The sequence below is a fragment of the Oreochromis aureus genome, linkage group 12 (assembly GCF_013358895.1).
Source record: "Oreochromis aureus strain Israel breed Guangdong linkage group 12, ZZ_aureus, whole genome shotgun sequence".
NCBI lineage: Eukaryota > Metazoa > Chordata > Actinopteri > Cichliformes > Cichlidae > Oreochromis > Oreochromis aureus.
In genome coordinates, this window is record NC_052953.1 from 7,146,527 (window position 1) to 7,218,615 (window position 72,089).

The following is a 72,089-nucleotide window of genomic DNA, read 5'->3' on the forward strand; positions in this document are numbered from 1 at the left end:
CTGAAGCATGGATTGCACACTTATCTGTATTGTCCATTGTTTATTACTGCGAGAGCATGGTGTATTATGTGGGGATGATGTGAATCAGTTCTCAAGGAAGAAGAAAGCGGATTGAATTTCAAACCGGAAAAATTCCAAAGCTGCTGACTGTGTCAACACCAGGATTTTTAATTGTGAAAATAGCCTAAGGGAAAAACATGATGTTGTATAACAGAATACAGTATCAGGTATCATACATCACCTAGACCTGCTATTATAAGGTGGAGAAAGGAGAGGATTAATGATAGCTATGAGGCAAACCTCATCGTATTGTAGTTAGTCGTAGTGTGCCAACACAGATTTCAGGATGATTACAGTTTCACTGTGACTCAATCAAACCCTGTGTTGCAGTCAAACCCTCAACTGGCTATAACTGGTGTGCTCAGGAAGAGTCTGTGACCAAAAAAGGAGTTTGTGTTGGAAAATGTAGCAACATGTGTAAACACGCCTGTTGCCCTATGTAGTTTGAATTATCACTGATAATAAATTACCAGCAGTCTAAATACTTTATATGTTGTCTAGGAGTTAATTTAACAATACCCTACATCAGGCCCAGGGGCCAGAATCAGCAGAGCAAACATCCCAGTCTGACCCATTGGAAGGCTGTGGAAAATGTAAAGGATTGCATAGATTTTGAACTTTTAACTATATTTTAATACATTTTACAGCTTAGAGTGGCTGGAGGGCCACTTTAGTGTTCAAGTAGAAAAAGATAAAAAAAAAAAAATAAAAAAAATTCTGAAAATGTAGTGTTTTTTAATCCACTCTGCCACAGAGGCTTATAGTGTTTGCTGACACAGCAATGCTGTTGAGCAACCTCTTCTTTTTTGGACATAGAACATCAACAACTAATAACATGCAGTCTTTCGGAAATTGCCCTTCAATGAATGGCTTTCCTGCTTTGGCGATTGATTTACTAACTGCATAACTTCCTTCAACAGCAGCATCAATGTCCTTAATGGCTTCGTGGAAAAGTTCTTGTTTCTTCCTTTTGGTAGCTGCTCAGCTAGTTTTTTTTTTCCTGTCATTGATTATATTCCTTCAGTATGGCGAGTTACACATAAGGCAGCTTGCACTTCCACCAAACTGCAATGTCCATCTTTCTTGAAATTTTCGGTGTTGGTCATGCACTTTTCTTTTAGGTTCAGAAAGTGACATTTGCTGCTTTTTCTTCTTCTCCTGTGGTTTCTTCACATTATCTAATCTCATCAGAAACTAGACTTTGCAATTAAAGTTTACAAATTACAAAAGAAATGATTGTCTTAATTTTGGAAAAAGCTAACCAAAAACTAACTTAAAGGGCAAAATTACATGATATTTTTTACATCAATTTACGGGCCAGAAGTAGGGGTGGCATGGGCCGGGAGTTTGAGACCCCTGGTCTAGGCAATGAGCTATCAGAACTGTTTCTGTCATTTTCCACATTTATCATGTAGAAAAAATGAACTCTTGAAATTTCTTTTCCTGATATTAAGAGTAACCTGACATTAAATGTCTTTACACTGATAGAAAGGTTTCAGTGGTCTGGCCCACAATGTAAAATGAGTTTGTCTGTAATGGCTGCAGTGACAGCCACACAGTGGTAATATCCGCCAAATATGAGTGTAGAGGCTTATACATAACACTATATTCGCATGTTTCTTTCTTTAAATATAGGATTTAACATGGTATTGTGTTGAAAGATGGAGCTTCTGTGAGGAGAATGAGTTACAGGATACCTGAGTGTCTACTGATCCTGTTGAAAGAGGAGATGGACCTGATGCTGTCACTGGGAATCATTGAATCCTCGAAGAGCGGGTGGTGCCACCCCGTGGTCCTGGTGCCAAAGAAGGATGGCAGTGTGTTTCTGCATAGACTTCAGGTACCTCAATGCAATATCACAATTTGATTCATATCCAACTCCCTGCATTGATGACATGGTTGAGCGCCTTGGGAAGGCCAGATATCTAACAGCAATAGATCTGTGCAAGGGTTATTGGCAGGTACCACTGACTGAGCGCTCAAAAGAGCTGACTGCTTTCCGGACCCCATGGGGGTGTTCCTGTTTAAAGTGTCCTTTGCACTGCAAGGTGCCCCAGCAACATTCCAGAGACTGATGGATCAGGTACTGTCTGACATGTCTCATTTTGCTGCAGCCTACCTTGATGACATAGTCATTTTCAGTTCTACCTGGGAAGAATACCTGTAACACCTGGAGAAGGTATTGGAGCGTCTTCAGTCTGCAGGGTTGACTGTTAATCCAGCTAAGTGTGCCATTGCCAAGGCTGAAACTGAGTACCTTGGGTTTGTGTTTGAAAATGGAGCCATAAAACCTCAAGTCAATAAAGTCACCGCCATAGAATCCTGTCCCTTGCCAGAGACCAGAAAACAGCTGAGATCATTTTTGGGTATGGCAGGATTCTGTCACCGGTTTATCCATCATTTCTCTGCCAGGGCAGCTCTTCTGACAGATCTGACTGGTTCCTGAAGTCCCAATAAGATCCACTGGACAGAGGAGGCTAAGATGGCTTTTCAGGACCTAACACAATCTCTGAGTAAGAGCCCAGTCTTGCACAGCCCTGATTTTGAGAGACATTTCATTCTTCAGACAGATGCCTCAGAGAGAGGTTTGCGAGCTGTTCTGTTACAGGGACCGCCTGGAGAGCGTCATCCAGTGGCCTTCATTAGCCGCAAGCTGTTTCTGAGATAAGTATGATACTCAACCATCGAGAAGGAGGCACTGGCCATTAAATGGGCCCTGGATTCCTTTAGGTATTATCTTCTTGGACAGGAGTTCATATTGGAAACAGACCACAAAGCTCTTCAATGGATAGAGGAGATGAAGGACACAAACGGAAGGATCACGGAGTGGTACCTTGCGATCGAGCCATTCTGATTCACCATCAACCACATCCCCAACAAGCATAACTGCACTGCAGACGGTCTCTCTCGCTGTCCCAGTGAGACATCCAAAGAGGGGGAGTGTGTGATGGCTGCAGTGACAGCCACACAGTAGTAATATCCCCTAAATATTAGTGTAGAGGCTTATACACAACACTACATTCACATTTTTCTTTCTTTAAATATAGGATTTAATTTACAGGATAATAAATAACTGGTTTTGGTTTAGAATTAATTCACATACTCGCATAACACTGTATTCTAAAATAAGTGCGCACATTTTAATTTATACTGTTATCAGAAATAACAAAGATATTTAAAATAATCACTCCAGCTGTTAACACATTTTTTTAAAGAAAATAAATAAAAAGATTAGAAAGAATGAAGGCAGAAAGAGGCAAGAAAGCTGATTCAGCTGTCTTTTTGATTTTTCTTTTTCTTTATTTAGCAGCCAAATGAAAGGCCAAAGACACAAACAGCATAACTAAGACAACTGGACTGCATCATCCCATTTCCTGCAAATGTTTATGAAGAAAATGTTTGTTTCTGTCTTGATGCGTGGTTTTCAGAGGAGAGAACTAAAATGTTAGGGCGCAGGAGGAAACAGACTGAACAGAAAACGGTCATTAAGTCCAACCAAAAAAAAAAAAAACACCTGGTAGAAGTTTGAGGCGCAGTACAGCGAGCTAAACGGACTCTATGAAAAAGACCAAAGAGAAGACAGGACTGTACTGTATAAACACACTGTGTCACTGGGGATGCAAGACACAACTTCTAGAGTGGAGTGGGGAAACAGCCAAAGTACACATGCTAAACAGTATAAAGAAGACACACTAAACACAGCAGAGATAAAAAAGGACACTGGGACGGGTTGAATAATAAAAGGATCAAAAACACATATTAAACACAGATAAAACTACAGTTTTATGTGAAATTTAAACCGTTTTCAGCAAATCCATGCATGTCCTCACCCCCCCCCTTCAATTCACCTTCCTTAACCCCTTAACAGCTGCAGATTGGATGGCAGTGAGCCTATCCCAGCTCACACTGGGTGAGACGCAGTTATAACACATTGACACAGATAACCATTGACATTTACATCTGTGGCCAGTTTATGATCACGAGTTGACCTAACATGCATGTCTTTGGACTGTGAGAGGAAACTCCACAGTGAAAGCCCCAGCTGAGCAAAAGGTTTAAAATCAGGATCTTCTAGATATAAACCAGCAATGCTGTCAGCTGCACTGCCTTTCACTTCCTATGTCAAAAAACATCCTAATGAAATCTAATATATTTTTGTGGAAGATACATGTCTGGTTATCAAGGATCATATCCTCAAACTCTGTTTCCCAAAGTTCATTGTCTCTCTTTGTGTTTCCCTTTAGATTTCATCATAAAGGAAATGAAAAAGTAAAGTGAAACTGCCAACCAGCAGCATAATGCTCATTTGCTATAATTGCTTCCCTTAATTGTATTTATTTATTGCTTAATTTAGTCTCTTCTTCTTGGCTAATGGTACTGACACACAGTCAGGATTTGTTTTTGGTTTTCTTGCTTTTTTTTTCCACCGTGATTTTCCAACAGTGTTCTTGTATGTCTCTGTATGATTGTTTATTTTTATTTTTTTTGGTTATGTTCCAGATCACACATGCTGATTCATTTTGTTAGTAAGCAGAACCAGTGCAAATTTCAGGCTTTTATCTTTAATAGTTTTCGAGTGATTCACGTTGCCCCAGATTTTAATGGTCCGGAAAATGGCCTGAACGCACGTCAACTGACCATTTAAAAATCTATATCTTGAAAAGTATTTGCTATATGAAGCTAGAATTTCACAGCACTCATTATATGCTTCCAAACTTAGGACCATAAAATCGTTATTATCTGTCAAACGATACCATCGCCTGTTATAGCTGCAAAACTAGTCACACAATGAAAACTTTTGTTTGGAGCTTATCGGAAGATCGTAGCATTTTTAAAGTTTATATTAACCTCCTAAGACCCGAACTCTTCCACGACATGCATTTTTAATTTCTCTTTGATATTTGGGCATACTGGGGCCCGATGAATGCAAAAACAAAGAATTACCAGATTTATTTATTTTTTTTACCTTATTTTTGTTTTTAAGAAAAATAAGAGCCATATGAGGGTATTTGTTTAAAATTTTGATAGAACAGTAGCAGTATAATGTCCTCGTAAGTGGATATCAGGCCCATGTAGAGCAAAATTGAGTATTTTGGTCTAAATAACCCAAAATGTGATGTTCACATATGTGGACGCCAGGTCCTAGGAGGTTAAGCAACAGGATGTAAATATCATAAACAGTATATTTAACTGGCGCCCTTCCCCTGCCAGGCACTGATAAATTACTCAGAGCTTTCAACTGTGACAACTATACCTGACACACCCGGTCAATAAAAAGGCTGTCTAAGAGCCTGTGGCAGCAGGGTGTGGTTCTGGCTCACCTGCAGAGGAAGCACTGGGAAAGTGGAGAAATAAACAACCCAACTAAACCACGTTAAACTGTATCTGACTGTATGTTAAAAATTCTTGGTATCAGCATTGTACCACACCTCCCACGAATAGCAAGTGCATTTCAACTGGTGCTATTTTTTCTCTCAAAAAATAACCACAAAAATCCACAGAGTGCTCAAATAAGTGAGGAAAATAAGAAGAATCAAGTAAATGTTGGGTTTCATGTGACGAGCCATGCGCTTCATCGGCTTTCTGTACTTTCTGTTATTCCCGCTGTGACTCCACATGACTTACACTTTCAAGACGCTGATATTACTCAACCCTTTGTTACTGTTTTAATACAGGGCCAACAAAGAGTTTACAGATGCTAATCCTACACCTTTATTTAAACCTTCAGTATACTTAAATCACCTGCTTAACAAAATCTGTTTTAAAATCATAAATCTGGAGTCAAATGTAGTAACTAAAAAAACAAAACAAAAGGTACAGTTCCCAGTATGTTGTTGCTTGTTGATTCTGCTTTGATTTGTGGGAGAGAGTGGTATAGCTGAGGGTTTTCAGGCTGTTCATTATAATTCTACTTCAAAAAAGGAAAAACATTATTTTCCCATTAAAAATATAAATCACATAACTCAGTGATAGTGATAGTTTATTTATTGATAGATACTAGAGATGGACCGATCTGATATTACGTATCGGTATCGGTCCGATGCTGATGTAAATTACTGGATCGGATATCAGAGAGAAATAAAAAATATAATCCGATCCATTAAATATCAAAGCACCTCACAAACCTTGCAACACGGCGTAACTCGGCTCATAACCGTAGCACGTCGGAGCAGTATGCTCACGTGATAGAGCTGCTGTGTGTATTTGTAGCCTCGCTAGCAATCCAGCATTTCATCTCCGAGGAAGTTATCCCAGAGAGAAGTAAAGCAAGTGTGTAAGTTCATCTCTGAATGTTTGTAAAGCATTCCCACGTTAAGCTTAACAACCGATATATGGAGCGACTGTCTCTTCTCACTCCAACTGATTAATGATCAGCTGATCGGCTTTTCTGTCGCGAGTCCGTCTCTCTTCTTTGTTTTTGGCCCACTTTGCACCAGAAAGATGAAACCAGCGGCTGAACAACAACAGCACGTTTAACCTTGATAAGCTGTTGTTAGAATTTATTTAATATTACTTTCTACACCAGGATCCTTTTCTACGTAGCTGACGGCTGGTAACTGTGCAGGGGCGGATCTAGCAAAGTTTAGCCAGGGGGGCCGATAGGGCACTAACAGGGAAAAGGGGGCACAAAGACATACTTTTCTTTCTTATTCTCATTTAAAATGTCTCGCTTTTAATAAATAATTATCTGAATCTTACACCCAAAGTTTTAATCTGATGTAAAATGTATAGAAGTCCATTACTGTATATAGTAACTATTAAGTCTAATATACCCTAGTAAGCTATAGTACTTTTTCCTTTGGGAAGGTACCATCTGTGAATTCTGCATTTCTGTTGAAGAAAGATGTTGAATCTATTTAATTATTCTTGAAAAATAATTTATTTCTGTGCATTTTTTTTTCACACTGCATCAAATTAAAGTTGATTACGTCGATTAAGCAACATGAGGTGGAGGGTGGGGGGTGGTTCCCTATTTTTTTTGCTGGGAGTTTGCAACCCTATTAGTTAGGTTGCTTAATATTTCTGCTAAGTACTCTTTAAAATACCAGAATAGGGAGGAATGTATAGGTTTAAGTTTATTAGATTGATCAGTGTTGCTGAACTATGAAATATTTTGGGTGCAGTGTATTTTTTACATACAGGTATAACAGAATAGCTTTAGTGTTGTTGTTTATTTAAACTTGAGTATGAACTTATACAAAATGCAGCAAGATATTAAAAAAACAGTTTTATTGATTAAAAAACACACTATATCGGATTCATATCGGTATCGGCAGACAATTCCAGTATTTCATCATCTCTTAGCGCTCCACTCCTTGTTTGGCTCTAGAATTTCCCCAGTAGGAGGGGAGAGCGTATAAAACTTCTGCGAGTCAGGACAGTCAGGCAGAACAACTGCTAACAAAGCTCACTGACACTGCTTCTGAACTACAAGTTTCAACAGGTAAGCTGACTCAGTTTGTTGACAGTGTTAATGTGGAGCAGATTATATGGAGGATCCTTTGTAGAATGTAATTGTTTTTAGCTTAGGTTTCATTCATAGTTGAAATTCACAAATCAGTGTGACAAATATCTATATTTCTTTAATGTATTATATAAAAATGTCATGGTTTTCTGGTTCAGTAAGAAACAAAAGTAAATAAAATAGCTGATAAAAAGGTAGAAGACACATTTAGACAATAGAAAGTAGTATAATAGAAGTATAATAGAATAATAGTATAATAGAAACTGTTTTTTGGGCTTTAGCAGATCTTAACTCAGTAAAAGATGGACTTCAAAATGAGCTACATGGCTGAGGAATGGAGCCTCAAGATGCCAAAGGGACTGGACTTGGAGGTTTCACATCATCCAGTGACAATGAAGAGTGCAGCCCACCTCATCATTGCCGTGAACGGGTTAATGACCAGCACTTCAGAGCCAGTGCTGAGCACAGACTTCCAGGATGAAAACCTGCTTTCCATCATGCTGGAGAGCACTGTGGAAGGTAATCACACACAAGACTTCATTTAAATACTGGAAAAACACATACTGAACTATTATATACACATATATACTATTATCTATGTCTTTTCACTGATCACTGATAAACAGAAATCTAATTAAAGCCTTTGATTTAAAACAGCATAAAAACACAGTATTCAACCACGCACGTCTGTTTTTTTTTTCCAGAGGACAATATAATATTGAGGACAGCTGGACCACCTCAGTTCACCAGCAGGGGTGAGACTGAGTGCACTGTCACTGACAGCCAAAAGAGGAGCTTGGTTCTTCTCCAAAGCAGCATGGAGCTCCATGCAGTGATGCTGCAGGGAGGCAGTGGTGACCGCAAAGGTAACTACATGTCACACTTAGACATTTAAATAGTTCAAAATGATTCTCAGTGGAGCATCAGTGTTTTACATCATCTGTGTTGTTAGAAACATGAAGTAGAAAAGAACTAAAATGCTATAAAGTAGAAAGGATAGGTAGCTTAAATTTATTAAATTGATTCAATTGTGCCTCTAACAGTTTCCTGCTTATGTACACACCATGATTTATTAAAATGACCCTGTATCCATCACTCTCTCCACAGTGCACCTGAACATGTCGACCTACGCGCACCCTACACCCATCGCTGAGACCAGGCCTGTCGCTCTGGGCATCAAAGGCACAAACCTCTATCTGTCTTGTCACAAGGATGACGACAAGCCAACCCTCCACCTGGAGGTAAACTTCTTTCAGGAATCTCACATGAAAAGCACACCATTTGTTATAATCTATAAGACACTGCACACATATAGATGAATTAATATGAGATATCAGGCCTAATTTTGTTGACTGAAACTCTCTGACATGGATGTTTGCTCTTCTCAGGAGGTGACGGATAAAAACAGTCTGTCAAGGATAAGCGCTGAAAGCGACATGGTGCGATTTCTCTTCTACAAACGCGACACCGGGGTGAGCATCAGCACTCTCATGTCTGTCCGCTACCCCAACTGGTACATCAGCACAGCGCAGGACGACGACCAGGTGGTGGAAGTGTGTCAGGAGACCGCCCCACGCTACAGAAGCTTCAACATCCAGCTCCAGAGTTAAAACCCATTAAAGATTCCCAAGATGACTTGTGGAGCTGTGTTTGCGCTCCAGTTTGACCTTCTTACTGTATGTGCTAAGTACATAAATTGGAATAATTAATGATGTAAAGTTACATCACAAGGTAGCATCATTGTGCTCTCTGAGCATCTAGTGTATTTATTAATCAATAATTTCACATACTGTCGATGCTTTTATATATGTATTTATTCATGTATTTATGCTATTGCAAGATGTTAATTATTTGTTTGTTTGTTTGTTTGTTTTTACAAACAAGTATTTAAATGATCTAACAATCTTAAATAAATTTTTATTCCCAATTTATATTTGTGGCTGATATATTCTTTAAATATCTGGTAATCCACTCAAATAGGGATAAATAACAGACAATAACAGTCTCTCACCACAACACTACATCACAAGGTAGCATCATTGTGCTCTCTGAGCATCTGGTGTGTAGTTAATAATCAGTAATCTGACACATTGTCAAAGCTTTTATGTATTTATTTATTTATTTTTATTTCCATTTTTATATGTTATGTCTTATTTTTCTTTAGATTTGATTGAAAGGTATTTGATATGTGAGACTGAAACTTCACACCAGTCATTTTATATGTTTAAACTGTGTACTGTAACATTTTCATGCAATGAGAAGGCTGTAGATTTGAGATGGAATGACCCTACTGTAATACTCTTGTCTAAAGTAGACACATTGTTTTAAATCTTTTGTTCACCTTGTGTGAAAAAAAAGCTCTAATAATATGTTTCTTACAAAGATCTACAATAAAAAATCAATATTTTGACAACCTCTGCTATGACATGACTGTTAAATAACAGCAACTTTTTCTTGTACTATACCTGCCTTTAAAAATGCCTAGTACTCCAAGTGTTTAAATAATTAACCCAACAACTGATATGTTGTCACAAGCCTATACAAATCCATATTTTGATCTAAATTTAAAAAAATAATTAATTAAGCAGTGCGTCACTAAAGGTATGTGGACATAGATCTTAAATTCTGTGTTAGAATCTTAACAGTTTGTTTACGACCACAAATCTAATGCTCCTGTTGCCATTAGAACCTATTTGGATTTCTCTTTCTAAAATAAATAATTGCTGTCCTTTCCTGACAGTTTTGTTAATTCTTCTTGTATTCCAGTTCTTTTCCTGTATTTCCCATCTTATGATCTCTTGTCTCATGTGCTTTGGGTTTAGTTCTGCTTCCTTTGTCGCTTTATCTGTTTATCTGGTTAGTTTCAGTTATACTTCCACCTGTTGCCTGTTCCCTTGTTATCCTGTGTGTGCATATATTGTCTGAGTCTCCTCTCATCCTTTTGCCACACTCTCCCTCAGAGCTGGCTTCCTCTTGGTTTCGTGTTTCCCTAGAAAATGTATAATGTATATAATGAGCTCAGCATACTTTTAAGGTTAGTTCTAGTCTTTCTTCTGAGCTCTACATTTTTGGGTCCAACTACTGCCTGACACACAGCCGACTTCGGCTGTTCTTTCATTCTGTGTTTCTGGGAAGCAGTTTGTAAACCTTAAAATTACTAAAAAAATAAACATTGTTATTTATTATTTTTATAGATAATTGTAGAATTTTTATTCATGAGGAAATCCTCTGACAAGGATTATAACTATTTAAAACAAATGAAGCCTTATTGCCAGTGTTGGGGTCGAAGTAATGCAGCATGTTACTTGATTACTCCATAGAGAAAGTAATTTGTTACACTACTCATTACATTATTTTCTTTGAATGACTTAAAACCCATTTTCACATAATTACCAGTTAACAACATAAACCTTAGGCTACAGTCCCACACATGGACACAAACCCTATCCTAATGAGGACAAACATCTTTGTATTAGTGTTTAATGTTGGGTTCATTTTTGAGAAGGAGAAGACAAATATGCTCAAAGTTCATTTTCTTAAATTTATTAAGCAGTTGAAGGTTCAAGTAAAAAAAATGCTTTTTATTATGTGTGATAAATGGGATACTAAGCCACAGTTGTGATCCAGCGCTTCGGCTCATGCTTCTTCTTCTGCAGCTTTCTGAGCATCTCCTTATTTGGAGACACCACTTCACCCATCACCATGGCAACCACCTCTTATCCTCCAGTCAGACCTGCATAAAGGGTTAGTGAGAAAGAGAAGAAGAGAAAGGGGGATGGGTCTTCTCTAAACCTGAAACAGCCTTGTCTTCTCTAACGGAGTCAGGCTTCAAACCTTCTAAGGCAGGGGTCCCCAATCCCAGTCCACGAGGGCCGGTGTCCCTGCAGGTTTTAGATGTGTCCTTGATCCATCACAGCTTATTTAAATGGATAAATTACCTCCCCAGCATGTCTTGAAGTTCTACTACTAATCATGTGATTCAGGTGTGTTGACCCAGGGTGAGATCTAAAACCTGCAGGGACACCGGCCCTCGTGGACTGGGATTGGGGACCCCTGTTCTAAGGCCTCCACTAGTGAGGCAGCCCTCCCCATCGAAATTTCTCTCTCTGGGGCCTCTCTCTGTAATGTCTAATGTTGTCTGTGTGTAGCAATCTACTTCTAAAACTACTCTACAATACTTAACTGCATGGTAAGTATAAAATGTGTGTTATGCTACTTATGATGAAGTTGTGAGATATATAATAATGAGGTATATTTGAATTAAATATGACTAAATTCCAACATTATGTATGAACATAAAACACAAGGCAAATATGAAAACCAGCCCAAAGACACTTCAAAGCAATGCAACAGTGATTGAACAGGTAGAAACACAGCTGCTTTTATTACCTGTTGAAGTTCAGGGTCTGGCTGCTGGGCTGGGGTCAGCATTCACTCAGCTTTAACATCATTTTGGGTTCTTGGCTATATTTGTGTTAGCATGCTGCCTGTGCAAATGCTAGCAAAGAGCCCAAGTTGCATCATAATGTGGCTGTTTCTGTCCTGGATGCAGTTTGCACTTGACCATTTCATTTTGTGCAATAGAAATAAAGTTATACAAAGAAGTTATACAATGAAAAACACGTATCCATGATCTTGTTCGCTTTGCCAGTCTTGGTAGCCAGGGATCGGTCCGCCACCACCCGACTCACAATGCACCGGACCCCTACGGTGCCTCCTGTGGTGGTGGGCAAGCAGGTAGATGGGTCCATGTCCCTTTTTCGGGCGGTGCCTGGCCGGGCCCCATGGACTAAGGCCTGGCCACCAGACGCTCACCCTCGGGCTCCCTCCCCGGGCCTGGCTCCAGGGCGGGGCCCCGGTAACCCTATCCCGGGCAGGGTAAACTGTTCCCTCGATGGTCTTCTAATAGGGGTCTTCTGAATGGCTCTTTGTGTGGTCCCTCACCCAGGAACAATTTGCCATGACAGACCCTACCAGGGGACAAAAGCCCCCTGACAACATAGCCCCTGGGATCCCTGGGACACACAAACCCCTCCATCATGATTAGGTAGCGATTTGCATAGGGGGACGCAGTTCCTTTCATTTTATTCCTCCTAGTTAACCAGATTCCCATTGTTGCCTGGCCTATAAGAAAATTGATGAGACAAGTCTGCTTCGCTGTGCTGCAGATTTTTAGGGGCAATAAATGAAAACTCTGTCACCCAACACCTGTCCATACCCAGCCAACAACAGCTGAGGTGATGTAAAGAGAGGAGAGTATACAACATGCCAGATAACAGACAACCTTGCCTAATACCTCTCCAGACAGGGAGATGTAAAGAGTGGAACTAGTTTAGGACATCCAAACCACAAATGTTGCAAGGTCTCCTCAGCTTTAAAAAAAAAAAAAAAAAAAACCCACTGTAGCTTAGGTGGTAGAGCAGATCATCTCCGAATCTGAAGATTGTTGGGTTGATCCCCATCTGCTCCAGTCCGCTTGCCAAATATCCTTGGGAAGTACTAACCCCAAGTTGCTCTCCAATGCAGCCATCAGCATATGGATGTGTGTGAATGTTACATAGAAACATTTAGACAGAAAGAGCATAGAAAAAAGTGCTGGTGTGAATGAGTCAAGTTGTGTAAATCACTTTGAGAGCTCAGTTAGAGTAGAAAAGTGCTATATAAGAACCAGTCCATTTTTACTGTGACTATGCCCCTTTAAAACCTGAACCATGTAATAACTGCCAGAAATCTTTCATTTTTTGATAATGGAGTGTTTGTTGAACCCTTAGACAAAATATATATAAAAATATATCAAATTTTAATCTGCATATGAGTTTTAATTTTTAACAGCAGCTTATTTTAGATTTACAATCTGTATTCCTTATCTAAAATATTTCATCCTTTCAAAACTGTACTGAAATATCCAAAATCTGTAAAAGCCATTTGAGACATTTGTAATATGCTTAAATTTATGATAAATCTTTCTTTTATTAGTTAAATATAAAACAGTGACTGTCAGGAAGCCCTCGTCTATCAGTGAGGGCTGATATAGAAGCTTAAACTGGGAACATTATAGCAGAGGGTTTTCTGTCTTTTTATTCAGTAATGGCAGAGATAATGAAATTCTTTATTATTGTTTTTGGAGTTAAAGTGAAAGTTAAAAATGAAAAAGGCAAAAATGGTTGCAAAGAGTGGTTTTTTGTTTTTTGCTTTTGACGTCAACACTGATGTAATCTTTAGCCTGACCGTGATAAACGTGCCTGACACATCACTCATGTCCCAACAAGGAACTGAAATTTATTTAAGCACTGTTACACAACTCCACCTAGGGAGTGTACTGGAATTTTTTTTATCACATTAAAATACCCACAAAAATGTTTAAAGACGTATGAAAAAAATTTTAAAATGTCATATGATGAGTTTTCACCTGCTTTCTGAATTTTTTGTTATTTCTCAAAGATTAGGCAATTTTTAGTCCTGTGTCATGGTGCCGTCGGCCATTCCTCTATTTTAATAGTAGATAGTCTGTATATAACAATGGACATATCAATTCAGTTAAATTTTATCTACATAGCACAAATCACGACAACATTTACCTTAAGGCGCAGCTGTTTTGATGATCACTGAAGGACTGGGAATGATGGCTGCTCATGTATGAATCTGACTGAGAAATCAAGAGACACTTAATGCTCACAGAGCAGTGACTTGTTACTCCTTGCATCCATTGCATGCAATGCAGCGAAGCGTGTTCGGACCACCACTCAATAAATGCATGGCAAACCCCACTAAGGTTTAAATACCTGGGACTCTTCACCAATTGGTTTTAGAACTGAGAAAGCCTCTAGGATGAGAGGTGAAAGCTCTTCACAAAACTTAAACAAGGCCAGTTGCTTACTTACTTACTTGACTATCATGTCCTGGATATTCATCAAACCTACACAGACATTCGTGAGAACGTTTGATGAAGTACTGCTGTGTGATCGAGTGAAAGTGCTTTTAATACCTAAAATGAATATAGAGGCACTTTATAAGTGCCAGACTATTTATCCTTTATGTTAGAGTGAATCGTTAAATGTTTGTCATTTTTATGCTTACCATCCATTTCTACATTGTTTAACTGTGGGATGAAAGGAATTCCACAGACCCCTCCCCAGATTCTCGGGGTTCTGGATGAGGGGCTGGAATGTTTATTGCAGATACATCCTATCTGGAAGATCTACTTCCTTTGATGTAAGCTTCCTGCGTTTACGACCCTTTGGTCAGCAGGAGGTCTCTCACACACACACACACACACACACACACACACACACACACACACACACACACACACACACACACACACACACATACCTGCATATACATACATACAGTGCCTTGTTTTTGTAACCAAAGGGGGTTGCGAGGGGAGGTGTTTTGTAAACTATTGTTTGAAGTTTGTCAATAAAAGCCAGCGAGAGGAGGCCCTCATCGGGGTCATTTTCGTGCTGGACACAGAGGAGGCCTCCCTTGCGCAAGTAATCGATCGATCGCTGACTGTCTTGTTTTCATTCATGATGAATAAGTCTCTAGAATTAGCGGGGTTTGTGGGAACAGACCCAACACTTTACTTATGACTCTTCTGTGCAGATGCCTCAAGCTGTTGCCAATCAGTGAATAGGATTTTGATTGTGAATCTGCCAGCTCACTGAGAACCTGTGCAACTCCAGTATTGCATCATAATGGCGGATGTGCTGTATGCAATACCAAAGTTCCCTATACTGGAGGATTTAAAAACCCTGCCAATCAGCACAGTCGAGCAGAACAACACTGACAGAACAACTGCGAACACAGCACATTGACACAGCTTCTGATCTACAACTTTCAACCGGTAAGCTCACTTACTCACAATGTTTGGTTTTTTGACAGTGTTCATCTTGAGCAAAGAAGATCCTTGCTTTGTAACAGTAGAGAGCAATTTTCTTTAAAATGCTATAAAAATGTAAATAGTAACAGAAACAAAATAAAGAAAGTATAAGATGAGTAGAAGTTCTGCTGAAAATCCAGCTGTGAGGATAATACAAATTATTTTCTGTGCTTTAGCAGATCTTAACTCAGTAAAAGATGGACTTCAAAATGAGCTACATGGCTGAGGAATGGAGCCTCAAGATGCCCACGGGACTGGACTTGGAAGTTTCACATCATCCAGTGACAATGAAGCGTGTGGTCAACCTCATCATTGCCATGGAGAGGTTAAAGACCAGCAATTCAGAGCCAGTGCTGAGCACAGAATTCCAGGATGAAAGCCTGCTTTCCATCATGCTGGAGAGCATTGTGGAAGGTAATCACAAGTTTAATACTGGAAACTCATAATGAGCCATTATCTCTTTCATCATATATGAATTAGGTTTAGCTATTTTGAATTCTCTTTAGATTAATACACAAATAATGTATCTTTGCATTTTACCATCCTAGTCACAAGTAGACAGAAATCTAGTTTAACACCATATTCAACCATGCATGTCTGTTTTTGTCCCAGAGCACAGTATAATAGAGAGGACAGCTGGACCACCTCAGTTCACCAGCAGGGATGAGATTGAGTGCACTGTCACTGACAGCCAAAAGAGGAGCTTGGTTCTTCTCCACAGCAGCATGGAGCTCCATGCAGTGATGCTGCAGGGAGGCAGTGAAGACCGCAAAGGTAACTACATGTCACACTTAGACATTTAAATAGTTGAAAATCATTCTCAGTGGAGCATCAGTGTTTTACATCATCTGTGTTGTTAGAAACATGAAGTAGAAAAGAACTAAAATGCTATAAAGTAGAAAGGATAGGTAGCTTAAATTTATTAAATTGATTCAATTGTGCCTCTAACAGTTTCCTGCTTACATTTTCCGGGCCATGATTTATTAAAATGACCCTGTATCCATCACTCTCTCCACAGTGCACCTGAACATGTCGACCTACGCGCACCCTACACCCATCGCTGAGACCAGGCCTGTCGCTCTGGGCATCAAAGGCACAAACCTCTATCTGTCTTGTCACAAGGATGACGACAAGCCAACCCTCCACCTGGAGGTAAACTTCTTTCAGGAATCTCACATGAAAAGCACACCATTTGTTATAATCTATAAGACACTGCACACATATAGATGAATTAATATGAGATATCAGGCCTAATTTTGTTGACTGAAACTCTCTGACATGGATGTTTGCTCTTCTCAGGAGGTGACGGATAAAACAGTCTGTCAAGGATAAGCGCTGAAAGCGACATGGTGCGATTTCTCTTCTACAACGCGACACCGGGTGAGCATCAGCACTCTCATGTCTGTCCGCTACCCCAACTGGTACATCAGCACAGCGCAGGACGACGACCAGGTGGTGGAAGTGTGTCAGGAGACCGCCCCACGCTACAGAAGCTTCAACATCCAGCTCCAGAGTTAAAACCCATTAAAGATTCCCAAGATGACTTGTGGAGCTGTGTTTGCGCTCCAGTTTGACCTTCTTACTGTATGTGCTAAGTACATAAATTGGAATAATTAATGATGTAAAGTTACATCACAAGGTAGCATCATTGTGCTCTCTGAGCATCTAGTGTATTTATTAATCAATAATTTCACATACTGTCGATGCTTTTATATATGTATTTATTCATGTATTTATGCTATTGCAAGATGTTAATTATTTGTTTGTTTGTTTGTTTGTTTTTACAAACAAGTATTTAAATGATCTAACAATCTTAAATAAATTTTTATTCCCAATTTATATTTGTGGCTGATATATTCTTTAAATATCTGGTAATCCACTCAAATAGGGATAAATAACAGACAATAACAGTCTCTCACCACAACGTACAGCAAAGTTCACAAAATGTTATTTGTGAAAATAGTCAGAAATCAACCACTGTTCCTCAGCTCCGTGCAACGCGGTGTTCTGTAATAAACCCTGAGTCAGAATAGACCTGATGACACCGACAGGCTACACACTGATCAGTACAGCCGATTCTGTGATTGGCAACTAAACAGACATTAACCATCACAACCCTGATCACTTTCTGCCCAACTTATTGGACAGGCAGATCACTTTATCAGACTCTGCTGATCCAAGCACAGATACCTTGTGCAATAAATCTTTACAATGCAAGATATCTGTTCTGATATGAGTTTATTTAAACTCTGCCCCATCCAACACATTGTGTGCACATTAAGCCACTTTATTGCAGTGTCTCCTACACGTTTCACTCTGTTACGGTGAGAAATTTGTTGGGTTTCTGACATTTATTTTATATATTTAGTAAACTATTTTTATTCTCTTATTTTTCTTAATCTAATTCATTGAGTCACCTGGTTAAACTTACTGGAGTTACTTACTAGAGCCATTTAATTGTATTTTATTTAGTTTTTGCTTTGATATTTTACTTACTGAGCTCCTTCAGTTTTACTATATATCTTGTATTTAATTGAGATTTTTTTTTTTTCCTGTTCTGAGATTTATTCGTATGTAGTCTACCTCAATAATTTATCTTATCATGTCTTATCTTAGCCTACCTTCTTCTTCCTGTTCGTTTTACTAGCGATGGGCGACGGCCAAACAATTCAATGGTACATTGTCGCCACCAAGTGGCAGAGTGTGGACTAAAACGTCACTTAAAATAAAATTCTTGCCAAACAAATTAGTCTGTCTAAATCAGTGTATCTTAGTTTTTGTTTGTTTGTTTGGTGCCTGGGCTTAACTGCTAATTGTCCACACTTGATTATGTATGACTTTGACTTGTAAGGGATACAACGTCTTCCCAGACGCCATTGTGTTATCCTGCCTTTAATTTTTTAAATTTGGATTACCAAGTTATTTAAAATAAAACCTATGTTTTCAAAAAACTCTCATACCAGTCACCACTTTAATGAGTTGTATCGTACCTTCTTATTGATGTCGTATACGGTGATATTTTGAAGAGTTTTTATACAAAGTTTAGTCATATAATCAAGCACAGCTGACACATCATGTCCATGAAAGAGGGCGCCTACCTATCATTTGCACAGATGATTTCTGCGCCAATCGGTACTGTTCTTTTACACAGAGATTCTGGAAGGAATTTAGTAGGTTTGTTATTGTCCATATTTTAAGGGAGTTTTCTTTACGATGGGAAAATGTTTTATTCTGTTTTTTTAAGTTTCCCTAAGAAGAATGATAAATGCTTTTTTATAATTAATTTGTTAATACTTTTAGCTAGATTTTTTATCCATAAATGTAAGTTTACTAACAAAACACCATATTTCTGTCATTTTTTTAAGGATGTGGAAATGTATATGCAATCAATATCAGACTCCACCAACAAAAAGGCTCTCAAAACAATATATATATGTGAATTTTTGCGTGTATTCATATAATTATTACCTTTTTCTTTTTACCCCTGGTTTCGTGTGTTCATGTTCTGTTCTTTTGTATACTTCATCTGTTCGTATGTTTTATACTCATTGTTTGTTAAATAAAGTTCTTTACAAAAAAAAAAAAAATTCTGCTCCAATCAGCGCAGGAGTTTTGCGCAAGTGTGTTGTTTTCCCCCGAAATTTCAAATCATCCAATCAGAGAAGGGAGGCGTTAACTCCCGGCAATTTCGAAAGCGGATGCGCGAGCGCAGTTATTATGGGCGTCGTTAACGTGTTTGAAACACTTTTGTTTAACTGATTTCTACAGACTTATACGACGAAAACTATTTCTATTAGAAATGGAAGAAGGGGAATCCGAGCCAGTGCTTTCCAGAAAAGGTTAGCGAGTTTATTAAGTTCCATAAAAGCTAGCAAAGTTTAAACGGTTAACTAGACGTTATGGCTGTGAGTTAGCAAACGTTAACTTACAGTACAGGTATTGTTAGCAATTAAGGGTGGAAGAAGAGGGATAGAGGGGTTAGGGGTTAGGGTGGTAACACTAAAAAGTGCCTTTTATTCGCAGCTGAGGTGCCTTTCGAGTTTTTAACCGATCTTCCTAATAGCGGTCTGTCCATGCAGGAGCCTGCTTTGTTTGTTTTGTTTAACACTTAAATTCATATTCATCCTTTCATAGCGTTGTCCCGGTCAATTCCCTCATTGTGTCCACAACAAATTACGAACTACATATTCATTTAAAATGTATAAATAAGTGGTCTGACATTAATAAATAGAAGATTGAGTCTTAAATAAAGTTTGAGAGCTTGGATAGTGTAACAGCCAAAATGATTTAATACATGACTGTGAAAATGGCAAGGAAACTCTAGACCTGTTGGAATTTATTATATAATCAATTTATAACCAAACAATCACCCTGTTCTCACTTCTGTATGTATAACAAGCACAAAACCTGCTTATTGCAATCTTGCCTGTATTCAAAACAGTGGTCGAAGACCTACATGTGTGGGACTCACAATGATTTCCCTCACTCACTGAAATGGCACCTTTATAATCTTATTATGACCCCAAATCCCACTTTTGATTTTTGTTTTATTCTCAGTTAGCTCAGAATAAGTTGTTTGGAACATTTTTATTGTTTAATTTTCACGCATTGTGGGTACTTGTTCTTGCAGGAGCAAAGCACAGGGAGCGCCACATGTAATGTACTCACATTGATAAAGCACATTTCTAGTCTTACTGACCACTCAAAGAGCTTCTAAGTCCTACTTTAATTCTACATTCATACAGCACTTAACTGTACACTTTCAAGCACTTTAACATGCATAGCAAATTTAGAATCACCAATTAACCTAACATGAATGTCTTTGGGAGATAGCCAGAGCACCTAGAGAAAATAAAGAGGTAAACTCTACACAGAAAAGCCCTGGTCAGGCTTTGAACCAGCAACCTTCTTGTTCTGAGGACTAACCGCTTGTTCTGAGTGTTTACATCTGTACAAACCAATGACCTCTGTTCTGTATGTGACCACATATAGTTATACTTCTATGCTCCTACACTGTTTGGAGATTTTCCCATGATCCTTCAAAGACCAGCAGGTGTCAGCCTCTGCTTGAACCTGCGCAAATGTGGTGGGAACATAGATGTTTCGTATTACAATTTCAAGATCCCCCTTGAACTCTCTCCCTTAAAATATACACACATACATGACATGTACAATTTTAACCGTCCCCAAAACCACTATTTTCATTGATTTCACTCAGAATAGCATCAAAGTACAAAACTTTTTTTATCACCTGCCCATTCAACTAAAATTTTAAAATATTTCCATGTTTTTGTATATTGGCTCAGTTTAGAAAAAGGCATTACATTTCAGGATAAAAGAACAACATTTAACTTGAAATGCTTACACACTGTTCACGTTTGACTCAAAAAGGCTTTGCTTGTAGTCAGTTTTAAAAGCAACGGACAGTGCATAAGAGAGATGAAGAAAAGACTGCAGGCAGGGCGAGTGGAGTGGAGATGGCTGTCAGCGGTCATTTGTGATTGAAGACCTGCTGTGATGTATGGACCTAGGAAAAAGGCAATTGGCATATTTGAAGATGTTGAATTTACTCATGAGGGACGACCAGGAGGGAGGGGATTAGGAATGAGTATGTCGAGGGGGGGCTCAGGTTGACTAGATTGGTTAGAGAGGCAAACCTGAGATGGTTTTGACAAGTACAGGGGGGTGGTAGGGATATATTGGGTAAAGGATGTCGACTATGGTGCATCCAGGCAGCAGAAAAAGAGGAAGAGCACAGACAAGATTTATGGATATAGTGAAAGAGGACATGCAGTGGCAACCCCTACAGTGAGCAGCCAAACCAAGAACAATACAAACAACAAATACATAATGTTACTTCGTACTAATCCTTTAGGATTTTCAGTTCAGGCATTTCATGAATCTCAAGTTTGGAGTTTACATGTGAGTATAGTGAAAAATCTTTATTTGATGGTGCTTAATTCCTGTATGTTTTCTGTCTCAGAGATCCGTAAGCAGAAGCTAATGGAATATCTGGCAGCAAAAGGAAAGCTGAAGCTACCTGATGCAAGGTAAGAATAAAACTACATGTGGAAAAAAATGTTTTATGAAATGTTGCTGGGTGTTGAAAGGAGACAGACCATCACCAGGGATTTATTATCTGGGACTGTGCCAGGTTTAGAACTGAAGAGGCCTCTTGGATGCAGTGTTGATTTTGAGAGCTAATTTTGATTACATTTTAATCAAGGTGTTTTGAGTAAAACGTCATTTAGTTTTAGCCATAAATTCTTTAAGTTTTAGTTCTAAATATAAGATTAAAGTACACTAAATTTGAATCTGGTGAATAAAATATAAAGCATAAAAAGTTTCTCATGTTTTTACTGGTGAGAGTTGGTCCACACCGTTTACAACGAGTCTTATTGTCCTTGACATCAAATGCAAAATGTGTCCGTATGTTTGCTCTCTCTTACACACAGGCAGTGGCTCTTTTTTTTTCCATGAGAAACATGAGCATGGGCACTCCACCCTGTTTGTTGAGGCAGATCAAATTGTACATGTCTAACAGTGTTTGACTGATTGGATCACTTCCAAACTCATTCCACTTTTCATTTTGTTATTAATTATCATCAAGTGTCAGTACATTTCAATATAGTTTTTGTCCTCGTGCATGAGTTTTTATTTAGTTATCATTGTTTTCTCTTGCATTAGAATCAAAATCTCTAAAAGCCCAGTTGACTTCTTTTCAAACACCCAAGAAAATGTGAAAATGAAACAGTCCCCTACGGGTATATATGGTAATCCATATAACAAATCAGACTGATTTTTTTTTTTCTAGGATTTAAATCCCCTACAAAGTCTCAAATCTTTCATATTTTTAAAGTATAAAAATAAATAAAACATCTAAGCAATGAACATTGCATCTATCTATGTAGATACATCATAAACCTACTGACCTATATTTGCATATACTTATTTACAAATCCACATTCCATTTAATAAAACAAAAAAGAGGTCTATTGGGTTCATGGATTTTATGTGCACTTACCATGATTCAATGAAACCAAATAATTGTAATTATTTTTGCGTTGTATGAACAGATGAATTACAAACATAGGGAGAAAATAAATTCTTACCACAGACTTTAACAAAAATAAACTCAGTTAATGATCAGCTCTAAAAAGATATCTGGTCATCATTTGGAAATTGTTGAAGCTCATTTTCTGTTTTGATAAATTAAGTAACTGACGTTTCACTCCTTAGGTCAAACCTAAGTGGGAACTGTGTGAGTAAGAAGCCTGTGACATCTACACAAAAGGTACAGCTTGAATGCATGAACTGTTACTCATAAATCTGACAAAAAAATCTTTAAATAATTCAGTGTCAGCGAAGGAATCTGAAACAGTTTGTTGGCTGGACAGAGATGCTGTTTGGAATCAGGCTAGTGTTGATTCCCTTTTTGTTAATTCATAGTTTTTCTTTCACAGGTTGTTGCAGGAAAAGAAAACAAAGCTCCATTTGACGGATTCAAGCGTAATATCTCCAAAGGTCAAAGCGTGACAGCTCAGACCAGTCGAGACCTTGAAAAGAAAGCATTTGGTGTCAGTAACAAAGGAAATATACTGACAGCACAGCAGAACAACAGTCGTCCAGCACAGCCAAAACCTAATCGAAACCCTTCGCTCACCAGAACATACAATGTTGTGTCCTTCAAACCTCACCTGAATGGAGTCGGCCATGTCAACAAGCAGGCAAATGGAGGAATTCAAACTTCAGGCAAAGCCCCTTTAAATACAGCTCATACAGTCAGAGTCAAATCAAAAAGCAAATTCAGCTTTGGTCCGAGTTCTGCCGTATCAGGTCCAACGATGACGGTCAGTACCAGGATTAGTCTTGGCCCCCTTGTCAAAACAAAAACAGGACTTACTCCCGCAGTGATCCAGTCAAGAGCCACAAAGCCAAACCTAACGCATACCTCTGTCACTGCAGCCAGTACCACTACCACAAATCAAATTGCTAAGAAGGTGCAATCCAGCAGCAAGTCAACAACGTCTGTTTCGCAGAGGTTTGCTGCAAATATTTCTTCAACCACGGGAGCTAAGAATAAGGTTCAGAGTCAAAACAAACTTAACTCTAAACCTGTTCTGGGTAGTCATTCACAACCATCTAAAAGTCAGTTATCAAGTGGACTGAAATCAACATACACATCTCTCAAGTGCACGGTTGCATCGTTTAAGCCAGAGGGAAGAGTAGCAGCAAAAAAATCAAGTGGTCAGCCTGCAAACAAGTCCACAAAGCCAAGAACTGAACCTAAAGGGAAGAAGGGCCAGCCATGCAAAGCTGCCTTCCAAACATTCTCGAGGCCGGCTAACAGATGCAGCTCTCGACCTGTTGGTGAGCCTGCTGTGACTGACACGGGAAGGAAAACCAAGATTACTAAAGAGACAGCTGGCAAGACAGAAAATCGTGCTTCAAATGCTCCTCCTCTCAAATCTGGTGTAAAAAGTAGAGTCGCTCCACTGATTTCACAGACAGTCCCGCCACCTTCCAGGACCGTCCGTCTCACAGGCCAAGCCACAAACACGAAGACCCCAAAAGTCCAGAGTAAGGTCATTCCTCAGACTGAGGGAAAGAAACTGACTGCTGCCCAGGTGGAAAGAATGTAAGTAGAACAGTACAGGTAACTGTACTACAAAGTTGTGACATGGTACAGTTAATTTGCTAGATTTCCAATGTAGTTCACAGTGGGATTAAGTTTGTCTTGTGACTTCGGCCCCAGTGACCTTAGTTCTTTCTGTATGTGATGAACACCAAAAGATATCTGTAGGATGAGATAACTTTTCAGTATTAGTATTTACTGACTTTATTTGGCTTAAGCAGGTCCAAATATAAAAACAATTTGCTCATCATGCATCGCTTTCTAGGTCAGTTTGTCACTGTAGACATTCCAAGCTCTGTTTTCATAGTTAAATGTAATATTTGGTAATTGCTCCGTAATAACTCATCTCATGTTGACATACAGGAAAAAACTGCAGGAATGGCGGGAGTCCAAAGGCATTACCTACAAACGTCCTCCAATGCAAGTGAAACCTCAGGTCAGGCGCACGGTCTCTGTGCCTCAGCCTTTCTGGGCCTCCATGACTGAGGAAGATGAGGCCTACTCCCTCATCTGTGCTGTAGATAGATCCCTGGCTGACTGCCTCAAGTTACTCAGAGAGGTGTGTGTTGTATTTGGTTTGATTCGGTGTCACTTTTCATTTAACTGCTCACCTGAAGTTGTGTAGTAAACACAGAGAACAGACTTGAACATTTGTCGTCTCTGTGTAGCCATTAGATAAAGTAAGAAAAATGCATTTGACACAGAAAATGTTGTCTCACTTTGTTTGAAAGCAGATGTGCTTTTACCTGTTAAAACGTACAAGAAGAATATAACAGGACATCAGAGAATTTCAAACCCTACATTTAACTTTTTCTCACACCGGGTTAGTCATTACGTAATGGTAGTGTAAAAAAGTTATGACTAAAGATAAACATAAAATAAACTCTTTGGAGTATCCTGCCATTTACTTCAGCACATGTTTCACACCTGCAGGGTTGCCGAGACCAGGTGAAGGAGGTTCTGTCCCGCCTGCCTGCCGTTTCCCAGAAATTTGCCAAATACTGGATCTGTCAAGTCCGCCTCATGGAGCAAGAAGGAAACTTCGATGTCTTACCCATGTTTGAAGAGGCTGTTCGTATTGTGTTGGAGGTTAGGCCACAGTGATATTCAGACTCTCAAGGTCTTTTATGTATTAAAAAAGCATCTTCCTCTTACTTCCGCTCACTCAGAGAAAAGGAAACCTTATACAATTGGAAGCGGTCAAAAATATCATAGCAAATCTTAACTTAGATGACTTAGATTTTTTTTGGGGGGGGGGGGGGGGGTGTATGTCATGCATCCTGTTTGTCTTTAGTGCAGTGTTCCAGATAACCCAGAGGTCAGAATTAAGTGAGTTCCAGTATGAGTGTCAGAATAATAAAAAAAAAACAACAGGTTTTTGTTCGGCTTCTTTAGCTAGGTAGAGCAGTTCAAAAGCAACACTGCTGCAGCACGTTCATGGATAGAGGCTGATCAGTGATCTGCGTAGCTTATTTAGTGAGTCACAAATACACATTCCAACTAGTAACTTGGAAATTCCGACTGCATTTGGAAAACTGTCTTTCTCTCTAATCAAGTTTTCCTTCTATAGAAACGTTTGTATATGTTAGTCTTTCTCTGTTGATCTGTCACTTTTCATTTTTAATTGGTCTAGCATGAAATTGTGCCATACAAAGAAATTTGAACTTGATACGCATATAGTTAACTTTAGCTCAGAGCAGGATGTGAAGAGTTTGTCTCTGGGGAAAGCTTTCCAGTAATGTATAATAGTCCTGTTTTCCTGTAATTGTATTTTGTTGTAGCCAGTGGATGAGCTGCGGATCGTGGTATTTGACATTCTGAAGAAAAAGGACGAGATCCAAGGTAACTCAGCTACATGACCTGGGGGGGGGGGGAGTGGCAGCGTTAAGATTTACAATAGATAACTTTGGAATAGTTCTTAGATAAGGGGTGTCAAACTCATTTAATTCATGGGAAACGTACAGCCTAACATGAAATTAAAACCATTGCATAATAATATAAGTTTTCCTTCCTTTTAAACACAAATACGACCACAAATGTTATTAAAATATGCACATTTAATAAGATGCACATTTTTAGTATATGATTACCAGTCTGAGGTACTGGTACGGTATCCAAAGCCTGGGTATTGTCTTTGTCAATGGAAGTGTAAATGTGCAGCTACTAAATGGACACATTTTCTACATCAAATCAAGTCCTGTTAATTTTTGCAGGATATTTTTCCCAATTAAATTTAGTAAAACCCACATTTTCATGTTGTTTTCAGCTAAAGAACAGGACAAAGTGTTCGAACATATTCCAACACCTGAAAACACTCCAGACTGTGGCAGCAATCCACTGATGACCCCCAAACCTGTCAGAGCGCTCATCTATGGGGAGAGAGGAAACTCGTCTGTGGTCAAGTACAAGATCACAGCAACCCCTGGGTATGTTCGAGTCATTGTTTCATTTTCTCCATGTTACTGTTCTCTGATGTATTTGTTTGGTCGCTCAAGAAAATTTAGCATTAGTTCAGCTCTAATCTGTTTGATGACAGACCCATGAGTTGTAAGCTACTGAGGTTACGAGCCATTGATTTTTCATGATAACAACGCCAGTGGCTCATTTCCTTTTTTGCATTCACATGGAAATAAGAGCATTGCGTAGTTAATAATGGGGGAAATTTCTGCATCACCTCTGACACATTGAAATGACATGTTTGAACCATTCAAACCGCCCTGTGATTTTGTTTGTTGTTGTTTTTATTCTCAATCCGTTTTTTGCGGCTAGGTAACTTCTTCATGCAAGATATAGATTTGTTCTTATGGCCCTTATGCTATTATTTTATTTCTTCAAATAATACAGTGTACATAGTGATGTAAAATTTGCTTTTAAAACCTGTGTATGTTGCATGTATGGTCCTGCGGTAATCCGTGCATATATTTGGAACTAAACAACAGCATTTACCAAAAGAGGTCCAAAAGCAAACACTCCACTAAAACAGGGTCAGATCATTTTTTTAACTGATGTTGATATTATAATAATGATACTGTTAATTTGTGTTCAGGCTGCTGTATGAAACACATGTTAAACACAGTAAACTGCAATGTTAGAACCTTTTTCACTGATCTGTGTGCTTTATTTGGTTTCACCTTTTTCCTTATTCTGTTTGAAGTATGCTTTTTGTTTTAATCACAAGTCAGAAGCAATAAGAAAGAAAAAAAATATGCACAATGAGAATCATATTCAAGCAGCTTAACAAAGAAATGATGAGTTACTTACAGTTTTTACAGCAGAAGTTTTTTTTTTCTGTGGATTATAATTATGTTTTATCTTCACTTAGTGGCCCTCCAAGTCAACGGAGAGAGTCAGTAAAGGTCAACGGCCAGGAGGTTCGCTTCTTCACCCCGGTTAGGCGGTCAGTGCGAATCGAGAGAGCCTCACTCCAATACCCCTCTCCCCTTCAGGACCACGACCTGTGTGTGAACTCGTACAATGACCTGCTCTGTGAGGACGAGAAAGAAAGAAGCGAAGAGCAAACGGATGGGGAACCCAGCCCGTCTGAAAGTGGTGCACCAGTGTACGTTTACAGAGAAAACGAGGCGCTCAAAGACAAAGTGGTTGTCCAGCTAGTCTGTGACGACGACGATTAGCTTCATTGGTTTATTTCATCGTCACACCATTTGTTACTTTTAACGTGGAAGGGAGGGTGAAAAAACCATTAGTCTGCATGCTTCGATGCTTTCACCCTTCTGTGATTTGAGAATATGAGTTTCCTTGTAAATATATTGGCTGATATTTTGGGGAGATTGTTGTTTTTTTCATAATTTGGTGTTTGACACTCCCTTATGGAAAACCCGTTGTGTTTATTTGGCTGCTCTGCACACTGTTTATTCACATACACACCCTCCTGTTCATATACACAACACACTTCTCACTACCTGAGTACACATTCTCTTGATGCCGTTTCTTTTCAGTTATGACCTCCTGTTGTCTCTCACTCCTTTTAGTTACGCCTGTGACACAATGACATGACACATTTAAGCTTTTCTAAACAGTCTGTTTTCCTTTTTCCTTGGATATTTTTAATATTTCAAGTATTTGATATACTCCCTTATGGAGAAGCTGTTGAGTTTATTGTCCTGACTTTGTTGTTTTTTATTTTTCAAAGAATGCAGTGTAAATAGTAATGTAAAATAAATGTTTTCCCTTTAAAGTCTATAAATCTGTATGTGTATATGTTGCATGTATAGTTTTGCAGCACTTCTTGCATAACTTGGGGACTAAAATAAACAGCGATGGATCAAAAACTGCTGTGGCTGTTGGAGCTGGAAGCATAGAACTAAGTTGCTCTGCACAGCAAGTCTGCATCATAAATATGTACAAATATGGCATTAATATGGAAGAACAGAAACTGAGAACGTTTTGCCACATTTTCTCAATTTAAATAAATAAAAATACAAGTGGAAAACCTTTACTGAAAGTCTGGGTGACTCATATTCAGGTATTGGGTGTAAGAACAGCTTTAAAGTTGCAGACTACATTAAATAAAAAATGAATACTATTTAGTTTACGCCTGTTTAATACTCAGTCGGACCCTCTTTTGTCTTCAGAACGTCCTTAATTCTTTGTGGAATATATTTAGCAATGTGGGAAAATTCCTCCAAATTTTCACTCATGTTTACTGGCAGCACAGAGGCGGTTTCTTGGCTCAGATTTTCTTCTGTGTGTGTGTGTGTGTTATTCTAAACAATAGCTCAGTGTTTAATAATGTTTATAATAAAACGAGATAACCTTATCAATACAGCACTAATCACTTTCCGATGTTTATAAAAGAACTCGTGTTCCTAAGTGAGCAATGCTCACTAAACCTACTCCCACGTTCAATTCAATTATATTTTTGTAATATCAAACTGAATTTTAAAACCTCACAGTTTGCAAACCAGCCATTAAGAGTTCACTGTTAAGTCAATGTTATATACCGTCTGCACAACAAGCCGCACAAAAACCCTCATTTGCTGCCACATAAAGGAACTTGTGTGATTTTTTTTATAGTTGGCACGTAGTCTTTGCTCCCTATGAGTAGGCTACACTCACAGTGGAACTGACTCACTGCTTGCTCTTTCTGTTTATAGTAGCTATAAAAAGATTTCTACTCGGTGCTTGTCATTAATGAGTGAGGGGAACTAGTGAGCCAAAGCAATTTCTCTGGTTACACATCATTGATAGTATTAAAATCTCTGTAGTGATTCACTTCAGTGCTCTTCAGCTGGAAATCCTTGGCTCAAATGGACCTGTAGCAGTAAAACACCAGGACAAAGGTATAAAGTGTAAAGGTCTTTTGAAAATCAAATCCCCTCAAAATGTATACAGTACTGTAATACAGTACCCCCATTTCTCTACATTTTTCTTCCAAAGAACCAGAATTTCTTGTCAATTTTTCTTTAAAGTAGTCTTAAGCAATAGTTTTAATTATTTTTTTAAAAGTTTTGGACATTGGTTCTTTTTTTCTAGCAAATGAATCGCATGCTGTTCACTGAAGCCTCATGAGAAACGGTCTCTGTGGAAGTGTGTCTCTGAAGAAAGCAATCTTTAAACGGAAAAGAGAAAAAACTAATGTATTACAGACCGCGCAAGAGGTGGGCTAAAGATGAGTGTAATCAGGTGTTATGGAGTGATGAATTTGTGGTTCAAATCACTGTCAATCTTTATGGAGGAGTTCAGAACAGAGCTACGACAGGGAGTGTCCACAGCCATCTCTAAAGCATGATGGAGGCTCTGTCATGGTTTAGTTAATTTTAACCGTTGGTGTTTGGGATCTTGTTAAACTTGACACCATGACAACAATCCCAAACAAACTACCAGTATAGTAGAGCTAAATGGAAAGAGACACAGTGGAGCAGTATTCGTCATGGATTGGCCTCCCCAGACCTCAACATTACTGAAGTGAGATCATGTTGGCGGGGAACGGCACAAAAGAAAATTTAATTAATTTGTAAACACCAGCAATTCTATTGGTGTCCAAGCCCGGCTTTATATTCAATCGAGACTTACTGTCAACTTTCACCAATTACCTATATTCTACGTGAGACTCAAACTCACTTTCACTGTTTTCCTTTTCCTTATTCACTTTACTCAATACTTGGGACTCTAACCCACTTAAAAACTTCCATTATTCTTATTTCAACTTCAACTTCTCATGAGATTTTCACCAAAATCAAAACAGACATTCACAGGTAGTGCCTCACCTTTTAGATGTGCCGGCTTGCCCACTCACTTCAGACCACTGGCTCGCGCCTGTCCGTTCGACCCCCTCGGACCGTCCAAGCCTCCAGATTCAATTTCCACCCCAATACCACAGGACGAGCCCCCAAACTGTCACGAGTTCAAAATATTGGGGATGGATACATGGAGGAAAACCAAAATAACAACACTGGTCTGGCCGGGTCAAGTCAAACGATGATTTTAATGCACACGTATGGGAGATGGGACACTGTACGCAGACAGCACCAGATCTCTCACCGAAAACCACACAACAATAGTTTTTATGAACATCAGGGTATTGGAACGCCCCCTCATGCGTAAAGTAGGTACAATACAATCAATGTTGACAACTTTTAACACATTAAAAGAACATCTTCTTCTTCCCGAGGCCAGATCCTTCCCAGTAATCTTCTAACTCTGCTTATCCCCTGGAACAAACAGTCTCTCCTGCAAGCATAATCAAACAGCTACAAGGCTTTGCAAACTATTATTTAAATGTTTGAACTCTCCCCTCTACATGAGTTTAACTGCTGCTTGTATGTGTGCCTCGACCTCAGCATTCACTCTGTCTATAAGGACAGAGGCCAACACTTCATGTGTGCAATAACCTAACTGAAACCATACATGTAATAAATGTTCTAATCAAATGCCACTACTCAAAGCTTAATCAAAAGAGTATAAATGAATAAAGGATCATGATGAATAACATGATATATGTGTTTTGTAAGCATGTGTGCCTTTTACGCTCTCGTCACTTCCTCAATAGATCAGCCAGACATCCCGCTGACTGTAGCTTTTAACCCTTACTGACGTGAGCACAACTCCATAATAAGCACCAAGCAGCAATATGTATAAAGATGATCATGGTTACACCTGCAATGAAAGATTATATGATTATACCAACACCTGTAAATAGAAGATTAACATGAGGTTATAACAATCACTGTAATACAAACGTTAATGTAATGTCAATAGCTTCAATAAATGCTTTTAATGCAATGCTTATTATATGATTCTGATGTAATGATAAAATAACAGTAAAATATCTCTTCTCAGCAGCCAGAGAAAAGCTTTTAATGTTCTTTGAGAACCCCAAAGAACTCCTCAAATAAATTAGCAAACTTAGCTCAACACTTTTAACTTTAACTTAATATATATAATTAATGTACATTTTCAAGGTCACGAGCTTCTTATTACAAGTTTCCCACACCTGGAAGCATAACAGTCACACTGGACGCAGAAAAGGCGATTTGCCATTTTGGCCAGTAGAGGGAGTGCTACATGCTTCTACTATTTTGGATCATTTCAAGTTGTTAAACGCGTTTTTGTGTTTGCTTTAAACGAACATTTTGCATCAGAAGGAATTCGTTACATCCTGAACACCAGTCTTTTCCTTTTTTAAATTACTGTCTATTTCACCTGTTCTGTTTTCTGAATGTTCACATTTATCTTGAACTTATTTGAGATTACAATAAGGAGGGGTACACTGAAATCAGAAAATTGCACTCTAAATTCAAGCTGAGGTAGGTGAGCAGACTACATATATATGTATATATTTATTTTTATTTTATATAATTTTAGTATTTTTATTTGTGTTATTTTTTATTGTATTTTATTTTTTTAGCATTCAGCCACGCCAGGTAATAAAAAAAAACATGTATTATTATTAATTATTAAAACACCATGGCCAGGTCGCCAGTCTAGAATAATAGAAACGATAAACCTACGTCCAGCACTCAGGCAATCTCCCACGTCATAAGCTTACGCAGTGACCCACAGATTACTCGCCTCCTATTTAAGTCTCCTTTCCGGCACTGCGGTCTAAAGTTACAAACTGCCCGCGCTGCACTTCTGCTTCAGACATCATCACAGCCGGTAAGTCACAGGTGCTTTGATTTGTGCATGCGCAACGGCGTTCTTTAGCTCTTATAACAGCAGTAAAGTGTTTTAAAAATAACGCAGGCTTGCACTGCACTCTCCCACAGTGGTGTGAATGCAGCCTGCAGCAGTCGCTGCAAAAAATATCTAAAGGTTTATTCGTCATGTGCTTCCGATTTTCTCCGTGAAATAGCTGTGGTTTACACAGGGCTTCATAATTCAAGACTCCAACTTGCTAATGATTCAATAAAAGCTAAAATCTCTTATTTTAGCTACTCAGACTCCAGAAGTAGCTGAATAAGTAGATAAATATTACATTAAACGTATTATTATTATTGAAGAGTGCTATTATGTGTTTTTGCAAAATTAGAATTGATCATTATGCTGAAAGGTCCCCCTGCATCATATTTTATTTTGCTCTTTTTTGTTTGTTTGTTTCATTCCCCATAAGAAATTTATTCAAGAAAGGCATTTTCTTTTTAATCTCTTATCCTCTAATTTTTAAAAATGGATTTATCAGTAATCACAGAAATAAATCACAAGCTGGAAACCTTCAAAGCTGCAAGGAACTTAAGATAATTTCCAGAAAGCATTCATGCACTAGGAACAAAAATTGAATCCCATTAAGTCAAATTACTGAACAAGGAGACCGGTCTGTGTATCTCCTACTGTTTGATACGATCCCATTTAAGATCTCTGCTGGTCTTAACGTTCTCCTCCTCGTGCCAGAACGCCTCTGAGACGACAGGATGAGTTCACGTGTTCTGAAGATTAAAGATGGGAGGTTGGTGAAAGCCTTGGATTTTGGAGACGGATTCAAGCTGTGTGCTGTTGACTCCCAACCTAGTAAGAATTTTAACAGCAAAATCATTCAGATTTGTCTAACTGACAGTCGAAAAACAGGAAACAGCATTGTTTACACTGATAGCTTTATATATGCACTGATTTATTGCATGAAATGGGTTATTGTGTCACTATTAAAGAAGTAAAGTTAATGTTATTTTTTGGGGGTTTTTTAGATGATGATACGGTCTACATAGAGAAACACTGCTCAAACAACTGGATAGCTTTTAAATTCAATCTGACGGGGAAAGACTATTTCCTAAAATGGAATAAACAGTCCCTTGAGGTAAATAGAACTTCAAATAGAACAATGCACTTTCTCTCTCTCTGTCTCCCTGTCGATCATTCAATCTAAAACTACAGATGTAGACTTGTATCAGTTACTTTTTTACATCTCTACGTCTGCTACATCTGTTTACAGCTGGTTCAGCTGAATCAGCTGGATAGTGACTCAGTGGAGTACTGGTTTCAGAAGCACAACTATGGAGGCAGCGAACACTACGGCCTCAAAACTACGTGTCAACCGCAGAAATACGTCTGCATATCTCAGGAAGACAGACGACGGCTTTTCAGGCTCAGTGACACCATGCAGGATTTGGCTCAAGTCAAAGATGAGGCAAAGTAGATGTATGTAAATTAGTTTGTTTAGTTCTTCTTTTTATGTCCCCTTTAAAATGTTCCCAGTGTTAAAATGGTGCAGGTTCACTATTTGTATCTCAGGAAATCACATTCTTTGCAGCAGCCTTCCCTAATTATTCCTCTGTGTGCTCTTTGTCCTGCAGGCGTTCGCCAACAGCCTTCTGCACACATTTACTGCTGTCCGCTCTGTCTACGAACCCAAGAGGAAGACAGTTTATCTTTAGCTGAATCCAAGCAGAACTCTCTCTTCCTGCTGTGCTTTGATAAAGTAGCTGCACTAACTAGAGCTACAAAGTCTGGCTGGCTCATTTTGTATTCGTGGTATAGGGAGAAAAATGCTTTGGTGGTTGGGTTGGGTGGTAAAAGCACAGATTAAAACTTTGCTCTTTTTTTACATATTGTAAACTACAGGTGGTGCAAAGGGATGAGACTACTGGCCAATCTCAAAGAAACTGTACAAACATCATCCATATGTTTTCAAAAAGAATTTATTACAAATCCCAATTCTTTAGATTTTCGTATTCATCGTTCCCTTGGGATTGCAATATACACTCTCTGTATCTTTCACCTGCCACACTCAGCGACAAAAGTTTGTTCTTGGCACCACAACAAACAGATTGAAGAATTCGGAAAAAGCACCACATGTCAGGTTTTTGTACAATGTGAGTTTCTAGCCCCTGATATGATCTGAGACAGTGGCGCCCGAAGTTGGTGGGAAACTTGTTTTTGTTATATGGAAAAGTTCACAGCTACACACCTAAAATGAATTTCCTGGTCTCACACTCCAGACTGTGGCAGTCAACAAAGGAAAAAACTGCAGCAGAATTTATCATGATAAGAAAGGAAGGGAGCCAAAAGCATGCAGAGTGGCTGCAGTACACAAGGTTTTTTAGAGGTTTGACAACCCTGGCAAAAGTTCTTAGTTATTACTGCCGTTAGTAATATGTGGTGCACCAAGGAATGTGGTCTACTGTTGGTTTGTGTTGTTGTTGTTGGGTCTTTTTCCTTCGCTCCTGCATTTTGTCTTGAGAAAACAAGAATCATAAAAGATAAACAACTTCTGTTTTGTAAGGTGGAAAATAAAGTGTAAAAACGCCCCTGCTGCCATGTCTCTGCTTCTCATTTGTGTTATTTTAGAACTTTATTATCTTACTAGCTTTAAGCAGTTCTTGCCAAAGTGAGTAAAGTGCTCATTCATCTTGAGATTATCTTACTTTCTCTCTCTTCATGATGAATTTTGCTGTCATTCATTTTCCTGTTCAGGTCGCCTTTCCATCTGGACAGACTGTGTCACTGAGCATAGCAGAACCTGCAGGAAGTATTTGGAAAACAAATAGAGGTCCCCAAAAATACCTCAATTTTTTCCATATCCAAAGAGCTGCACGAACAGACACAAACTCTGCAATACGAATCTGGATCAACATAGTACAGTGCTGGGACCTTTATGCTTCGTTCCCTGTTTCCCTGGTTGTAGTACAGGCACAGTGTCGCAGCCTCTGGTCCATGAATGGTCTGTATATATGTGACATGCATAGCAGACGTCATCAGGCTAGGGGTTTCTTTTTAAAGATTACAATGTCACATGGGCAGTAAATTGATCTTTTTTCATGGCAGTAGTTTTCCTTCAATGTGAAAATGTTCCACAAATGCTCTTTGCATGTGTCAACAGTGGATATCTAGGCTAAAGAGTATTTTCTTACATTTGTGTAACTAGTAAGTACATTGTTGCAAAACTGTTGGGCAGCTGTTATTTTGTTTGTTTTTCCACCAAAATGTCTACAGTGACAGAATTTTGGAGAATATTTAGTGATGTCCAGCTACAGAGTAACTTGCTTAATACTTCAATAAATCCACCCAAATCCAAAAGAATGAATGCATTTCAAAACACTTACTCCTGAAGGTTCTTGTCTTGCTCATGCTGGGGAAAAACAGTGCATAACTGCAGTCATTAACCGTGCAACTGTAAATATAAATGCATTTTTTAATAAACAGACATTTCTTCTTCATGGAGTCCTGTACACGGGCAGTTAGGTAAGAGGTTATTTATATAACAAAGTGTAGTGGGTAGGGTTTGATTCCAGTTGGGCTCAGTTTCCTCTCTCTTGTGTTGCCACTGTGCTTTTGTGTAGCTGTCAGTGGAAACTTTTCAGTCTCTTAAACATAACAAACATCCTACAACAAAACATACACAATTAAATTTATTGTCAAACAAATATGACAAATTCAAAGTGCATAAAAATGGCCATAAAAGTCAAGGCAGAGTTTACAGTTTGTCTTTTATTGTTTTATAGCCATTCAAACCTGACAAAAATCCTGGACGTATACAAAAACTTTCATACGTATTCGGACAATGACAATGGTAAAAAGAGAGTGTGCGCTCTTTCAGCTTTAAGGTTTTACATTCCAGGACACACAAAACCATCTGGATCTCGCCAGGTCCTCAGATGAACCACAACACTTGGAATATTACACTGCCAAGTCAGCACACTCGACGCTAAGCAGAAAGGAATGGAAAACACACGCCCGAGGTCACAGGCCTCAGTTACAGTGTTAAATCTTAAAATTCCTGACAGCAATTTTAAAATCATAGTTTAAATGTCAGTTGTTTATGTTTATAAATGTTGTGATTTTTAGATGGTTTGACTTCCCCTCCTAATATTAACTGGAAGGTGAGTGACTGTGCAAAAAATGTTTTTGTGAGTCATATGGATTACAGCAAAAATAATTCATTGGAAAGCATCAGTGAAAACTCTGCTGCAGGCTGTAATTAAGATAAAAAATACTTTATTCATTCCATATGTGGGAAAACCTTTTGTTATAGGGCCTGAAATTACATTATTACACCAGTAATGGGATCTGCGTCTGTGTGGAGCTCCGCTAGTGTTTGCATGGGTTATGTCCAAAAGATGAAACCTTTAATTAAAGTTTAACTAAAGCTTTTAGGATTTATCCTCTCAATTTATGTCTTCCCACAATTTCATTTACCCACACAATAGGCACTCAGATATAGCAGTCGGGTCCACAAAGAGATGAGTGCGAGCAATATCAACTAATTCTGATTGGCTGGTCTGGAGCCATAAACGGTTTTAAAGGCACTAAATGGTTCTTGTAAAGCTGTAAAATGAGATCTTAGATGTCAGCGCTCTACTATATACAAGAAGCAACCTTTCATCTGCACCTATATATTGTAAAACAGTTTGGTATCTGCAACCTGCACTGGGCCCTACACGCCATGTAACTTGACATGTTGAGGGTGGCTTTGAAACTGGCACAATCTGCATGCAGCTGTATTGGGTAGCTGTCTGCTATAGGCTTCACCTCCACTCATGTGAGTGACTGCTGAGTCTTTGTCTTCAACATGGTTCTGATTTTGGTTACTTTTAAAGCATTTTAGTGCAATTATTTGACAAATAATATTGCATCCTCTGCAGTTAACTGTGCTAAGAGCCCATCCAAGAAGTCTGTACTTTAATTCTGGTGAGTCAAATTCTAGTAATTTAGCTTAACATTGCTTAGCTCCATTTAGCATGTATCTATATCAATGCATTGTGGCCAAATAGTTTATGAAAGAAACCTTGCTGACCAGCCTTACTAGTGTCTAGGCATGGGAATTGAGAACTGATTCCTAGTAGTTTAATCCTTTGAAATTGTTATTCTGACTCCCTTATCTCACTTATTGGTTCCACTTACAGTACAATCAGCAGATTTCAGTTCATGTACGGGAGGAGAAAAATAGTAGTGCAGTCTGCAGCATGGATAAGGAGATTACTTTTATTTCTACTGCACAAAAGGATTCAAGTGTGATGGTAATGCGCAAACAGGGAAAAAACAACTACTAGCACAGCTTCAGCTCTTTAAGCTCTTTACAAGCACCTGCACAGACAGCATGCTTACTTGACTTTGGTGCATGCTAGTGCTAAGCTAGATAAGAACCCAGAGCAACCTCAGCCTAGCTGCCAGACCCTGAACCTCAACAAGTAACAAACTGATGAGCACTCAGGCTCAGGCTGTTTCTACCCATCCATTACACAGTAGAATCACTGTAGTGATGGTTTAAAGTGTCTTTGTCCTGGTTTTCATTTTTGCTTCGTGCTGTTGGCTTTGTTTGCATACCTAAATACTAAGAGAAAGATCATACGTGTGTCCTCAGTAGGATAGGGATTTATGTTGGTGTGTTGGACCGTAGCCTATAGATTGTTAAATGGTAATTATGAGATGGTGTGTTTCAGGTCATTTTAAGGAGAAATGCTAAAATAATGTAACAAGTAGTGAAGTGAATTACTGTCTTCTGGGACTAATTAAGTAACGTTCTTCATTACTGTGTTCAGTGTTCTGTCCAATATGTGTAATACATTCATTTATGACCCCAACACTGTTGCCAACAAAGAGGGGGGAAATTCCTCCAACAAACACAAACATTTGACCTCACGTCGTGCAATTAATTTGCACAAATGTAATGTTTTTCATATGCTGCTTAGAGATGGTAGGGACCCTCAAAGCAATGAGCAATGAGTCAATGAGCATCGTTTTCAAACCCACCGCCGTCTTTCGCTATTCAGGTTAAACATGATATATAAGTCACTTAGATAACTTAAAAATGATATTGTTTGGCTTTTTTTAGTATTTTATTTGTTCCTGAGTAAATCGGTTTGGCTGAGATTAAAGTTATAGTTTTTACACAGCTGAATAAACGTCAAGCAGACAACTGATTATCAGAAGTGTGAGATGCTCCAGAATATACTCCGGTGTCCTGTTATATTTTAGATAGCAAGGAGCAGACGGCTGAGTTTATTAAACTCCACCGAAACAATCTGCAAATGTCATTAAAATTTAATAAACTATCATTTTTATTTATTTATTTTTTTAAAATTTGTTCATTTCAGGCACAACAAAATACATATATTGAACATAAAGTGCACAAAACAAAAAACAAAAATTACCTGAAAAGGAGTGGGACGAAGAAAACTTATTAAATCCCACCCCTGTACTCACTCATCAACAAAAAAACAATAAGCTTCCCGCAGCTACGCCCATCGTTGCAAACCAAACAAACCCATCAACAGCCCCGGGCACATGCAAGCATCTCAACCGCAGCTCGCAAACAACAAATAGAACCTTCATAACAGAATACAGAATATATTAATTACAAATTGCGTTACCACAGGTAACAGGCAATAATAATTACACAGTAACAAACACACATACATATACATACATACATATATATCTACACACACATGTACATACATGTACATACATACGCACACTTTTTTTTTTTTTTTTTTTGGAATCCATACCAGCAATGGTAAGAGAACAGACATTACAGAGCACACTAAAACCATCATTAATTATACTGTGACCAGACCAACTGTTTGTAGAGGAATTTAAATCTATGAATATTTTTGCATTGTTTCAGTTGTAAACTCAGACTGTTCCAGATTTTCACACCACATACAGACACACAAAAACCTTTACGGGTTGTTCGAGTTCTGGGTAATTTGAATTTTCCGAAGCCTCTCACATTATAAACCCTTTCTCGAATTTCAAATATAGTTTGTAAATTTGCAGGTAGAAGTTTATTAAAGGCTTTGTATAAGATTATGGATGTATTGTAATTAACCAGATCCTGGAATTTAAGTAACTTTGCCTGAAGAAAGAGTTTGTGAGTATGATCTAGATAACCAGCCTTGTGAATAATACGCAGTGCTCGTTTCTGTACTGTGACTAATGGATTAGTTGTATTTTTATATGTGTTTCCCCACACTTCCACACAATATGTGAAATATGGAAGAACCAGGGTACAGTACAGAGTACGAAGTGCATCTTTATCAAGGTATGGTTCCACTTTGTTCAAAACTGCGAGGCTTCTGGAAATTTTGGTTTTTATGTGTCTGACGTGGGGTTTCCACGAAATTTTGTTATCAATTACGACTCCCAAAAATTTGTTTTCACTCACATTATCAATTGGTACACCTTCAATGATAATTGGTAATTCTATATTATATTTTAAATTACCAAAAAACATTGCTTTAGTTTTATTTATATTTAATGATAATTTATTTATATCCATCCATTTTTTTTATTAATTTTAGCTCCCTGTTTACGGTCATTACAAGATCAGTATAATCATCGCTACTGAAAAATATGTTGGTGTCATCTGCGAACAGTATGAGTTTAAGTACTTGAGAAACATCAAAAATATCATTTATGTATACATTGAAAAGTTTTGGTCCCAACACTGACCCTTGGGGAACACCACATGTAATACCAAGTTTCTCTGAACGGTAATGCCCTATGCTAACATATTGTTCCCGACCGTTAGGTAACTTTTAACCAGTTACCAGCTTTCCCTCGAATACCATATCTTTCCAATTTATCCAATAAAATTGAGTGATTGATTGTGTCGAAGGCCTTTTTGAGATCAACAAAAATACCAACTGCATATTTATTTTTATCCAGTGCATTAGTAATTTCTTCTACTGCCTCAATTATCGCCATTGAAGTGGTTCTTTGCGTTCTGAAACCATACTGACCAACATTTATTATTTGATGTTTTTCAAGGAATTTTTCTAATCTTGAATTAAAAAGTTTTTCTAAAATTTTTGAGAATTGAGGCAGTAGAGAAATAGACCTATAATTGGTAAAGCTGTGTTTGTCATTACTTTTGTATAGTGGTATTACTTTCACAATTTTCATTTTTTTTTGGAAAACAACCGGACTGAAATGATAAATTACAGACATATGTTAAGGGACTAGCAATATTCAGAATAACCTGTTTGACTACAGACATATTTATGTCATGATAATCCATTGAAGACTTACTTTTACATTTTAATGTGATATTTATTACTTCTTGTTCATTTGTAGCTGAGAGGAACAGTGAAAAGGGATTTGATTTTATATTACTGATATTTTCATTTTTTTGACACGGGATGTCCGCTGCTAGTTCAGGGCCAACATTTATAAAAAATTTATTGAACCCATCAACAATGTTACTCATGTTGTGATTTTCACCATTTGCATCAATGAAATATTCAGGATATGTCTGTGAAGGTTCTCAGTCATCCAGGTCATCGTAGTCAAAGGAGTTTGCAAAGAAAAGCGTCTGGACTTCTTTAAGTTGCTTGAAGACGTTTCACCTCTCATCCGAGAAGCTTCTTCAGTTCTAAGGTCAAATGGCCGAGAGTCCCAGATTTAAACCCAGTGGGAGTATCCCCCCAAGGAGGGACAAAGGACCCCCTGGTGATCCTCTAATCACATGCGCCCAGGTGTGAAAGCGGGTGTGGGACCTAATCAGCCAGGGTTTCGGGTGAGCCCATTGTGAAACCTGGCCCCACCTTGTCATGTGAATTCCTGAGGTCAGATGGCCCAGGATGTGAGTGGGCTTTAAGGCGTCTGGGGAGGGAACTCAAAACTGGATTATAGATGGCAGACAGTTGGTGTCGTAAACCACCGCCTCTGTTCAAAGATGGTCGCTCACAGTGGACATAGATGGCCTCTTTCACTCCTCTTTCAAACCATCTGTCCTCTCTGTCCAAAATGTGAACATTGGCATCCTCGAAAGAGTGACCTTTATCCTTAAGATGCAGATGGACTGCTGAGTCTTGTCCCGTGGAGGTGGCTCTTCTATGTTGTGCCATGCGCTTGTGAAGTGGCTGTTTGGTCTCTCCAATGTAGAGGTCTGGGCATTCCTCGCTGCACTGTACAGCATACACCACGTTGTTGTCTGAGCAAACTCCTTTGACTATTCAGGATATGATGTTCCAGAAGATCCTTGTTTGATTAAGTTATTTAACACATCCCAAGTTCCTTTTATATTGTTTTTATTTTCATATAATCTTCTTCTATAATAAAGTTGTTTACTCGTTCTTATAATATCAGTCAATTTATTTCTATATGCTTTATATCTTTGTTCCACTTCTTTTGTTTTTACTTTGATGAACTGTTTATACAGATTGTTTTTCTTTTTGCAAGCATTGATAATTCCTTTTGTGAGCCAAGGACTTTTTATCTTTTTTTTTCTTTATCTTGTGTTCATTTACAGGACAATGTTTATTGTACAACATAGTGAAAATATCTAGGAAATTGTCATAAGCCTTGTCCACATCTGACTCTTCATACACCGAACTCCAATCTTGTTGTGCTAAATCGAAATTGAAGGCATGAATTGCTTCTTCATTTATTGTTCGCTTTGCTATCGTAATCTTAGTATCTATTTTTTTTAAATCACAGTCACACAAAGTAAAAACTGGTAAGTGGTCAGTTATGTCACAGACAAGCAGGCCACTATTAATTAGGAAATCCATCTTGTCTTTATTTTTAGTTAGCACATACCTTAAACACTTAAAGCTGTAAGCTAATGATGGTTATATAAGAGCAGATGGATGCTGGTGAAGTAAGCTGTACGTTTTACGTCCAATGGATGCATGATCTGATTAGTCGACTAGTCGCAAAAATAATCGGTGACTAGTCGACTATCAAAATAATCGTTTGTGGCAGCCCTATACACTACCAGTCAAAAGCTTTAGAACACCCCAATTTTTCCAGTTATTTAATTCAAGTCATTCAAATCCAACGAATAGCTTAAAATGGTATAGTGGTAAGTGGTGAACTGCCAGAGGTTTAAAAAAAAAAGGTAAAGTTACCCAAAACTGAAAAATGTCCATTTCAGAATTATACAAATGGATAATCAGGCAGGATCTTTGTACACCGTCGAGTAGGTGAAAGGATGGTTCCACAGTTTGTGCCATCCACTGTCAAACATGGAGGAGGAAGTGTGATGGTCTGGGGCTGTTTTGCTGGATCCAGGGTCAGTGACTTGTACAGGGTGAGAGGCACCCCGAACCAAAACTGCTACCACAGCATTTGCAGTGCCATACAATACCCTCTGGTATACATGTAGTTGGTCAGGGGTTCATCCTGCAGCAAGATAATGACCCAAAACATAAGTCAAAGCTATGCCAGAACTACCTCAGGAAAAAAGATGCCACATGGAGTGGCAGCACAGCCTCCAGGTTTAGGATGAACAGGACAGAAGAGTGAAAGCAAAGAAACTTACAAGTGTCATACATTTATGGGAACTTCTGCAACACATATGGGAAGAACTTTCTGAAGAATATTTGATTTCTATTGTAGGGAGAATTCCACGGGTGTGCTGGGCTGTTATGTCTGCCAAAAGTGAAGTGGCTACTTTGATGAGTCATAAGGTTCAAATACATCTTGTCTATAAATTGAGTCCATGATTTCCTTTTAACTCCAACTGCTTATTTGTACTATGCTTTCATTTCAGCGTGCAATGAGACTCTAAACTGCATAATTTTGAAGAAAAAAACTACCAGAACATTATGTGGTGGCAGCTGCATTCATCTATGATATACAAGCTATAACATTTTATTTTTAAATCAGACTTTTATGATGGTGATAACATGTAACAGCGTAACTAAATGAAGCTAATAAAGCTATTGCACAATGCCTCAGCTTAACACGAAGGTTTAAAGATAAAAGTCACCCTGCAGGAGCCAGATGAGACAGTGTGAAGCAACACACAGTTAAATATTACTCTTCTGAGTTTGACTCATCAAGAATTTTACTTTCTGTAGGTTGTCTCTTTTAAAATTAGGACTCAACTTTTGATAACATGTTTTTATTTATTTATTTTACATTTACTTTTATTAGACTGATTGCAGCCAATCCTGTTATAGTGCCATGATTCCCAGTCGCTGTAGTGCTTATCACTTGAAAAAAAGATAAGCGTTCTTTGAAGGTGTTATTTCCACCCCGACATCAATTAAAAACACCCTGGCTTTGATCCTTCTTGTTTAAAAGCTGCACTTTGCTGTAAAATCATTGATTTTATCCTAACAGACTGCATGTGGATTGCACAAGTGCAAGAAGTTTGTGGGAAATGGCAGAGCTCCACACCTCAGTGCTACCTTGAGGCGACTGTTGTTGTTGTTGTGATTTGGTGCTGTATAAATAAAACTGAACTGAACAGAAAGTGAATTGAATTACCTCCAGAAACATTTGTTTCTTTTGTACCATTTTTTTTTTTTTTTTTTTTGCATATTAGCCCTTAAATGAAAATCGAGCACTAAACGTCTGGCACACATTTAAACAAACAACAGGGGACTGGATAGATGTTGTTTGAAAGCTGGCACCCTTATAAACTTTCAGCTGTGACAAACCACAGTAAGTAAACAGGAAAGTTCCTCATGCCACAAGTGCAATTCCTTGGACAAAACACTGCTGTGAAGTAGAGCTGGGCGATATGACCCAAAATTCATATCTCGATATTTTTTAGCTGGATGGCGATATAAGATAAATATCTCGATATTTTTTTAAAGCCATAAAGTAAGAACAAAAAGAGAGTTCTTAGTCAAAGCTGTGTCCCAGATGTCACACAGGCACTTTTATTAACATACAGCATAGATGTACATGAAAAAAACTACTCAAAAATAAATTATGAGCATTTATTAAATAATGATGCTCTATAAATAAAAGAATACTATGTTGTTTTGTGCATAACAAAGAGCTCACAATTGTGCAGTCAAAATGTAAACTAACAGACGCTGAGCATAATAACAAAGACAGATTTCACAGCTGCTCTGTTCCCAACTTCTACTGCGTGACTGACAGCCTGGAGTTTGAAATCCGCTTCGTAACCATGTCTCTGAACAGGTGCCATTTATGGTCCTTATACACACACAATACGGTAATATTACGTTGAAGCACAGTACGTATCACTCCGCGAGGCTCCTCGGTAGCCGTAATGCTCCGACAACCCATCAAGCGGTGCAGCTCCGTAGCTTACCAAAGTCGAACTAAAACATTTTTTGACAGATTGCTGAGCGCTGTGTATCACATAAAATCGGTTCGCGGTCATCAAGCACAACCAGAATTCATACAAAAGACGCGCAGTCAACTTTTGAGAAAATGAAAGGATTTCAGGCCGTGCATGGCGTTAGCGTGGCTAGCTTGTTAGCGTGGTTAGCTCGTTAACACGTTGACGCCGTCCAGCCCCACGCACGATGCGCAGTAACTCATTAACGGAGATTTGCCATGTCCATCTTGTCGCTGCCTGCAGGTGAAGCGATGGGGGAGGAGGGGGAGTTGTGTTCAGTGAAGGAGAGGCGAGGTCGAGTAACGTTGCGTAAAGACAAAAGTGGACGAAAGAGAGGCAAACTTGCGGCTCCGCAACTATAATTATAACGTAACATAGACTATATCGATATAAAGGATATTGTCACATCTTATATCTCGTATAAAAATATATCGATATTTTTAAAAACTCGATATATCGCCCAGCTCTACTGTGAAGTGAAAAAAGGGCCTTAATCCAAGCCAAATCCAATTATGTACTGTTCTTCCATCAACCTTAAAATTACATGTAACACTGCTTGCCACACTGACCAATACAGACCTTACTTTACTCTGGATGTGAATTGCTTTATCTCACTCATCCACCCACAGAGCATGTGAGCCTGACAAAGAAGGGCCTCAGAGAGGACTATAATCAGAACAGTTTGCTGTGAGGAAACTCATGCGTCCTTCTGAAGGGTGCGGACACATTTCACACTTAATTTATCACTCTTTTTTATTACTTGAAATGAGGACATTTATCTGTCATTTACTGATATGCAGTAAAGGTTATGAACCAAGTTGTGACTCAACTAGTGTGGACATGCTGCTCAGTCGGTCTAAGCCTGCAGTCAGTCAGGGTATTAAAAAACATGCCAAAAATGAATCCATCTGGATATCTGGGACTGGTGTGCACATGTTTTAAAACAGTCGAACTGAGATAAAACACTGAGTGAATTAATTATAGGAATTTTACTTTTTAAGTTCTAGGTATCTATCAATGGTTTACATCGCTGTATTTAAGATAACAGTTAATCAAAATGTTATTCATGCATAGTATTTTCCATTGGTATTGCTATATAAACATATTTTAAAGCAATTAGAAAAAAACAGAAATAAACTACAAAACCACCAATCAATTATACAAAGCCAATAATAATTGATCAAGCTTTGCATGACGCAGGGCTATATAGTACCTCCAGAACAGGACCGTCATTATGCTTTTAGATCACATGAATCAGTGTCTTTTGTTGCCACAGTGTTTAGATAAAGTGACTATTCAGGATTATATTTTTCCTCACCTGGTTTACAGTTACTGTGAAGGGAGAAGCTTTTTGAAAAACTTATATAAATTATGAAATTATGATCAGTATTCAAGTACATTTGGCATGCCACCCAGCACTAATAGGCTAGAAGATTAACACTAGAATTACGGTACTGAGCCTTTTTTCCCTGGTGCAAGTCCCTACTACTAGATTTACTGGCCTGCACAGATTTGAGTAAATTCCCCCCGACCTTAACACCTCTTGGCACCCCGCTGAGATTTTCACAGGTCTTCAGCTCCATTGTTCTCCTGCTTTTGTTGTGCAAACACACCCTCCCCCAACCCCTAACCATGAGAGATTCAAGTCTTTCCTTCCCTGCAAGGCTACTTTCCTTCCTTACCTGCAGCATACAATACACCATGGTAGTTTCTATGTGCAATTTTTCTCATATGCAATATTAGTTCTTGTCAATCCTTGTCACTACATTGCATACCTGTCCATAAACATATATACACAGAGTTGTACATATATATATTTATATAGCCACACCTTATATAATATGCATAAAATCTAGTTATACACACAGACACATATATATATATATATATATATATATATATATATATATATATATATATACATACATATATATACATGCACACAGATAGATAGATAGATAGATAGATAGATAGATAGATAGATAGATAGATAGATAGATAGATAGATAGATAGTGTGTGTGTGTGTGTGTGTGTGTGTGTGTGTGTGTGTGTGTGTGTGTGTGTGTGTACATACACCAATATTTTTGAATACACGTGTCCATATTTATGTTTCCAGATTGTTTGTATAGTGCACTTTCTATACTGTCCTCTGTCCACTTTTTTGCAATGACAATGCAGATTTTCCACTTGTGGGACAAATAAATGCAGATTTGCTGTGTGTGTGTGTGTGTGTGTGTGTGTGTGTGTGTGTGTGTTTGTGCAACATTGGCATTTGTTTACTCAGATCCAAGGCAGGCCAAACCTCTGTGTTACAACCTACATACAAAAGACAGACATTCACAATATATGGGTACACAAGTCTGCTTTATTTCAAAGTGTTTCAAACTTTACAGCGTTTGCAGACCCAGTGTCCATCATCCCTGCATTTGGCACAGGTGAATTTCTGACATGTTGCACAGGTAAACCTGCTGCGATTCCTGTTGCAGCTCTCTTGCACCTGGCACTGCGTTGTCTTTACAGTCCCTGGCACAGCAGCTGCAGCAGCTTGCCTCTGTGCTAATATTTCCTTGTGCTGCATGAATCGGCAACGAAGTTGCTGAGCTAGAAGACTCAGAAACAATCTTCTTTTGCCTGTCCACCCTGTACATGCCTTGTACAAAATGTAGGCATTCACTGCCGCCAGGTCCAGTATATTGTAGAAAACCGCTACTGGCCACCTGCGTGTTGCTGATCTTGCGGAATACATCCGTGCCATTTGGTCCAACACGTCTACACCACACTGTAAAAGCAGAGAGAGAGAGTCATGAGTATATGTTTTTTTTCTATAGGCCTGTATAGCACACATCAGAAAACATTGTAGCACTGGTGTAAAATTGTACACACATTCACATACCTCCATGTGGTTATAGTCTGTTATCGTGTTGGGTTTCCTCTTTCTGCCGTCACCGATCGTCACGTCTTGGTGCATGGAACTTAGAACACACACAGTCTTGTTTTTTTTAGGTGCATAAATTGTCAAGGAGACACTGCCACTTCTAAGCACTGAAGTGGAGAATACCTCTCGCTTTGCAGTATCTTTTGCAAGTTGAGGAAGTTCACGCCGGACGTTATTCACCGTGCCCAGTAACGTTGTTTTGCGCTGCAGCAGTCTGTGCGACAGTGACAGTGAAGTAAAGAAATTGTCCGTTGTGACATTTCTCCCATCATCCAAAAACGGCTCCATCAGTTTCATGACCACGTTCTCTGCCAGCCTCTCTCCCTTCTGACGACTGGGGTCTTTTCCCAAGTAAGGAGATGCACTGCAGACATATTTGGTGTCCAAATCCGTGGCCATCCAGAACTTGATCCCAAATTTGTCTGGCTTTTTTGCAATATACTGTGTGAATGGACAACGAACCTTGGTAGGGAACAGCTGTTCATCTATGGTCATGTGTTCCCCTGGAATGAAACTCTTAGCACAGTCTGCTTTTATGCACAGCACTATGCTGTAGTCAAGCAATGCCACTTCCTCACATACACAGTCACAATGGAACAATGGAAGATCTGTGCTGAGAGTCAAGGAAGGTGTGAATGTGTGTCTTTTATATTTGCAGGTCAGTCAATGTGTGGGATATTTTGTATAGGTACGGCAGGCATTTCTGAAAGTTGTAACACAGAGGTTTGGCCTGACTTGGATCTGAGCAACTCTGAGTGAGCAAATGCAAATGTGCCAGGCCTCAAGGATAATGGGTGGTTTGCGCAACAAAAGCTGGAGGAGAAACAAGCTGACGACCTGTGAAAATCTCAGCAGGGGTGATTAACACCTCGGGACTTGCACCAGAAAATAAAAAAGCCAGTAATTCTAGGGGGTATTGGGTTTAGGGAAGTTACGCAAATTTGCGCAGGATAGTAAATCTATTAAAAGATCAAAGATTAAATGTAGAAATACTCCCTTACAAAACGATAAAACCAGTTTTCAGAATTGCCAATGTCACAAATCCAGATCCTTCAGTAGTTCCTCTGCATTTCGTCCATTCGTTGGTTTAGTTAAACAAATGTTGGTTTTTGCTGGTTTATTCCTGCTTTGTGAGGTTTGGTATCCAACTACTTGATCTGATTAGACACGGTCATTCAATTTTTAAAATTCCGTTTCTCCATCTCAGTAAGGCTAATCTTACTAAAAGAAAGGCTTGGTGTTGTCTTTTTCTCTTTCCATGCAATCTTTCAGACAGACCACATGCTGATGTATGACTGATCTTTAGCTCACTGTGTTCTGAATGTTATCTAGCTGGTCGATAACTTTGTTATTGTTGCTTTATCCCTTTGCAAAGACAAATACAACTCATAAAGTCAATCTATGTGTGCACCTCGATTTATTTCAGATTTTCACAAGAATTTGTTGTTGGAAGTCGTGGGCAGAGATGGGCAGTAACGCGTTACGCGTTACTGTAATCTGATTACCTTTTTCAAGTAACGAGTAATGTAAGGGATTACTATTGCAAAAACGGTAATTAGATTACCGTTACTTTCACATAGGAACGCTGCGTTACTGCCTTACTAAAACCGGGATTTTTTGCGAGAATGTCTCATGACAGTGACGTAAGCGAGTGCGACGTTCGTGACAACAGCTGTGTGCAGATCATAATATATAAAGTGCAGGAGAGAGTATAGCATGCAGCGTTCAAAGTGTGGAAGTACTGACCTTATTTTGAGTTTGATTCCATAAAAAGTGAGAAAAACATTAGTGTCCGTTGTGCGTGGGAAGAAAACTTCTTTTTACAGCGAAAAAACCCCCTAAACTTCCAAGCAAGCACCGAGTGCGCTACGACTGTAATGGGAAACTCACAGAGAAACTCGCGGATTCTTCCACTGACCGCTGCGGCACACCTGCACCAGGGTAAACCTCCGCCTAACCCACTCCTGCTTTATAGGTGAAAATAGAGCAACAGGACCGCTAGTCTTTGATTTTATTTATTTTCTGCTGTGTTTTACTTGCATCTATTTGAAAGAGTGAGTGTAAACACAAAAAAATATTTTATTTTATGTGCTGGAATGTGCAGAAAATAGCTTTAAATGTTAAACAAATTTCTTCCAGTCAGAGAATGTTGCATATAATTAAATTTTTGCTTGATGCATAATGTTAAAAGATTTAAAGTTTTAAGTTTTAAAAAGAGACGTTTCCATTTGATTACATTTTGTATGATGGATTATGCAGAAAAAGTAGAATTGGGCTGAAAGATCTATCGCTTTATCACCTATTCAGGTTGTAAATCGTGTTTTTAAAAAGTAACTAAGTAACTAAGTAATTAATTACTTTTGAAAATAAGTAATCAGTAAAGTAACGGGATTACTTTTTCGGGGAAGTAATCAGTAATTAGTAACTGATTACTTTTTTCAAGTAACTTGACCAACACTGGTCGTGGGATCCCACGGCTGACTGCGGGGGAAGTCACGGACCATCTGGGAAAAATGCACTTCCAACTGCTACATCTTGCATAGTTGAGAGGAAGAGGGCTTACCTTTAGGACCACAGACCATCTCCACTATATAATCAAGAAGATCGGAAATATATTGCTATATCTTTTGGGTTTAAAAAAAGGTTAAATAAATAAAGACAGAAATATTATTGTTCATGTTCACAAAATCATGTTCGCATCTAGCAATTAGTCCTTACAGGGCTAAGTAAACACAATAGTCCCAGGGAGAAATTAAATTAAGTACCAGGTCCTAAACATTTATTTAAACTGTAGTAAAAGACTATCTAGATTTGCAGTGACAATGTTAGTTAATGCTAGGCATTTTTGAGTATTGGAAACAAATCTGGTAAATTTAAAAAAAAAAACACACAGTGAAAAGGTAGATTTCATGTCTCTAAATGTTGCTCATAAGAGGGTAACTCCTGTAGCTTACTCTCCAAAAGTTGATTCTGTTCATCTGGACGTAGCGTTTTCTCTCCTGGACCCTTCACACAGACACTGCTATCAAGAAAGCTCGCCAGCGACTGTACTTCCTGAGGATGCTGAGGAAGTTTGGCATGAATGCCAACATCATGTCAAAGTTCTACAGGAGTGCGATTGAGAGCTTGCTGACAGGCTGCATTACAGCCTGGTATGGGAGCTGCTCTGCTAGCAGCTGGAAATCACTACAGAGTGGTGAAGGCAGCAGAGCACATCGCAGGCATGAGGCTTCCTGCCATTCAGGACATTTATTTCCAGCGGTGCCTCCATAAAGCACACAGCATCATTAAGGACCACAGCCACCCAGCATGCCAGCTGTTCTCCTTGTTACCATCTGGCAGACGTTACAGGAGTCTGTCTGTTCGGACTACAAGTCTACAGTTTTTACCACCAAGCCATACGACACCTCAACTACAACATTTAAACACACACCACACTTCATAGGATGCACACAGAAGCTGTCCTACAGTTGCTCAAGTACATTCTATACTCTGCACTGTTCACTCACTTTATCAGTATTAAAATAAAAAATAAAAACTCATACTCATTAGTGCAATACTGCACTAATTGCCCCTTTTTAATCTTGTACTGCCCATATATATGTACTGCTGCTCACTCCTGACACTTATGTGCAATTACATTGCATATCTCTCTCTCTCTCTCTCACTATATATATATATATATATATATACATATATATAGTCAGTTGTTATACTGTTCTTATACGGCTGAGAGACTTGTGTTCTGTTCATCAAACACATTTCATTGCAATGTTGACCCTGTGCTAACTTGCATATGACACGTAAGGCGGAAACTGATAAAGCTGAAGCTGAGTTGTCTCTATAAATATTCTATATTTACAATTCACCTTCATCAGAAAACATGCAAACGTTGACTGTACTGTTATTTGACTCCTTTGCAAAGGCAAATAAAACTCATAAAAAACAACCTGCATTTGTGTACACTTTCAGTTATTTCATCCATCTATTTGGTTTAGGCAAAGACGGTGAACTGGACTAAACAGAGCCATGTCACTGCCAACTGAAAAAAACCCCTTAAAGATAATTTAAAGTGCTTCATATTTAATCACCAAGGAGTACTGAACAAGCATATGTGATGAGTGAAGAGTGAAACCAGTCTCACTTTGTGGTGCTAAATGTTTGTGGCATATATTGTGGCCAGTTGCTTTCACATATTTGTAGGGAATGAAGACTTGCTGGAACAAAATTCTGAATTGGCATTATCTCCAGGAATGTTCTTCAACTCTTATGCAAGCTACCAAGAAACTGTCATTATTTTATAAATTATTACCCGTCTGAAAACCCACTTTTATTCGTTGGCTTTTAAATCAGAATGAGTTTGTGCTACTTTTATTTGTCTTATTTCTTACTCAAATCTTCTCATTTTGTGCTTCTTTTTCTTAAATTCTATCATGTCTTCCTATGTTTTTATCCCTTTTGATTGTCTTAAATGTACAGCGGCTTGGTCAACCGTTGATGTTTTAAATGTGCTAAAAGTTATTTTCCATAGTGGTCTTTTCTAAATATTTCTTCACAGGTAGATGGACTTGATGCCAGAAACCACATCAGATCACTTAAACTGGTAGATGCAATCCAACAAAAAGACACTTCTCCAAACAGATCTAAGACTATCGATACATGTAGGGAGTTTTTGGTTTGAATGGCTAAAGTTTGGATTATATTCAGGACATTAAATTTTCTTTCATTTCCTTGCCAAAAAATGCCATAATTCTTTGTCTGAACAACACAAAGAAACAGATGCAAGCTTTTTATCAAGCACTATCTGGTTTTCTTGAAAATGTTACAAATGAGTTATCCAGACTGGATGCCTACTGGCAGCAATCTGAAATTCCCCAAAAATACAGCTAAAAGAAAACAGCCAAAAAATAGCAGTTCCCAGAAAAGAGTTGATGCAGTTAGTTTTCCATTTGTATAGCTCGTCACAAACCAATGGAATGTGAATTTTTTTAAAAAAAAACTCATTCATCTGGATTCTGTTACAGAATCAGTGAACAAAACCCATTTATTACAGCGGCTCATTCCCAGAATGATCTGAGAAAACTTTGAAATTGTCAGAGCGAGTCTTTATGGGGGAATTTAGGCCCAATTTAAATTATATATTAAAGAGAAATAGCAGTCTTGGTCAGTTTGATTACTTTTAAATTGTACAGTGTTGGTCTGCAGGGCCCACAGAACCCCTGAACAGGAAGACTATTTCAGCTCTGATTAAAAAGTCCTAAGCCCAGATCCTATGGGTCTTACCCAGTAGATAATGCAGAGTTGTTCTGGAGCCGATGTGGGTGAGGGGACTCGCCCAGGCCAACTGCCTCGATGTCCAGGTGTCTTCCCTGCTCGCTCTGATACAAAGAAGTAGCCTTGCAGGTCAAATTGTATCAGCCACACCTTGTGGCAGAGGTGTGATCTTTGTCTCTGCAGCAGGGGAGGGGTGGTGCAGCAGGCCCGAGGGGCAGTGCCAGGGAGGCTGATGGGACAGCTGCAGCTCATTTGTAGTAATCAGGTCTCCTTTTCATTGATGCCGGATGCTGGTGTCGGGAGAGGGGAGTTAGCTAGAAAGCTGAACAGTTAAACAGAACGTTGGTGGCAAACCGAAAACTCTGTGCAAGCGCAATAAAAAAAAAAACCCACAACAAGAACTCTGTGTGGTCTGAGTCGTGTGGAGGGTCACACACCTGTATGGCAGCTCTCCATCATGGCACGTGCTAACCTGGGATTCTTTTAGAAGCCTGGACAGCAAGCTCCAAATAAGAGCTATTTGGACTAATATAGATTAATACTCAGAGTCATAGTCTAAGGAGCTTGGAAAGAAAAGCGTCTGGACTTCTTTAAGTTGCTTGAAGACGTTTCACCTCTCATCCGAGAAGCTTCTTCAGTTCTAAGGGTCAAATGGTGGAGAGTCCCAGAGTTTTAAACCCCGTGGGAGTGTCCCCCCAAAAGAGGCACAAAAGGACCCCCTGATGATCCTCTACCTAATCACATGAGCCAAGGCGGACGTGGGTCACAATCGGGTGACCCACACAACGTGTGTGGGTCACAATCAGCCAGGGTTTCGGGTGAGCTCATTGTGAAACTTAGCCCCACCCTATCATGAGATTTCCTGAGGTCAGAAGGCCCAGGATGTGAGTGGGGGTTAAGGCGTCTGGGAAGGGATCTCAAAACTGGATTATAGATGGCAGACAGTTGGTGTCGTAAGCCACTGCCTCTGTTCAAAGATGGTTGCTCACAGTGGACATAAATGGCCTCTTTTACTCCTCTTTCAAACCATCTGTCCTCTCTGTCCAAAATGTGAACATTGGCATCCTCGAAAGAGTGACCTTTGTCCTTTAGATGCAGATGGACTGCCGAGTCTTGTCCCGTGGAGGTGGCTCTTCTATGTTGTGCCATGTGTTTATGAAGTGGCTGTTTGGTCTCTCCAATGTAGAGGTCTGGGCATTCCTCACTGCACTGTACAGCATACACCACATTGTTAAGTTTGTGTTTTGGAGTTCTGTCTTTCAGATGAACCAGTTTTTGTCTGAGTGTGTTGCTGGGTCTGAAATACACTGGGATGTTGTGCTTGCCGAAAACTCTCCTGAGTTTCTCTGATACACCGGCTGCATAGGCGATGACATTGTTTTTTTGGTTTTTTTGGTTTTTTTCTGTCCCATTTGGTTCTTTAGCCGTCAGAATTGTTGTCTGAAGACCAACAAGGATACCAAATGGATTTATTTTGCCAAATGGATCATCATGGCATTGCCGTATTGGTCCATTTGATCAAACTTTGTTGTTATTATTTATTTTATTTTCAGTTGTTACAGATGGGACAGACATGACGGGGGGATAGGAAAGGGAGAAAGAAAGAGAGGAAGGAAAAGAAAAACAGAAGGGAAAAGGGACAGTGAGAAAGGGCACTTACAAAGACAAAGAGAAAAAAAAAATCTCCTGGATCACCTGTTGAGAGAAAAAGAAGAGAAAACAAGCAAAAAAAACCAAACAAAAACAAAGCAACATACTAAACACAACACCATCACGTTAATCTAGCTGAGTGTGAACAGCAGTAACTACTAAATATTGAAAGTTGTTGTGCAGCATGCAGGACAGACAGCGCACAATGTGCTTTGAAGTAGCAGCTAAGAAAGGTGTAGTTTATGTCTACGAACAGTGAACACCCGTGTGCACACCTGTGTGGATCAACGCGCTTGTATGCAAAAGGTTTCCCCATGTAACGGTCTGCTAGAGGGTGTGGAGGGCCATAGCCCCGTCCCCCAGGGCATGAAGCAGGCATGGAGGAGATCCAGGCTCCAGACATCCAGAGGCCCCAGAGTGCGAGAGCCCAAGGAGTACCACCGGAGGGGCATCCGTGCCACCCTCCTGGGAAGGATGAGGAGATCCCCAGACGAGGGGGTCACCCAGTAGCCACGGAGCAGAAGCCAGAGGGGGCTGCACTGGCGTGCCCGCCAGCTCTGCCGGCAGCCAGCTGTGCCAGAGTGAACCGAGTTGCAGGCCCGAGGCCGGAGGCCCGAGGGCCCCTTTGCCCGGAAGAGGCCTGACCGAGCGACAGGCACCAGGCCCCGCCAAGTAGCCACCGGGAGTGAGCTGGTGCATAACTGGCGCCCAGCCCGGACACCAAGAACCACCAATGCACCAACCCCTGAGGGCATCAGTTACCAGCAGGGAGTGTGGTGAGGGGAGATAGGCCTCCACACTTGGAGGGCCTGGGAGTACCCAGGGAGGTGGAGTCTAAGACCCGACCTGACATATAGACACAGACAAACAGGCACACACAGACATAAACATGCTTTCCCACCCTCATGCACACATATACAAACATTCAGCACTCACCCAACATAGGGATAGACATACATAGACATGTACACACAATCCATCCATCTTCATCCGCTTTATCCGAGGCCGGGTCGCGGGGGCAGCAGCCTAAGCAGAGAAGCCCAGACCTCCCTCTCCCAGCCACCTCCTCCAGCTTATCCGGGGAACACCAAAGGCGTTCCCAGGCCAGCCGAGAGATATAATCTCTCCAGCGTGTCCTGGGTCTGCCCTGGGCCTCCTCCCGGTGGGACATGCCCGAACACCTCACCCAGGAGGCGCCCAGGAGGCATCCTTGTCAGATGCCCAAACCACCTCAACTGGCTCCTTTCGATGTGGAGGAGCAGCGGCTCTACTCTGAGCCCCTCCCGGATGGCCGAACTTCTCACCCTATCTCTAAGGGAGAGGCCAGCCACCCTTCGGAGGAAGCTCATTTCTGCCGCTTGTATCCGCGATCTCGTTCTTTCGGTCACTACCCACAGCTCGTGGCCATAGGTGAGGGTAGGGACGAGATCGACCGGTAAATTGAGAGCTTCGCTTTTACACTCAGCTCCCTCTTCCCCACGACGGACCGGTGCAGCGTCCGCATCACTGCAGCCGCAGCACCAATCCGTCTGTCGATCTCCGGCTCCCTTCTCCCATCACTCGCGAACAAGACCCCGAGATACTTGAACTCCTCCACTTGGGGCAGGAACTCATCCCCGACCCGGAGTGGGCACTCCACCCTTTTCCGGCTGAGAACCATGGCCTCAGATTTGGAGGTGCTGATCCTCATTCCCGCTGCTTCACACTCGGCTGCGAACCGTTCCAGTGCGAGCTGGAGGCCTTCACCTGATGAAGCCAACAGAACCACATCATCCGCAAAAAGCTGAGATGAGATTCTGAGGCCACCGAAGCGAAAGCCCTCCGCCACTTGGCTGCGCCTAGAAATCCTGTCCATAAAAATTATGAACAGAACCGGTGACAAAGGGCAGCCCTGGCGGAGCCCATCACCCACCGGGAATGAGTCCCAAACATACTCTGTGCCCCGGGTCCAGGTACCCTTGCCCCCAGAGGGGGAAACGGCACCCAGACCCAAGAGATGTGACCCTTTCCCCCAGGGTGGAGGCAAGCAGACTGCCTTAGGCTCCGCAGCAGCAGGGAGGCCAATCGGACAGCCAACACCTCCTCCCAGCCCCCCGCCCCGATGGCTAGTAGAGAACGGGGGTGTGTGAAGACCCCATACCTCCCTCCTCCCGCTCATGTGTAGTGTTGCTGCGTGTTGTTCTAAAGTGCATTTAAAACAAGGGAGGGCATGGTGCTGCTGCCAGAGAGCAGCAGGTGTTAGCACGGCCCCTCCCGAGAACCCTCAATGTCTACATGAATTTAAAATTGAGAGGTGGGCACCGGCGCCAGAGGTAGGGTTGAATACACAGACCATCCTCTGGACGCCGTTAACGTGGTCTGGCGATGATATTGTTGTTGCGTCTGTCTTTCTTATCCTCCCTAGCAGAAAGAAGCCTTAACGCCCACTCACACCCTGGGCCATCTGACCTCAGGAAATCACATGAAAGGGTGGGCCTAAATTTCACAATGAGCTCACCCGAAACCCTGGCTGACTGTGACCCACACTCGTTTTCACGCCTCATGTGATTAGGTAGAGGATCATCAGGGGGTCCTACTCCCATGGGGTTTAAATCTGGGACTCTCCACCATTTGACCCTTAGAACTGAAGAATCTTCTCGGATGAGAGGTGAAACGTCTTCAAGCAACTTAAAGAAGTCCAGACGCTTTCCTTTCCAAGCTCCTTAGACTACGATGACCTGGATGACTGAGAACCTTCACAGACACTCAGAGTCATATCTTTTTATTGTTTCAAAAAGGGTTAAAAAGAGAATGTCTAGTTTAACAGAGGTAAAGCAACAGGAAAATCAAATAGTATAAATCACAAAACAACAAATATATGTATCTAATGTCGGCGTGCTGACACCTCTCCCGATTCTTTTATCTGACCTGGTGAAAAACCACAACGAACGACTCGAGACAGACTTCTTCAATTCAATCAACTTCTTTATTTCAACCCCTGCGCAGAAGGGAATCAGCTCAGCATGAAGCCTCTTGCAGATTCGAAGGGCAGTCCTTCGAACTGTTACATTTATATTATTCCAAAGTTCCTTATTTGCCTCCCACCTTTCCTGTTATTCTGTTATCACGTTCGCCTATACGTCATACACAGTTTTGATCAAAACAACTTCTTCCTCATCTATTGTCTTCTACCTTTCCTTTTAAGGTCTTGCCGTATCTTTAACCCCTTTCTTAATTGCATATCTTAATTGTGAATGTGTGTGTGTTCCTGTCTGCACTGTAGGGGTGTGTGTGTGTGTGGGTGGGTCATGTCAAGTGTCAAGTGTGTGTGGCGCCAGGGGTTTACGCTCTCCTCCTTAGTTCTGCTTTTCTAGTCTATACTTATCCAATGTGTTAGACTGTTCTTAACGCTGCCCTTTTGCCCCCCGTTATCTACTGTAACTTCTGTACTATTTCTTAGTCATTAACCAGTGGAGGAGAACAAAGAAATGACAAGTGAATTTTTTCTGCAAATTATTTTTGCCACGGTGACACTCCGAAAACAAAGCCCAAAATATTTTAATTATTGCTTAATCGGAAAAAATTTGGTTCTTTCTAGATTTAACAGGTTCTGTGTTTACATGTATTTGACTTTCTTAAAACCACAGGAATTTGGGCTTTTTGAAATAAAAAAAATTCCTGGACTTAGGGTCTTTACACATCGAATCCTTTTCAGACTCACATATTCTTAATGCAGCCATTCACACGAACCACATGGTTTTGCTGGATGAGTTTGCGGGATTTAATTTTTCCAACCAAGCTCGATTTTTCAATTGACCAATCAGACCAATGCATTTGGCAACAAGTATGCTCGTAACTTTATTGAATATAAAAGTAGTTTTTAGCTCAGCGCACAGAGATGCTGCTCTCTGAAACCATGTTTCTGCCTCCACAGATGTCTTCCCAACTCTGCCAACAAGAGCTCAAACTGCCTCACTGACACCCTGAAGTATGTATGAAGGCGGCCGTGACATAGCTTCTATCCCTGAGTCAAACAGTAAAATGTGAGAATTGGATGAGCCCAGAATCTCAGTTTCTTCCTTTTCTTGTTTAGAAACATCAGAACCCGCTCGTCATGGCTCGATGTTGACTTTATTATTTTTTTCACAGTGCGTATTTTTGGAGACATTTTTTTTTTTCCAAAAACACAGCGGGTTCAGTGTTTAACATGACAAGTTTGGATCATGAAAATTCAAAATTGTATTTTTTTGAACTCCAACGAGGACAGATGCTAATGCTAATACTAGGTTGGGCCCTCGTTTGCCTTTAGCATGAATAGAAATTACTAGAAACTGCATAAAGTACATGACAAGAAAGTGTCTTATAGCAACTGCAGAATATAAACAGAGATTGACAAGGAATAAACAAATAGCTAAATACAAGTGAAACCTGTCTTGGAAACTGTCAGTGTGAATCACATGCAGGTGTCGGGTGTGGACATGACATAAAATGGCTATTTAAGAAGCTTTTCTTGAGGCAGTCAGCCTGAAAGTATTTTCTGAGAAACTTTTCGACTGATGCTTCTTAAACGCGTTTTACGTCAAGCCCACACCCAATTCCTGCGTATGACTCACACTCTTTATCAATTATCCAACTATTTGATTTGTTTTCATTTGCACACAAAAACAAAACAACAAAATGGAATTCGACTTCCTTGTGCACTTCTCTATGACCTGTTTTACTTCTTAACTTTAAATGTTACTGTAAAAAATAGACTTCTAAGTTGTTCTCTCCTTTACCTGACAGAACAATTCTGCAACAATGCGCCCGTATACAAATGGATTGCATTTATACCTCACTTTCCTGATCTCAACCTCACACAGCGCTTTACGCTACAAGGCGCATTTACTCCTTTGCACGCATTAATACAACCCAACATTCATGCCTCAATTTTCCTAACCCTTTTAGAATCAAATCCAAATTCAAATTATTTAGCGTGACTATAATTGTATTAATCAGCAAAAAGCAAAAAGATTTCCCATATACATGTTTTAATATGTTGTAACTAGTGCTGTTAGCGTTAATCTCATTAAAATGAGGTTAACGCCATAACTGCGTTAAGGCGGCAAATCTCCGTTAGCAAGTTAGCGCGGATCGCCCAGTGCTGCACAGCGCTAACCCGTTAATGAGCTAGCTGCGCTAACACCTTGACACTGTGCAGCCCCACGCACAGGGCGATCCGCGCTAACTTGCTAACGGAGATTTGCTGCGTTAATACGGTTATGGCGTTAACGTCATTTTAACGAGATTTACCCTGACAGCAACAAACATGCAACTTCTTCTTTCTTGCTGCTAGGTAAACTCTAAGGTCAGCGTAGAAGTCAAAAGGCTAACTTGAGATTAATCATTAAGTCCAATTTCATCAAAACCAGGTGAAACAGTTTAGAAAGAGAGGCCATTCAAAGAAACTGAAACACGTATCACCATTGGATCACTTTTGCCAAAGTACAGGGGTCAAAAGATATTTAAATTATTTCTGGATTTAGTTAAGAGGGTGAAGTCTTAGAACTAGCCTAGCAATATATGGCAATAACCCATTCATCCATTTTCTTCCTCTTGTTCTTATCTGGGTCACGGGGGCCTGGAACTTGTACCATAGGACGAGAGGCAGGGCACACGCTGGACAGGTGGCCAGTCTGTCGCAGGTCTAGCACAAAGAGAAAGACAACCATTCACACTCACATTCATACCTATGGGCAATTTAGAATCACCAGTCAAGTTGACCCCACTAACTGCATGTCTTTGGACTGTGGGAGGAAGCCGGGGTACCTGGAGAGAAAACATGCAGACGCCACACAGAAAGGCCCTGGCCACATGAAGGATTTGAACCCAGGACCTTCTTGCTGAGAGACAACACTGCTGTACCCTAAATAACATAATAAAAAATGCACATGGTACATGAGTACTTATGTTCTTCTATCCAGAAGCACAGCATACTTTATTACTATTTCTGTGCACAATTTTCTTTTCAAATCCTTTAAATGGGTCAATGTGTTTCTGTTGCTATTGACTACATGTAAATTCATCACACTTTCTTTAACTGACTGGCTTAGAGGCACAGTGAGTCACTTTGCACTATCACCCTCCTTATCGACTGAAAGTGAATTTTGCCTGCACAGTGTTTTGTTAAGGGGCATGTCTCCACAGCACGAAAACAATAACAACTTTAATTGTGTTATTTAACGTCACTCTGGTCATATGTATGAATACACTTTCGGGATTTTAATAGTTTCGGCAATGGTTTCGGTGGAACGGCGTACGTGACTTGAGGCGTACATTTCAGTAAAGGAAGAAAAAAATGGAATGCAGTCCAGTATTTTTCTTTCTTTAAAAACCCTTTGAGTTGTTCCCGTCACTTCGCTGGACGGGAAGTGTGGACACCCAACTCTGCGAACACAATAACTGGAAAATGAGATGATGTAGGATTTTCAAATTGATAGCTTGAGAAAGATGTCACCTAGGTTTAAATATTAGTGACCTTGAGGAATTCACCTTAGATGTTCAAACTCCCACCATACATCCATCTACTCAGTGGGAAGTTTTTTAATTAACTTATTGAACAGGTGTAACTAATGAAGTATTTGGTGATTGTATACATGAGGAGGAAAACCAAACTTTAAACATCTCTATGCTAATCTGGTGGATATTAAGAGGTGTATTAATATGAACAACATCATGTCAAATACAGAATAAGAAAAATGTAATCAAGCAAGGATATTTTCACCTATTTTCAACTGATGGCATATAAAAATTTGCACACACAGTTATAATGCCATTCTTATCATGTTTGCTACATGCTACTGAGACCTCTATCTCATCAGCATGATCAATACTTGCCATAATTTCAAAATGTTATGGACAAAACTCTATTTTGGTCTAAAATTAACATTGTTGTTAACAAAAGTTGCCAAAATTGTATCAAAATTGTATCAAATGCGATACAAAAAATATACAATAGATTTATAATAAAAATATATCATAAACAACATGATATAGCAAAAACAAAATGTGTGGATTTTGTTGTAAGGGTTAGAACTAATTTACTGATCATCCAGCAACACGAACAGTGTGATGTTCCCTAGCTCTTTGAGTATAAGGTTACAGGCATGTGCTGCTTGACGAGAAAAGGCTGAGTAACATTTAATTTGGTTTATTTTAATTAAACTGAAGGGAGGTCACACCATGAAAAATCAGGTTTTAACAACTTACAAAATAAGTTTTTATTAAACATATGTTTTTCATCTTACAGAATTTCTGTTAAATGTCCCACTTTTCTTTTTACATCCACCAAAGTCATCAAGGTAAGCTTAATTATTTATTTGTCAAAAGTTGACATAAAGCTTTATAATTGCAAAACTTTGATTCTTAAAAGTGCAGGATGTATTGTCAACATATAGAAAGTACTATAACGGGATTTAAAATATCATGTCACATTTGACCAAAGTGCAAAGTACTGTACATTTAAAAAGAACAATGAAAACAAAATGAATAAAGAGAAAATAACACACGAGTCCCTTAAAAGTACAGCGGACAGTGAGCTGGCTTGGTGGTGGATTGACCTCCTGGAGTTCTTCTTGTTTAAAATGTGTTGCATCTGGAAACTGAGTTTTGAGGATTCAATTTTTTTAATGCTCATTCACAACTGATACATTTAACTATTAAATCCATTCATCCAGGCTAGGCTGGACGGCTCCCCAGCCTAAGTCGGGCGATGGCGGTATGTGGCGGGGTGTGGTTTGTGGCTCAGCTGCAGGGAAGGGGTGGAGCAGTGGGTTCAGGGTGCGTTGTCAAAGAGGCTGACGCACCTGAACTCCATCAGATCTTGTTTCCCCTACAAAAAAACATGTAATAACTTGCGAACTGTGTGTGCAGGTCCTCATTCATGTCACAATAATATTTTTTTTTAAAAAGAATGGGTCACTCTCAGGAGCTCAGTGAATTCCAGAATGACACTATGATAGGATGCCACCTGTACAACAAGTCCAGTTGTGAAAATATTTCTCTACTATATATTCTGCAACTAACTGTTAGTGTTACTACAACTCAGTGGAAGTGACTGAGAATGACAGAAACTCGGCCATGTAAAATCACAGGGTCAGCGGATGCTGAGGGGCATAGTGCCCAGAGCTGGCAAACTTTCCCCTGTCAATCCTGGAAACCACGTAAAAGTGTTTCTGGAAAAATGGTAAATATGTCCATAAACACGCTCCTAAACCTTATGAAAAGCCTTCCCAGAATACATCATGTCATTGCCAAATGGCAAAGGGTATCATATTACTATTGATGAAGATGTCACGCAAGTTCATGCGTGTGAAGGCAGAGGAGCAAATACTTTAAACAATACAGTGTACGTGAGAACACATTCTAGGAATTCTCCAACAACTTGTGGTGGAAACACCATTTGCATATGCCACAAATGTGCAGCTTACACTGAAAGTTTTGCTTTTGTAAGAACCAGCCTGCGGTCTTGCATATACAGCTTTATGCAGAGAAAAAGTTGTTTTCCCTGAGCAAAACTATTCTGTCATCAAAATTATGTCAACATTAATCAGAATTTCTTGTGATAGCCATAGCCCCTACCATATTTGCTAATGCAAGTTGTTCTTCTTTCAGCCAAACCATTTAGGGATCACCACAGCAGATGACCTGCTTCCATCTCACCCTATCCCCAATGTCCTCCTCTGTCATACGTCAGCCATCTACACGTCCTCCTGCACTATATCAGTCTTTTTTGTGGCCTTCATCTTTTTTCTCCTGTCTGGCAGCTCAATCTTCAACATCCTTTGTCCAGTAGATGTTAAATATGGACCCTAGACATTTTGTGGTGTTATAACGGTGCCCCCTTTTGGCACTGATACCTGTCCTTGTTTGATGGAAATTATCTCTAGAAACACACACAAATGTAACCTCTGTTAGCAGTTTATTTGTGAAGACCTGTTTGGAAGCTTCATTTCAGAATTTTTGCCATGTTTGTTTATTGAAGCCAGAAGTTTCCACATTTACACATATATTGTTTGGATAAGCTTTAATCATAAATTGTATGTATATCATATATTATCTAATAAAAATAGCATATAATATTTCATCTGTCCCAATTATGTAACAATTTAAAAACGAGAAAAAGAACTATATAGAAAAGAGTTAATATGAAAAATGTTATTAGAAAGTGCAACAGGATTATTCCACTTCAGTTAAAGAAAATACAAATTTCACTGCATTTATTTATAGCCTAACCCACCAGGTGAAGATGTTGAAGTCTGGGTGGAATGTTGTAACAAGAAATATGTGTTTTTTCAGTTACTCAGTATATTTTGACATAAATATGACAAAAAATCTTTAACAATTTTGTACTCAAATAGAGGAAGTGCAAAGGTTATATGCATTTCACTGGTGCATCTTAACAGCAAATTGTAAAAGAATATTTTGATATATAGTTAAAAAATGTAACTTTACAGCCTTGCAGATTTCATGATACTAGATCGGGATAGAGGTTAAAAGCTCAAATAAAGTTGATAAAGTTTCAGTTCATACCAGTCCATGTTTATCAATATTGCGTGAGTAGTTTAGGAAACATGACCATTTCAAAAATAGAATTTTTCTCCATTTGGACATGTTCAAATTCAAGTGTTAAAAGAAAAGCAATACTGTAGTGTTGTACTGTGGCACTGTCACCTATTAGAAGTTCTCGGTTGTACGTTTGAATCATTTTGTGCGCAGTTTCCATGTTCTCCCTGTGTCTGCATGGCAGGTACTCCAGCTTCCTTCTGCAGAGCAAAGACATGCGTGGTTATGTGTTAACCCTGCAGCAGACTGGCAACTTGTCCAAGGTGTACTGTGCCTCTCACATCATGAAGTGAAGAAGTGAAAGAGGATGGACAGTTTGCAGGTCGAAGTCAATTTTGCTCAATAAATTGTTGAGGATCTTTTGTGGTTAAAATAGCCAAACACAGCCCTGTCTCCATAGCTGCTGCTGAACCACTGCATTTTACCAGTTTCAATCTTTAATCTCAGTTGACAGATGATGTTGTAAAAACAATAATAATTAAAAAAAAGTCCTCACCTTCATTCATCACTGCAGGTGAAATATTGCAGGCTGCAGGTTAGCACGGCAGTTTGTTGATCTCTGCTGCTGTCATGTGGTGTTTTAGAGGTATTGCCATTGCCTGTTACAGATAACTAAAATATTCCAGTATTATGGAGAAGGCATTATGTCCTGTCAGTCAGCACTAACAATATAAACAAGTCCTGATACTGAGATGGCATTTAATTAACCTGCAACTGATGTTCCTTTAAATAAAAAAAGCCTAGCATGACTACAACAATCATAGAGCCATAATTTTGAAGAGTACTTTCCAGTCTTGATAGCCCCAGTCAAATTTGCAACACTGGCATCTTTTATTCCTGAACCTACATGTCAGTGAAGCATGCAAATAAAAGCAGGAAGATGGAAAAGAGGAATTGCTTTATCTTCAGCGTGTCGTGCCAGTAAAACAACAGGAACAACAGAAAGGTTCAGATACAGGACGAATAAGAATAGACACAGAGGCACATAATAAATAATAAATAAACAATACTGATAATGAAGAGATATGTGTGTGAGTGCATCTCTCTGCAGTTTAGTTCTGTGGATTGGAGCTCATCGTCTCTTCCATTCATGCATGGGATTAGGATGACGCTCTGTCGTGTGCACAAAAAATGTACAGTTTGCCTGAGCGTGCAGCAGAGAGCATTCCTCACACATGGCAACACGGGCTAAAAATAGCTGCGGAGCCCCTCACTCACTATTATAGGATATTTGCTCAGCAGGCGTGGGATTCCCAGCAGCTCAGGTCCACATTTGTTATATACGCGCTCTCTTAAGTTGCAGTCATCCTTCATCACCGTCTTCTCACCATCATCTAAACCTGCCGATGGATTTTATCAGACAGCAGGAGTGGAAACGCTAACATCATCAGAAACACTAGACACAAACATTGCATACTCCATTTAATATATAAGCTGAATTATTTTGTGCATCTCAAAAAGGGTTATTTGAAATAAATTTTAAAATCACTGCTTACTTTTAATTTAATTGATATAAAAGTTAATGATGCACATCTGGTTTTTAGCATATATGTAGGCAATATTAGTCAGTCATAAGGTCACAAATGTACCTCAGATGAATTCAGCTTAGCCTGGTCACACTGAGTAATAGCAATAATTAATGCGTTTTAATGTTTTAATATATATATGGGAAAGAATTAGGGATTATTAAAGCGCTATATATTCATTAAAATTGTTTTTAAGAATTTGAACAACCTTTTTCTCACTTGAGGAATAAATCATTTACTGGGTTGCAGGCACAGGACATAAATCAGTGTATTAAATCGTTCTAAAAATAAATATATAAATAAATATATTTACATATTTCTAGTTACAGTAAATCTACAAGGCGCATCCGACTCATAAGGCTGACAGAAACATGAAGAGACTTAATGAATAAATTAAGACAACATCTGTCTTTAGCACTTAGTCTTACTATGTGCCAAAAGCGTATCATTAATTCAGGTAAGCCCTGAAGTCAAACACAGCTGATCCCTCCCAACCTCCATCAGCTTGACCTGTAACATTCTACGTATCTACCAGCAATTTTGTTAAATATATGTTCAGCTGCTTGTTAATGCAAACTTCTAATCAGCCAATCACAGAATCACATTTAGGTGTGTAGACGTGGCCAAGACAGACTAGGGAAGAAAGGTCATTTGTAAGAGACTTTGAACATAGCATGGTTGTTGGTACCATTTTGGCTGGTGTGAGTATTTCAGAAACTGCTTATCGACTGGGACTTTCCAGCACGATGGTCCCTGTGATTTATAGATGAATGGCACGACTGCTTCAAGCTGATTAGAAGGGAAAATTAACTAAAATAACCACGTTACAATGAAGACATGCAGAAGAGCATACTTGAAGATGTTAGAAGACATCTAAGAAGACCCTTAAAATGTTAGAGCAGCAGAAGACCATACTGGAAGCCACTATTGTCAGCTAAGAACATAAAACTGAGGCTATTTTTTCAAATTGACTCACTAAAATTCCATCCCTTCGTGGCCACAGTGAACCAATCTTCTGATCATAGTAAGATGATGTACTATGTCACAAAGCTGAAACTGTTTTCTCGAACATGACAATGGTTGTATCAATCACTGTACTCAAATGGTTTTCACAGTCACCAGATCTCAGTCTGTTAAAGCACCTTTGGTGTGTGGGGAGATTCACATCGTGCACGCTAAGCCAACAAATCTGCAGCAACTGTGTAATGCCTTGTGTAAATATGGACCAAAATCTCTGAGGTTTCCAGCAGCTTGTTCTTTGTACCATAAAGAATTTATGCTGTCCTGAAAGAAAAACGCTGGCCTAGCAAGTTGTGCCTAATAATGTACCCAGTGAGTGTATCTGTTAAATCTGGAATGTGCTATTCAAGCTGCTTTAGCCTGCTCACAGTTGATGTGAATCTGTAAGATGCTTTGTAACTCACATCCACTTCAGTTCCTCCTTTAACGCCATATCAGACTTAATTAGCATATCGGTTTCCATAGTTATCTGACAAGAAACAATTCAGGCTGCTTGCACGCACTGTAGGGGCTAACTTGAGTTGAAACCACTGTTGTTTTTAAAAAAGATTGTCATTTTTTTAAGCTTCATTGATTATGAGTTTGTAAGGCAAATGTCTAATTTATGATTTTAAACAATATAAATGAGGTTTATTTGAGTAAAAATATGGAAGTGGCATACTGTACAGCTTCTCTTAATTCTAACAAAAGCCCTTTTAACTATGTTTATTCAACCTGTTGAACTATAGTTCAAACAGAAAAAGTAATTTAATGATACCTCATTAAGCAATTAATTAATCACTTTATTACTTTTTTTGTCACAGTTGGGAGTCAAGTCAATTTTATTTTTTTTACATAATGCCAAATCACAACAACAGTTGCTTCAAGACGCTTTATAGTGTAAGGTAAGACCCTACAAAACTTCCTAGGTAGGGAAATAAACCTGTGTGTTGTTGGAGCCAAAATGTGTAACATCTTGTTAAGGCTGTAAAGCCCAGACGCAAGGTTGCTTCAACTGATTGTAATCACTAACTGTGGCTCATGGCTCTTTCCAAACAACCGCTATAGAACATCTGCTGGGACAGGGGTTTCTTCTGGGAAACCAACACTCAACAGCTGAGTCATGTGTGCAACATAATGCAACACACCCACTTTGAAATATACATGTGAAATGTCACACTTTTAGCTTCATTGTGATTCATGATGTTTAGTTGCGATATAGACCAAGAAGGTGAAAAATTGAAAAATTGTGTTTTATAAGGTTTCCAGAAAATCTGTACTGAAAATGCTTTCAAAACTTAAATATATGTTACATCATATACTACAAAAAATATCCTTTTTGCACCAACAGAGAGATTCCAAAAGTTCTCAGTTCAGCTGAGCACTTTTGCATATCACCGTATGTTATGCAATGTGTCCTTTAAAAATATGAGGATACTGAACAAGTGAAGGACAGAAGACGTGTCACGCCTAAAAAAACGATCTACAACAGATGCACAGTAGTTTATTGTCATGTCCCAAGAAATAAGAACATAAATCAGCAAAATCATAGCACAATAGCTGAGAAATGCATCCGGTGTTTCATTTGATCAATCTACTGTTCACCCAAGTCTCATCAGAAATGATGAGTCGGGTCTTATGGAACAATGACTCCAAATTTGAGTTCAGAGGTCAGGAAAGAATTACACAATACAATGATCGTCTACAGTCATGTTTAAGACACGTAGAGGCTCTATCATAGTCTAGGGCTTTGTTTTCAGTTAGTGGTATTTGGCTTTTTTCTAAACAAACTGCCAATGCAGTAAAAGACCTGCATAGAAAAACACAATGGAATGCTATCAGTCATGGATTGGCCTCCCCATAGCCAAACCTCGACATTACTGAAGCAGTGTGTGATCATTTTATCAGAGAAAAGAACAAAAGACATCCAACATCCAAAGAAGAGCTTTGAATGTCCTTCCAGAAGCTTGAAGAACCATTCCTGAAGGCTATTTAGAGGAATTATGAAACTTTTTGAAAAGTTTGCCCAAGGGGGTTCCCGTCATGTTGAAGAACAAAGATGGCCACACCAAATATTGCCTTTCAAGCTTATTAGAACAAATTCTGTTTGCTTTACATGCTATATTTTCATGTACATTTGCGGATTCAATAAATCCCAGCAGTGTATTTCCCCTTTTCTTGGCAAAGTATAAAGAAATCGGGGTGGCTCAAGACTTTTGCACAGTATTGTACATACAGATATGATCCCATTTTGCATATAAGAAATGTTCACATACTTGCATATATACATATCTAAGAAGTGACTTAATTATACACATGTGCTGAATTTCTCTTACAACCTGAATTTGAAGTTTAATAAATGATTCATACTGATAATCATCTAAGTAACTTAAGTTGCGTGCACATGGGAGAGTCTGAAAAGACTCCACTCTTTGAAATGTGAGCGTGTGCAGAGTTGGTTGTGGTTGTATTATATTTAACTACCTACTCATATAGCAGACACATTTGGGGCTAAACATGACAACTCAGAGCACTTTTGGCTCAGTTACAACACTGGTAAACGTCACATGTGGCCCAAAGCTGGACATTATGTCACATGCAGATGTGCGTGGTACAATCTAGGCAGCTACACTTACCCTGAATAATTTGTGTCAGCCAAGGTCAAATTAGGATATAAGAGACCTGCACATGTAGGACATAGTTGGACTATTATTACTGCCTGGGTACTAACAGTATGAAGGTTTATTAATATATTCATCATGATTTAGGTTTAATAGTAATTTAATTTCATTGTTAAGAATTTGCAAATAGAGCAATAGTATTTTGAGCATTTTAGACAAGGACTCATGACAAGTTAGAGCTGGTCATTGTAACTGAAGTTCAGTGTGTGATCTTTAGTCAATCCATTTTGATCTAGAATGAAACATTTCAGCAATGGTTCAATGAACATGTGACCAATAAATCATCTATCAGTATAAAAGTGTTTTATATTACTTTTTCTGACAGAAAGTAATTAAATCACGCTGTCCTTCACACTGTTTCACACTGCAACTAAACATTTTCTGGTTTCTGGACATTTCTGACTCTGCTATGGAAATTGAGTCAGACTGATTCTTGAAGTTGTGCTTATGCTTACACAGCAGAGCTGTTAAAAAGCATGAAGCAGAGCTCATAGTGATGCTGACGTTGTGTTGTGTAGGCAAAACGCTCTATGACAGAACTTCATATCACTCAGTGGTCAAAATACTGTAAGTCTGAACTGGTTTCATCAGGAATTGTCATGACCTTGTAGGAACCATAGTTGTCTGTCTCTCTGTGCTTGGTATGCAACAGTCTCCTGCCCAGGCAGTATCCTGCCTCTTAGTCTACAACAGCTGGGATAGACTCCAGCACTCCTGTTACCATGAACTGGATATCAGAAGACGATGGACATACTTGACATACAGCCTCCTTCTGAAACTATCACTTCCTTTTCTCATCTACTCACATGCATCACCTGCAAGGTGGACTCCATACATGCATGGATACATTTCGCTGAGTGTGTCACGAGAGGCAGAGGTTTGGTGATGTCTTTAACCCCCACCACCTCATAGAGATCCAATCCACTGTCTTCTTCATCACCTCTCACGCTTGTCTGCTTTGAATGATGGATGGGCAGCTTAGTGTGGCTTGTATTTCTGGAGCAGGCCATCAGGACACCAGCACCATGTGAAATAATCCCTTCTTCCACTGACACCCAGCTCAGCATGGTATTACATGCCCTTGAGCTGTACTCTCTCTCTCATTCTCTCCCATTAGTGCTCCGTCCCTCTTCGTTTAGCCTCTCTGCATGCACTCTTCATCACTCTGAGCTCAAAGAGGTCATATAAACTGGCTAACCCATGGAGGAGGGGGTGGTGCTGTTTGTGTGAACTTAAATGTGTATGTGTGGATGTAAGGCCCATGATCTTCGGATGAAATGCAAGGTTAGAGACAGTGGAGTACAAAGCAGGATTTAGCATCATCGCTGTGAATCACAGAGTGAACTGTGCTGCTGCTAAGTATCAAAGAGACGTACCTCCTGAACAGCTGCAACGATATTTGGGAAACAAAATGTGGTAGCAGACAGCCTGGAGATACAATAGAGCATTACTACAAAGCTGGCACATTAAAACTGAGTCGTTCATGTTGTTCATGAATCACTGAGGCCATATTGAGGGCTTCCTGAGAGTATGAGGTGCCTTTTCCAGGAAAACATTCAATGTTTCTGATCATTTTATTTAGAAATTGTGAAACTGGAAACGTAATGACGTCTCTAGTTTGGTCCCGCAAAGCTCTGACTCTGGTCTGGCTCTTATCATTTCCCCAGTGGCAGTCCTGACAAATCCTGATGAAACCAGTCCAGACGTGCAACACTCGGTGTTGCAAAGCAGTGCATCGCATAGAAACGTCACTCTGAGCTCAACCAATTCACTTACATGCAGCTGAACTGTTAGTAACCTCATGATTTCACCTAGCTTGGCTCCGTAAACACAACCTCAGCTGATGATTAATATAAACTTCATGAACTGAGTTTTTTGAACAGAGTAAGATTTCCATCACCCAGAAACCAGAAAAAGCCAAGCAGCTTCCCATATACATGTTCACCACACTGCACTGTGCTTTAGAGTAATATAAAAAGGCTCAGTTATATACTTGCATATGATATTAACACCGTATGACACAGTACTGTGCAAAAGTCTTGAGCCATACCTTATTTCTTTTTATTTTGCTAGGAAAATGTGAACGGTAGTCTTCATGAACTGTTATCCAGGCTTCTCAAAGGAATTCAGAGCTCTTATTTGTATATTGAACTTTTATTCCTTTCTCTCTCAAGATGATCCCGTGCTGCTCAGTAACATTGAGTCAAGTCTCTCACTGATAGGGTTCCATTGTGCGTGTGTTTTTCTCCATATGCCTTTGCTGTATTGGCTGAGGGTTTGGGATCATTGTCATTCTAAAAAAATGAAGCTGTTGCCAATCAGATGCTTTCCAGATGGTAGTGCATGGTGGATCATAATCTGATGGTAGTTTTCTGCATACACTACTGGCTGAAATGCATTCCCAAACCATGACAAAGCTGTACTCACTATTGAGTACAGCTTTGTGTACAGCTAAGTACAGCTGACCTCCTCTGAACATTTTGATGATAATTTGAACCAAATCAATAATTTCTCCATATGTTTCCGTTGATTTTCCGGCGGTTTAAGTGACTGGAAGCGGTCACTTAAACTGTTTCTGATGAGGCTTTGGTGAACGAGAGATGGATCAGCTGAAGGTTTAGATGCATCTGGATCAAGATTCCAGTCTATCACAAGGTTAACACATAAACAGAGACAACCATACACACAGCAATTTTAGAGCCACCAATTAACCAAACAACCTAACAGTCTTTGCAGTGCTACAGGAACACTTATATATTTATAGGGTGGGAATTTGAATCCCTAATCTAGTTTTCATCTGTTAAGGTTCAAAAACTTTGGGAAGAGATGCAGGAGGAGATGCAAGTAACCACACTGGTCCAAGAGGTGAAGTCAAACGATGATTTTAATGAACACGCGTGGGAGAATGAGCTGACCCTGTACGCAGACAGCATCAAAATCTCATCTCAACAAC

The 72,089-nt window shown here is 39.4% G+C and overlaps 2 protein-coding genes, 2 long non-coding RNA genes and 1 pseudogene across 5 annotated transcripts; 4 read left to right on the forward strand and 1 right to left on the reverse strand.

Annotated features, from left to right (window-relative positions):
* The first annotated feature begins 7,371 nt into the window (after positions 1–7,371).
* LOC116313583 (interleukin-1 beta-like) lies at positions 7,372–9,452 on the forward strand. 2 transcript variants are annotated; one of them, XM_031731334.2, is made up of 5 exons: positions 7,372–7,504; positions 7,807–8,044; positions 8,230–8,391; positions 8,633–8,766; positions 8,914–9,452. In XM_031731334.2, exons 2-5 carry the CDS (start codon positions 7,828–7,830, stop codon positions 9,133–9,135), a joined length of 735 nt encoding a protein of 244 aa, XP_031587194.2. In that variant the 5' UTR covers positions 7,372–7,504; positions 7,807–7,827; the 3' UTR covers positions 9,136–9,452. The 2 variants fall into 2 exon arrangements, with proteins under 2 accessions (XP_031587194.2, XP_031587195.2); XM_031731335.2 differs by having other exon boundaries at positions 7,421–7,504; positions 7,810–8,044.
* Positions 9,453–15,166: 5,714 nt separating this feature from the next.
* Positions 15,167–17,245, forward strand: LOC116313584 (annotated as a pseudogene).
* A 1,830-nt stretch (positions 17,246–19,075) lies between these two features.
* ckap2l (cytoskeleton associated protein 2-like) lies at positions 19,076–28,511 on the forward strand. Its single transcript, XM_031731338.2, has 9 exons — positions 19,076–19,249; positions 21,394–21,460; positions 22,650–22,704; positions 22,874–24,048; positions 24,409–24,604; positions 24,979–25,134; positions 25,827–25,887; positions 26,312–26,471; positions 27,368–28,511. Exons 1-9 carry the CDS (start codon positions 19,210–19,212, stop codon positions 27,675–27,677), a joined length of 2,220 nt encoding a protein of 739 aa, XP_031587198.1. The 5' UTR covers positions 19,076–19,209; the 3' UTR covers positions 27,678–28,511.
* Positions 28,512–31,994: 3,483 nt separating this feature from the next.
* LOC120443168 lies at positions 31,995–34,745 on the forward strand. Its single transcript, XR_005615206.1, has 5 exons — positions 31,995–32,163; positions 32,896–33,012; positions 33,186–33,295; positions 33,431–33,636; positions 33,792–34,745. It is a non-coding gene; the product is annotated as an uncharacterized LOC120443168 (long non-coding RNA).
* LOC120443169 lies at positions 34,363–35,626 on the reverse strand. Its single transcript, XR_005615207.1, has 2 exons — positions 35,089–35,626; positions 34,363–34,957 (listed from the first exon to the last, which is right to left on the reverse strand). It is a non-coding gene; the product is annotated as an uncharacterized LOC120443169 (long non-coding RNA).
* Positions 35,627–72,089: the final 36,463 nt, after the last annotated feature.

Bases quoted from the DNA above. Each gene is read 5' to 3' on its own strand.
- LOC116313583 (XM_031731334.2), top strand. From the start codon at position 7,828: ATGGACTTCAAAATGAGCTACATGGCTGAGGAATGGAGCCTCAAGATG. The intron at 8,045-8,229 runs GTAATCACACAC...TTTTTTTTCCAG, and splicing joins GCTGGAGAGCACTGTGGAAG to AGGACAATATAATATTGAGG. The intron at 8,392-8,632 runs GTAACTACATGT...CTCTCTCCACAG, and splicing joins AGGCAGTGGTGACCGCAAAG to TGCACCTGAACATGTCGACC.
- ckap2l (XM_031731338.2), top strand. From the start codon at position 19,210: ATGGAAGAAGGGGAATCCGAGCCAGTGCTTTCCAGAAAAG. The intron at 21,461-22,649 runs GTAAGAATAAAA...TTCACTCCTTAG, and splicing joins CTGAAGCTACCTGATGCAAG to GTCAAACCTAAGTGGGAACT. The intron at 22,705-22,873 runs GTACAGCTTGAA...TTTCTTTCACAG, and splicing joins CTGTGACATCTACACAAAAG to GTTGTTGCAGGAAAAGAAAA.